Source organism: Olea europaea, unplaced genomic scaffold (assembly GCF_002742605.1).
Source record: "Olea europaea var. sylvestris unplaced genomic scaffold, O_europaea_v1 scaffold1921, whole genome shotgun sequence".
NCBI classification, from domain to species: domain Eukaryota; kingdom Viridiplantae; phylum Streptophyta; class Magnoliopsida; order Lamiales; family Oleaceae; genus Olea; species Olea europaea.
This window is the reverse complement of record NW_019237031.1, coordinates 5,406-77,494: the sequence shown is the minus strand read 5'-3', so window position 1 is coordinate 77,494 and position 72,089 is coordinate 5,406. Positions and strand designations below refer to the sequence as shown.

Genomic DNA, 72,089 nt, shown 5'->3' with positions numbered 1-72,089 from the left:
GACTACTATCATGGAACAATTGAATTTGATTTACAATTGGAAAAGCATTATTAGTCTATAAGACGAACTTGATCAAATTGTGTGATCAAAATTAAAGATAGTTGGATTGAAGTATATAGTGACTTAATGATCACTATCAGAAAGTACTTAGACTTTCACGAAGATCATTAAAATGACAAGTTAATTGAACTATGAAAGAGTTGATGAACTCTAAGTTCAATTACAATCCCAAATATGGGGGTTAACATATTGATGAATTCTAAGTTCGAGTTTAACTCGAAAAGTGGGGGTTAACATTAAGATCGTGAACTTACATGAGAAGTTCAAAGACTTGTGGATGCAATATTCCTGGTTGCATATGAATTCCTAATTGAGAAATTATGAGGGTAACTTAAATTTAAAAAGTTACTGTATCATATACCTTTTAATCATAGAAAGAGATCTATGAAAGGAGAATGGTAGAAAAGCCCTTAAACATATAATTATAAGGATGTGATACAATAAGTCTAAGTGGATGAATTGAGTAAAAGCCGGTAATGGGGCTTACAAAACCAATGAAATATTTAAAAATATTCATTGAAGACCATTGTAATATTTCAATGATGAAAATTGAATACCCAAAAGTGTGAAATCCACAAATTAAAGTAATTGACTAGTATAATGGTTGATAGAAATCTTCCAAACCATGTTTTGGAAAATAAAACTTTAAGTAAAGCTAATGAGAAGCACAAGAGAATTCTTGGTGGTAACAAGTTGTATCTATCAAATGAATCGATCGTTGGTTAGCTATATTTGATAAGATACTATGTCATATGTAATATCTAAACATATAAGTTATAAATGTGACTTACAAGGAAATTATCAAAGTGGGAATAATTTTTGAAGAGAATTTAGTGGATCCTTTAACTAGACCACTAAATAAAATTTTAGTGACATCTACTTTGAGTAGGATAGGGTTGAAACTCTTTAACTAAAAATGTCCACCAATGACAGCAACCCTACCTGTCATTACTCAAAAGGTAATATACGGGTTCAAAGGGTAACAACAAATTATTCGATATGTGGATAGTTGCAGCATTATTAAAATCCGCAATAATCCTACCCTAATTAAAATAATGCTAGTTGTTACTGAACTGAGGGTTGAGCTTTAAGTTCTTAATGAAATTCAGTGCTAAAACACAAGTACCTCTAAAAGTAACAAAGGTGCTGGAGGAACTTCATCTAAACAATCTTAAACGTGGTGCTGCCTTAATAGAGAGTTGGAGTTTCTTTCTTAAAAAATTATTGAAAAGGATCAGCGCAAAGCCATAAAAGCGCTAAGCGAGTTATGAGAAACTTGAGAACACATGGTACTCGTGTATGTGTTCTAAACCGGTATTGTCACATGGAATAACTGGTTTAAAGCTACAGCTACAGCTACCTCTAATTTCGACTTTACTTTGTTTGAATTATACTATGATTAGATTCAAATCAAAAGATATCTAATCCTTATGCATGGGTATTGTATACTTTGAATATGAAATCTTATTAAGTGTTGAACAACTGGGGGATTGTTATATATTGTTCAACATTAATAAGATACGAGTGTGGAATGAAGAAAGAAATTGGGAGCCAAGTACTTGGTACATGGCAGAAAATTAGTAGCCGTGTTATCCTATGGCAGAAAATTAGCAGCCGTGTTATCCTTGAACACCATGCGGTCGCATGGTAGTAAACAAGTGACCGTTGGAGATCGTTTCTAGTTAGTTTTTTGGCGGCTTTTGGAGAGTTTCTTGCAACCTTTCAATGTGGTTTTGGCACCAATTCATGGAATTGATTGAGGCCTATAAATAGGCCATGGATGATCAATGAAAAAAATATAGAATTCATATCACAAACATATAGAAAAACCATATTTTCATTCCACAAAGAAGACACTAAAATCTTCTTCATCCATATTCAAATTTCCCTAGTGTTCTTCAAGTTTTGGAGAATCACACAAGTGCTTAAGTGTTGATTCTTTACAAGGCTTGTTATAATCCTATAAACCGTTTGCCGTGAGACCCTTTAAGCACCAAAATCATATTCGAGAGGGGGCAAATATAGTTTAAGTACAGCGATTACGCGTTCGAGCCTTCATATCGTTTGGTCTCTTCTTCTTCTCCATTTTCATCTTCTTGATTTTCTAGTGGATTATTTCTTCTCCAACCCCGATGGCAGAAAATTTCCCAACGCATTTGAGCTATTTGTCAGGATGTTGGAGGTGTACAATAAAAACATAAAGAATCTCCTAGTCGAGTCTTTGGTGTCATAGATCACTTTTCTTTATTTCAAAGAGAAATATAATAGTTTGTGCTCTGTGATCTTGAAAGAAAGATTCAACTGCTCAATATTAAATTCAAGTGACAAAATAAATTTGGTAGCTGAGTACAAATGTTTCTTTTCCTGAAAGCCGAATTGTGATCCTATTAGTAAAGCAAATTCAATAAAACAGCAACTGGTACCCACATTGATAGAAGTGGATAAATGGGAATTAATTCTAACTCCCCACATGACCAAAAAAGTAAAAGGTCACGAAGCTCCTAGCTATACATCCAGAAGAATAATTTGTTCATTGGAATTTAATATTCCATTTCAATAAAAAATTTTCGGCGAAATTTTTCTCATTTAATAATATCAAATTATGCACAACTAACGTTTTCTACCTCACTAGACAATTATTTCGCAATCTCTATTAAAAATAGAAGAGAACTCGTAAATCCTTACTAGATAAATTTACCGAAATGAACGTTTTACTATATTTTCAAGAACCCTACCAATGGGATCTAATGTATTTGGTAGTTTTGGCATGGGCTCGGGAAATGAAAGTGACAGGGATATGGGTTTGCTTAAAATAGGAATGACAGAAAAATGAGACTTGGACTAGGTAAAGAAGGAAATTTAGATGGTTCTACATCAGAGAATTTTAAGGAAGTGCCAAATGAAAGTAATAGTTAAACTTATCCAAACAGAAGGTTTAGGAAGAAGAGAAATAGGAGAAAGTATTCAAGTGATTCGGCTACAAGGGAAAATGGAGTTTACGGTAGAGCTGGAGACCGGAGGAGGGGCAATATTTATGACAAGAGTAAAGATTCGAAAGCATATGACATCAATGTGCAAAATGATGGGAGTTATGGGTTTTGAATGAGTGAGTTAAGGATGTGAAGTACTTTTGTTCAGTTGGAATATATATAGCTTCTTTATGATCATGGAAATGGAAGTATTTAGCTAACATACTTGTTTTAATGGTAGAAACATCAGTATATTAATGTTTTGAAAATGGTATTTAAAACATCTTCGTTGTTGTCTCTGGTATCTAAGGGCTAAAGATATGGAAGATTGTCAGGTATTCCGTACTAACCATTCATTTTTGGTTTCTTCAGGAAGTACTAATATATGTATTGTTCTTATTGTTTCTTTGGCATTTGGCTTTTAGATTGTATATTTACAACTGACTACGACTACTACCACATGCATAATGATTTTTGATAGAATTCATAGAATATTTATCACTGTAAAATGGAATTTTCTGTTTTTAATGACAATTCATGTTGAAAGTGTAAAAGGCATGTTTCACTAAATTGGAAACTTTGGAGTTATTTAAAAGAATTGCTACTTTGTCTTTTTAATAGGTTTGGAGGGCCACATGGCAACCACCAATTGGTTATTTTACTAAAATGAGGATTGTGCTTCTTCAAGACTTCAACTCCGTTGTGAGACATTGGATCATAATGTGTGGCTGGGATTTAATCTTGATTTCACATGGTTTTTATGACTCTTGTGCTACCGATTTTAGAAGCAAGAGTTCTCATTCTTTCTGGCAATTTTGGAAAGCGGCTCTCTCTCTCTATGAAATTCTTCCAACTTCGATTGTGTTTTATTGTGATTATTAGAGAGGTTAAAGAATTGTACAACCCTTGTATTATAGACTTGAAACAAAGGTTCCAGTCTATTATTTTTGACTGTGGTGCACTAGTTTAGCCATGCTAGTTCTTGTCAAGTTTAGGGTTGATTCTTATATTTGGTTCTTGAGATCTTTGTGTGATCTATAATTAGAACTTTAGGAGAAAGTCAGATTGGTTCCTTTATACATTGATCTCTTTGTAAAGCTGGTTTTACATAGTGGATTGGGCTGATCCTGAGCCCCCCGGATTAGCCCTTATTTGGGTGAACTGGGTGACCAATTTTTGGTGTTCCTATTCTTTATATTTTCTGCATTTTAGTTACTGTTTGTGATGCTGTGATTTTTGCCGAATGATAGATGATTTTTTGGTTTGACCAAGTGGCTGAAAATATAAGATCATTGAGGTAAAATCAAATCTGGGAGCAATAATCTCAACATAACTGGTATCAGAGCTTGTACTGGGTTTCTTGAGCATTTTTCGATCTCTAAAAAAATTATCAATTGAAAATCATCCTTGGTGAAACATCAATTTTTTTTCAAGTGATATGCAATTTGGGAAAAATTAATTGTAGACATTTTTTCTTAGGTCATATACCGAGGTTCTTGAAATTGGATTCGACGAAATCCCCAAGGTGCACACTGTTGGATTTTGCAGATGGGTTTGGTAAAGATATTTGATATTATATTATCTTTCAAAGCGCCTACTGATATTGTTTGATCAAGTGTTTCAGGTTGAATTACTGTATTGGTTTCACTAAATTGGAGGTGGACCTGTTTGACTCTATAGCTTCTTGATAAGGAATTGGATATAGAAATATTAAACTGTTGTTCAACAATTTTGGTGAGATCGTTTAGATTTTTTGAATTCAATTTAAAATCTCATGCTGGTTTCTTCGTGTTTAATGCACATTGGAATTTGTTGCTGCATGCAATATTGATATATGTTGTAATCTGGATAGTATAACTGTTAATTGATGAATTATACGTTATTGCTGAGTATTACAGATACCTGGACTGCATAACTTTTAATTGACGAATTACTTGTCATTGTTGATTATCATACATGCATGCAGCACACACAATTCACAGTAATCTAACTTTTCATTTCATCTATTTAATTCTGAAACTATTTCTTGACTGATATGTAAAACCTGAGTGTTTTTCAAAAAAATTTCCTGCTTATTTTTGGGAATCTGAGATTACCAAATGGCCTCGAGTTCACACCATCCTTCCACTGAATCTGTTATAGGTTCAAGGTTAGAACTCTCTCAATTCGATGGAAAGAGAGATGACTCAATATGGAAGCCGAAAATGAGGAATATTTTAGTCCAACAAAGGGTTGCTAAAGCCCTTGATGATCCTGAAACATTTTATGTTGAATTAAAATCTAAACTTGCTGAAATTGAGGAAATGAATGAAATTGCATACAGATTTATAATTTTGCATTTGTCTGATGATATTGTTAGACAAGTTGATGAAGCTAAGAATGCTAGGGATTTATGGACTGCACTTGATGCTTTATTCCTAACTAAAACGTTGCCAAATAAAATTTATCTTTTGGAGAAATTGTTTAGTTTTAGGATGGACCCAAGAAAGGACTTAGAAATGAATCTAAGTGATTTTAGTATTATTGTGAAGAGTTTTGCACATAATGATAAGAAATTTGATGATGAGGATTTGACTGTCATCTTATTGAATTCTTTGCCTGACTCTTACAAGGATGTGAAAAATGCAATAAAATACTCAAGGGACAAATTATCACAAGCAATTGTAATAGATGCCTTAAGATAAAGAGATTTAGAGGTTAAAAAGGAATCAAGAGATGCTAGGGAAGAAATCATGTTTGTAAGAAGGATAAGTGAAAAGAGAGAAGATAACTTTCAGGTAAGGAAAGTAGAAGTAAAATCAAAGGGGTGGTCTAAATCCAAAGATCAAAGTAACAAGAATTGTGATGGCTGTGGGGAGCTAGGGCACTTTAAGAGAGATTGCTTTGAGTGGAAAATGAAGAAAAATGATCAAAACGATATGGAATCGAACAATGTTGCTGTTGGACATGAATTGGACAGCTTGTATGTTATGACTGTGTCTTGTGAAGACATTAGTCAAGATTGGATTTTAAATTCAGGGTGTATATTCCATATGAGTCTCGTCAGGTCATGGTTCTATAACTATAGGGAAGTTGAACCTAGCAAGGTTTATATGGGTGATAATAATCCTTATACTGTTAGTGGTATTGGGGACTTAGCCATCAAGATGTATGATGGTATTGTCAAGCAATTAAGAAATGTTAGGTATGTCCCTAATCTTAAAAGGAATCTCATATCTTTGGGAATCCTTGAGGATGAAAGACATGACTTTAAATCTCAAAATAATACACTAAAAGTCATGAGAGGTTCCCTAGTTGTAATGAAAGGACCTAAGAAAAATGGGTTGTACTACCTAATGTGTGAGGTAATTACTTTACAAGAAGCTAATCTTCTTAGTGTTACTGATGACAAATCTGAATTGTGGCACAAAAGAATGGGGCATATAGGAAATAAATGTTTGAAACATTTGAGGGACCAAAAGTTACTTGGTAAAGGTCTTATTGAACCTTTAAACTTTTGTGAGACTTGTTTGTTGGGAAAGTCTCACAAGGTGAGTTTTGAGGTGGGTTCACATATAGCGAAAAGACCTTTGGATTATGTCCATGCAGATTTGTGGATGCCTGAAGAGCATCCCAACTTTGGTGGAAATAAGTACTTTCTATCCTTAGTAGATGATTACTCTAAAAAAAGTATGGGTTTATCCCTTAAAGGCTAAATATGAGACTTTTCATAAATTTCGGACTTGGCTTAAAATTGTGGAAAATCAATTGGATAAGAAGTTAAAAACTCTAAGAACGGATAATGATCTAGAGTTTTGTAACGCGAAATTTGATAACTTTTGTAAGCAAAAGGGAATCATGACACAAGGGACGGTTAAGTACACACTTCAACAAGATGGGGTGGCAAAAAGAATGAATAAAACTTTGATGAATAAGGCTAGGTGCATGTTAGTCAATTTAGGACTTGCTAAAGGGTTTTGGGCTGAGGCATTATGCACAACAACATATTTGATGAATAGATCTCTATCTAGTTGTCGAGTTTAAGACTCCTCAAGAACTATGGACAGGGAAGCCACCAAATTTAGCACATATTAGAGTGTTTAGGTGTATGGCATATGCTCGCCAAACTAAGGGCAAGTTGGTACCTAGGGATATTAGATGTGTTATGCTAGGCCATCCTAAGGGGGTTAAAGGTTACAGGTTGTGGATTTTAGGGGAACTTGGTATGAAGATCATTAACAGCACAAATGTCATGTTTAATGAATTTGAAATGCCTTGTTTAAAATTCAGTTTAAAATTCAGAAAACATGATGATTTTGAGGAAATTGAATCTCACAAGAATTTCAGAATGAGGTGAAGCTGGCAAAATATGACTTTACACATTCCGATGAGAATGAACTTGTAATTGATGAGGTTGATGTACCTCGTGGTGAAAATGAAAAGGAAACTAACTCCCCCATAATTGAAGAGAATTCTATCCAACATTACAAATTGATCAGGGATAAAGGAAGTTTGGTTAATTTGCCTAATGGTCAAAGAACGGTACAATGTAAGTGGATTTACAAATTGAAAGAGGGGTTTGACTATATTGAGATATTTTCCCTTGTCATTGAATATAAAACAATAAGATTGTTTTTAGCATTAGTTATTCAATTCATTTGGGAATGTGAACCACTATGTGTTAAAACTACTTTCCTACATTGAGAATTGAAGGAAAATATCCATAAGAGTAAACTCTTAGGCTTTGAGGTGAAGAATGACCTTGTTTGTAAATTGAAAATGCTTGATAGGTTGATCCTTAAAGGATATGTGGACGTTGACTTTGTAGGTGATAAAGATATGAGGAAATCCATTATTGCCTATCTCTTTACATTGGGGGAATGATTGTATAAATTTGAAATCTGTGAAATAATGCATTTAATTGAAAAGCGTTTTGTATGATTTGAATTTTCTGCAATATACTTTTATTACTCTCATTGTTAGTTAAACTGCATTGAGTGGTAAACATGTGTTAAGGTGAAGTGTCATCTTCTAAAAGGAAAAGATAGATTTAGGTGAATATAAATATTAAGAAAATTGAAGTTGATGAATGTCCATTAGATATGAGACTTAAAATGCGTTCAACTAGTATGTTTAAATTTTGGTTTACCAATTCCGTATATTGATAATGGATAATTCTTTTGTAGTACCGGGCAATGATGATGATCAGTCTTACTATGTAAACCATGCAACTAAGAGTGTCGGTGTATTTAGTGAAACAAGATGAAGATTGAAAGTGTAAAAGGCGTGTTTCACTAAATTGGAAACTTTGGAGTTATTTAAAAGAAGTGCTACTTTGTCTTTTTTAATTGGTTTGGAGGGCCACATGGCAACCACCAATTGGTTATTTTACTAAAATGAGGATCATGCTTCTTCAACTCCACTGTGAGACATTGGATCATAATGTGTGGCTAGGATTTAATCTTGATTTCACATGGTTTTTATAACTCTTGTGCTACCCGATTTTAGAGGCAAGATTTCTCATTCTTTCTGGGAATTTTGGACAGCGACTCTCGCTCTCTCTCTCTGAAATTCGTCCAACTTCTATTGTGTTTCACTGTGATTATTAGAGAGGTTAAAGAATTGTACAACCCTTGTGTTACAGACTTGAAAGAAAGGTTTCGGTCTGTTTTTTTGACCGTGGTGCACTGGTTTAGCCATGTTAGTTCTTGTCAAGTTTAGGGTTGATTTTTGTATTTGGTTCTTGAGATCTTTGTGTGATCTATGATTAGAACTTTAGGAGAAAGTCAGATTGGTTCCTTTATACATTGATCTCTATGGTGTTCCTATTCTTTACATTTTCTACATTTTAGTTATTGTTTGTGATGCTGTGATTTTTGCCGAATGATAGATGATTTTTTGGTTTGACCGAGTGGCTGAAAATATAAGATCATTGAGGAAAAATCAAATCTGGGACTAATAATCCCAACACATGTATTCTACAATCAATATTAGAATCAATTCCTCCAAAGACACTCTAGGCAGGCTTTAAGTCAACTTGAACAATCCCATATTTGTGTTGGTGACTCATAAGTTATGAGAATAAGGTTGAGTTTGTTGTTGTTAAGGCGGAACAAGCTTTTTTACACCCTTCAAGTTTTATTAGCTTTATGATATTTTTCCGGAGTGTGAGTTAATTACCTTCCCTGAAATTCCAAAGGAAAATTCAACTCAACTTAAATTATAGCTATTATCAAGTTTATTCTGCAGAAGAAGCCTGGTTATGTTTTACACTTTTAACAGTTGTAGAGATTCCTACTGATACTTTGTTGACAGCTTATCACAAGCTCCGAAGTAAAAAGCCAATCAAAAGTAGAATAGTTTGACGAACTCTGGGAAGTGTGGGAGAGAAAAGAAGTATAACTTATGTAAATATTTTATATAGCCAACTCTAGTGTGAAGGTGTAGAAATTTAGGAAAAATGACAAGAAAAAATTGTAGTCGTTCACCAGAAAGAAGAAAATAGAAACTTGCACATACTCATGCTGAAAGCTTTGCTGCTTCAAATTTGAAGAGCCCCGTTTCAGGGACTTTCCTCAATTAGGATTGTGTGTATGAACAGAAGAAAAGTGTTTACTCTGGCCATCAATTATACATGTTTGGCTAAGATTATAAGTAGCTTTTTTGGGGCTTATGCCGTTACTGCTCTTGAAATTGCCTGGTGGAACCTAAAAGTGAAGTTTCTAGTTATATTTAAACCAGTTTCAAGTAAACATGGTGAAATGGTTAAGGAAAGAACCTCCGTGCCCTCTTGGCGGTGTAGGGTGCTTCCGCCGTTTCGATGACCAATTGTTATTGCAAAAGTGAGGTCGGGGCTTTCTCCCCTGTTGTACCTCTGACGTAAGAATTAGTATCGAATTACGGAGAGTTAGGAAAGGAGAAAGAAGATATTCAAATAACCAAAAATTTTCCAAGATTTTTACCTGTTTCGCCTTTTGGAGTATTTATAGGTGATTGGAGTCATGTGAAAGCCAGGCGGTTATGGTACCACGTGTACCTCGTAACCTCTTCCACTGCCCCCACGTTCTTAGTGGGTAACCTCCGACTGTTCAACTGCTAGTCGTGTTCGTAACAACCGTCGTGTGACCTCTACCCAATTCATGATTTTTGGCTAAGTGTTGTGTTGACCGCGTAGTGGTAATAAGCCTCATGGTGGTCGATGGTCCAGCTAGGATGTAGAGTGCCCATGCCGGTCGATGTCCCGGCATAGGTATAAAGCGCCTAGGGGGTCGATGTCCCGGCATGGGTGTAGAGCGTTCATGGGGTCGATGTCTGGCATGGGCGTAGAGCACCCATGGGGGTCGACTTCTTAGCATGGGTGTTGTATGCCCATGGGTGGTGTGGGCTGGCGGCGAGACCCATATCTTATCAGTTGTTGTAGGTAATTAGCGATGTCCAATATCATTAGCCCCTCTACCCCTTGTCGATATTTATTGGTAAGGGGTAGCACCTATCCTTCCTTTCTATGCCTTCGACAATTTTTTTTTATCTACTCAGTACTCGACCATAGTTAGCTCAATATAAGTGGGTCGAGCAATCTAGGTGGCGTTGGGTAGTAACAACCCTATACATGGCATTTCTCAAGTGGGCTTGGTACTTTTGAGAGGAAACTTCCCTCCAAAATTTTCAAAATTTTTGGTTATATAAGAGGGGGAGCCTTCCTCATTCTCACTTCTCCTTTCAAAAATTCTTAGTCTTCAATAGTAAGGTACTTCTCTCATCCTCTCTGTTATTCCAAGTTTTTTTTGTCTTTCTTCTTGCTATGTACAAAACTATTATCACTTCCTCTTTCGATGAAAGCAAAAATGAGGGGGTGAATGTGTCATTCGACCCATTGTGTGTTAGGTCGGGCGAGGCGTCGTTGACCAACGCTGATTGATGGTCAACCGACATCGACCCGTCGGCCAGTGAGGTCGGTCGACAGTCGACCAGCCGCGAGGTCGGTCGACGGTCGATCGGCCTCATGGCTGGTCGACGAGCTGGTCAGCTTTTGACCAGCCCTGTCACGGGTTCTCCCCATAGTCAGTCGATCCCCCCATGATTTCGATAGTCCGACCTATTCATCCGAAATTTTAGCATTCCAACCGTCATCCCCGAAAAGACATTGGTTCAACGAAGCTTTCGAACTTAAATTTAGAAATTGGGCGAGATCCGGCGGGCGAGATTGTTGTCCTTGAAATTCCAAAGTGTTATACGATTATATTTATAGAGCCCTAAGCCTAAGGAGAAGCTTCCCGGGCCCGACATCTATGAGATAGCCGTGTATAAAGACATCATGGATGGGGGTTTTCGATTCCCCATCCATCCTTTCTTCGTCTTAATTTTTAACGAGTTCCATCTCACCCTTAGTCAGATAAACCCCAATGCATGGAGAAAAGTGCTGTACTTTTTGTATGTTTGTCTTAGTAAGAAAATTCCACTTTCTATAGACCTTTTCAAGTGTATTTTTGAAATGCATGAACTAGTTCAATATAATGCCTTCGTCTACCTTACTGCTAGGGTTCCTTTGCGCTTTCCTAAATTTAGGAATTCCAACAGCGGGTGGAAATCTCGATTCTTCTTTGTTTGACCGTTTGAGGGTTAATTTCTTTTCAATACTAATTGGAGACATCCTCAGATCCATCTTCTCAATAGTCAAGTAGAGGTTACTTCTCTCCTAAGAGCTCAAATCCAACATGTGACCAATACACCTCCCCTTGCACTTGACCTAGGGTCAGTCTTGACTATGATGAACATGTTGATCATGGGGATCTGTCAACCTACCGTTAGGTTCTCTTTCCTTGCTTTCTCTTTTATTCTCGCATATGTTTTTTACTTGCTATTTTTTTTGAGTTAACAAATTTTATTGCATGTTTGCAGGCATGGATTTCGACTTGGACGAGGTGTTGAAAAGCCTGCCCGCTCTTAGGAGTGATGAGGGCTTTGTTCCTGCTGATGGTAAGCTTTTGAATATGTAGTTCTTTTACTTAGTATGCGAACGTGCTCCTTGTCCACCACTCTTTATATTCGATGGATTTTGGTTTGGGTGTTAGGTGTAGAGTTTGACTTGAAAGAGGCTATGGATTCCATGCCTGAGCCGGGGCATGAGAGTGACGTGGACCTTAGTCCCATCCCATTGGAGAGAAAGAAAATCGCCCCCTAAAGACGAGGGACCGTGCTACAAAGGAGACTTCCCAACTTTCAGACGAGCTCATTGAAGTTGTTCAGCCATCGGGGCCAGGGGGTGGCAGCTCAAGCTGTGCTAGGTGCGAGCGCGAGAGTTCGCTCCCCAACTTTGGATTTTCCCCAACTCGGGGTTATCATGATATGGGGGTGTTACGATCTTTGGTGACGCTTGCTAGGGCCATGGTAATTGCTAAGCATAGTGCTGACGACATTGAGAGAGTCTTGGCTGTCTATACTCAGAGGGTAAGTTTCTTGTCACTCTTTCTTCTAAGAGTTTGATTTATTTTTTACAACTTACCTTAACACTTGCTTGCCACTTCATCCATTTGTCTACTAGGTTGTGGCCTTGCAGACTGGGCTTGTTGAATCGAGCCGTCGCCAGGCATTGGAGTTGAAAGCCCTCTTGGAAGACAAGAAAAAGGAAGTTCATCATCTTAGGAAGAAAAATTCCTCCTTGAGGAAGTCTGTCGAGACCTTGAAGGTTCAAGCTCACGAGCAAGAGACTGAAATTGATAATTTGCGATTTGTTTTGGCCCAAGCATCGAAGGAGGCGGTGGGACGATACAAGGCCTCTGCAGAGTACACTAAGGACTTGGAGGCATCTATATAGCAGTATAAGTCATCGTCGAATTTTGCCAAGGTTCTTCATTCATACGGAGGAAAGGCGATGGCTGCGTCTATCAAGTTGGCGAAGGAGTGGATATCCGTTGAACACCCTTCTATTGATTTGTCGAGTTTTGATCGATTTTTAGCGCAGCGCAAAAGGTCGGGATGGCGGAGCCCCTCAGTCTCATACTTTTGGACACATATCACGGGGTGCGAGCAAAGGGACCTCTCACTCGAGTTGAGTCATTTTCAGCTGAAGATCTCTTAGCTATTTTTGTAGCCTCTATTTTTGTTAGGTTTTTTACTTCCTACTAGTCCGGGGTATGGACTGAAAATCACTTCTTATTTTGCATTTGGTTGGTTCCTCGTTGAATGCTATGGTCTTATCGGTCCGGGATGTGGAGGGGGGGTTATATTTCATTTTTGTGTATGGACACCTTCTTATTGAACATTGTTATTGTTCAACTCTTTTTTGTATTTCAACTATTGATTTTTACCCGCTTGTTTGCGGTTACGTCAATCCGTTGAGTGTACCATATTAGCGTTCCAAGGCCTTAACCAATTTTTTAGTTTTTTTTATGGCTTTCCGCCTAGCCCCTTAGGCTATGTCGACCGTCAAGTATGTGGTTTAGCGGTTTAGGGCCTTAACCAATTTTTGGTTTTTATGGCTCTCCGCCTAGCCCCTTGAGCTATGTCGACTATTGATTGTATGGTCTAGCGATTTAGGGCCTTAACCAATTTTTTGATTTTTATGGCTCTCTGCCTAGCCCCTTGGGCTATGTCGACCATTGATTGTGTGGTTTAGCGGTTTAGGGCCTTAACCAATTTTTTGGTTTTGATGGCTCTTCGCTTAGCCCCTTGGGCTATGTCGACCATCGATTGTGGGGTCTAGCGGTTTAGAGCCTTAACCAAATTTTTGGTTTTGATGGCTCTCCGCTAGGAATGAAAAACGTTGTCGAGTTGTCGTGGGGGGTTAAAGCTACATATCAACATATAAATTGCCTAGTTTAGGGAGCTCAGGAGGCACAACGGAACGTCCCAGCTAGGCTAGCCTTTCCTAAGCGCCCTCATCACCTGCTACCTCCAGGGCCTTTCATTTAATAACATGAATAATTGCAATAGATTGTGCCTATAACAGACCTTACATTAAGGAAACAATTAAACCAACCTATCTATTGTATTTACAAAGAAAACAGCCTATCTTTCTGATTTGCGGGTCTATTGATAGTACGTTTTGAGATGTTCCGCATTTCATGGCCTACCAATGGCTTCCCTTTCATATCTTTCAGACTATAGGCTCCTTTTCCGAGGCTGCAGATTACTTCATATGGTCCTTTCCAATTCGTCCCGAGCTTTGGTGGGGAGGGTCCTGCTGTGGCTGCATCTCTTAGTACAAGATCTTCCGGCTGAAGAACTCTGGATCTTACCCTTCTGTTGAAATACTCAGTGGCCCTTCGCTTGTATGCTGACATCCTTATTGCTACCCTTTTTCTAGCCCCTTCGAGTAAGTCGAGTTCCGTCCTGGTGGCTACGACGTCAAGCTACTTGATTTTCATTCGGCTAGTCTCACTCAAAATTTCAACGGGGACAGATGCCTCCATCCCGAATGACAACTTAAAAGGTGTTTGACCAGTCGATTCCCGTAGGGTCATGTGATACGCCCATAGTACATTGGGTAACTCGTCCGTCCAAAGTCTTTTTTCCTTTTCCAGCTTTGTCTTCAGATCCCATAGTATGGTTCGATTGGTCACTTAAGCCTGTCCATTTGACTGTGGGTGAGCGATTGAAGTCAACCTATGGTCGAAGTGGTAGCTTGTGCAGAAGGCTCTAAAACTGTGATTGTCGAATTGTTTGCTATTATCTATAATGACTACTCTGGGTATGCCAAACCTGCATATGATATTTTTCCAGATGAAATCTTGCACCTTTGTTGTTGTGATGGTGGCCAAGGGCTCAGCCTCCACCCACTTAGTGAAGTATTCTATGGCAACTTGCAAGAACTTCCTTTGCCCCTTAGCTAGGGGCAAAGGCCCCAAGATGTCCATCCCCCATTGGAAGAAATGACACCCCAAAAACTGCTGTCTGTTGCTGGGCTGGAATGTGGATCAAATTTCCATGGCGTTGACATGTATCACACTTCCTCCCCAACTCCTTAGCATCTTCCTTCATGCTAGGCCAATAATATCCTTGTCGTAGTGCCTTGAACGCAAGGACGGTCGCCCCTTAGTGGTTGCCACAAATTCCTGCATGTATCTCAACTAGTACCTCTCGTGCTTTTGTATGCCGCAAACATTTCAAATACGGTATTGTGAAACCTCGCTTGTAAAGTAACCCATCGATGATGGCAAACGAGGCTACCCGAACCCTTAGCCTTCTTGCTACGAAAGCATCCTCCGACAGCTTGTCCTTTGTAAGATATTCAACCAACGGGTCCATCCAACTTTTCCCATGCTCTACATTCACCACTCGACCGCATGTTGGATGCTAGGTCGCTGTAAGATTTGCACGTTTGTTGTGCAAGGTAGATGTTTGGGGTTAGCGGATGCAAACTTAGCCAATGCGTCCGCTCGCTCATTGTCTTCTCGGGAGACCTTTGTTATTTTTGAACCTGGTGAACCCCTTCTGCAAATTTTTGACCTTCATTAAATACTTCACCATTTTTTTGTCTTTTGCCTCAAATTTCCTCATCACTTGCCCGACTATCAACAGAGAGTCACTGCAAATTTCTGCTGAAGTTACCCCAAGTCTGGCTGCCAGTCCTAAACCCGTGATCACCGCCTCATACTCGACATCATTATTTGTAGATGGAAATTCGAAACGCAGCGAGTATTCCAACTCTTCACCATTTGGCCCTAGCATTATGACCCCCCCTTAGATCCCTCATCGTTCGAAGATCCATCCACAAAAATTTTCCAATCTGCCTGTTCCCCTAGCGGGGTGCTCGGGCAAAATGGCGAGCTCAATGACGAAGTCTGCTAGAGCCTAAGCCTTAATAGCCCTCCTTGGCCTAAACTTGATATCAAACTCACTTAACTCGATTGTCCATTTCAACAGCCTCTCAGAGGTTTCTGGTCGATGTAGGATCTGCTTGATAACTTGGTTGGTCATTACTTGCACCGTGTGAGATTGAAAGTATGGTTTCAACTTTCTAACAGCGATAATTAATGCAAATACCAGCTGTTCAGTCAGGCTGTATTTTACCTCTGCGCCCCTCAATACTTGGCTCACATAGTAAACCGATTTTTGAGCCTTTGAGAATTCTTTCACCAGCATTGCGTTGACTGACCACAGTAAGACTGCCAAGTAGAGACAACACGTCCCCGGGGCATGGACTGGTCAAGATTGGAGGCTCTTGTAATGATTGCTTCAGGCACCTAAGTGACTCTTCACACTCCTCGATCTACTCAAAATTGGAAGAACGCCCTATAGCCTTGAAGAAGTGGTAGCATTTATCTGCCGCCTGGCTCATGAAACGATTTAAAGCGGCTACCCGCCTTGTTAGCCTCTGGACCTCCTTCCTACTGGTAGGGCTTTTCATTTCCAGTATTGCCTGAATTTTGTCTGGGTTCACTTTGATGCCTCTTTGCGTGATCATGAAGCCTAGGAATTTTCCTCTTGCAGTACCAAAAACACACTTCTCTGGATTGAACCTCAATCTGTTTTGTCGGGCAATATCAAAAAATTTCTGCAAACAGGCCACATGGTCATCAGCCTTGTCACTTTTAACCACCATGTCGTCAACATAGGCCTCTACAACATCCTCGATTAGCCCACGAAAGACTTTGTTCACCATCCTCTGATAAGTTGCCCAGTGTTTTTTAAACCGAATGGCATGGCTATGTAACTGTATGTGTCAAAGTCTATGATAAATGACGTCTTCTCCTGATCGGACTCGACCATAAAACTTCGATGATACCCGAAAAATGCATCTAGAAAGCTGAGCCTTTCATGACCCGATGTAGCGTCCACCAGGTGATCTATCCTGGGAAGCGGGTATGAGTCTTTTGGGCACACCTTGTTCAACCCGGTATAATCTACACACATGCACCACTTTCTGTTTGACTTCTTCACAAGTACAATGTTTGCCAACCACTCGGGGTACTGCACTTCTCGAATAAAACCTGCCTGTAGCAATTTTTATACCTCTGCTCTGGCTACGGCCTACCTCTCTGGGGTAAAATTTCTTTTTTTGCTACTTCACTGGCTAAGCCCTTGGTTGGACACCAAGGCGATGCTGCGCAATGGTCAGGCTGATCCTTGGGATGTCTTCTGGGTCCCAAGCGAAAATGTCCAAGTTACTGGCTAGACACTGTTAATTTTTCCTTCTCTTCGGATCCCAAACCTGTTCCAACACTAAACTCCTGTCCCTCGGCTACGAAGATTTTTTCAGTCATATCGAGCGACTCGATCCGTCCCCTTGGGAGTTCCACATCCAGCATCGTGATTAGTGGTGAGCCTTTAGCCTGTATACTATCTACATAGCATTTTCTTGATACATGCTGATCCCCTCGCACGTACCCGACTCCCATGCTAATTGGGAACTTCATAGCCTGACGGTAGGTTGATGGGACAGCACCAGCTGTGTTTAGCAATGGCCGGCCATAGATAGCATTGTAGGCCATGGGGGTCTTGACGACAAAGAAGTTAGTCACAATAACCACCGTCGCTGGATATGTGCCTAGCGTAACAGGAAGCTCCACAGTTCCTTCTGGTATCACTGTTGCCCCTCCAAAGCCTTGTAGAGGTGTAGTCACCATCTTCAACTTCTCAGGGGAATCTTTAGACCCAAGAAGGCATCCTAGGTGAGGACATTCGCCGCACTTTCCCAGTCAACTAGCACCATCTTCACGTCAAAATTCACTATATCGCCTATTATCACTACGGCGTCATCAAGGAGATGCGTTATACCGATCAAGTCCTCTTCGTCGAAAGTAATGCTTTGGTTGAACCTTGCTTTCTTTTGGATAGAGCAGACCCCCACGAAATGCGCATAGCTCTTCCTAGCACAATTTGAGTCGCCGCCCGATGCTACGCCCCCGATGATCATGTTTATCACTCTTGCCCTTGGTGGGGGTCGATCCTCGACCCTTTACTTGCCCCTGTCATTTTTTACATACTTAGCCAATAGTCCCCGCTTTGGTAGGCGCTCAATTTCCTCTTCAATTGTAGGCATTTTTGGGTATCATGTCCGTGATCTTTATGAAAATGGTAGTACTTTGATTTCTCTTGCTGGAGGGAGTTAGCATCGGTTTAGGCCATTCGAGCTCTTTCATGTGTTGTATTTCCATTAATAACTTTGTTCATGGGATGTTCAAAGGGGTGGGTTCTTTGACCTTCTCTCGCTTCTGCTTGACTGATCGGTCCTGGGTGTAACCTTTGTTCATGCGTTCATTCTTCGGCTTATTCTTATCAGCGTGCCTTCGCTCATCACTTGTCTTTCGCTTATAAGTTTACGTCTCCCATCCATCCCTGAGATTTTTAGTTACCTTCTCCGTTTCTTCTGCATCGACATACTTGTCTCTCTTCTCAAATAGGTCATGCATCGACTCCGGGGGATTCTTGGAGAGTGACATCTCAAAGGCCCGATTTCGCGTTCCATTCATCAAGGTGGTAACCACTGTGGACATTTGCAGGCCCTTTATGCCAAGAGTCGCCTGGCTAATCCTAGCCAAGTATTCCTACAATGATTCATCATTCTCCTGTATGACCTGTATCAACCCAATAGATGTCTTCCTCTTCCTCTTGCTGCTTAGGAAGTAAACCACAAAGCTCCTGGTGAGCTCATCAAATGTCTTGATAGACCGCGGGGCCAAGGTTGCTACCCAGTCCCTGGCCTCCCTACTGAGTGTGAGGGGGAAGGACCGGCACATCACTGCGTCCATGGCCACATAAAGTCTCATCAGATCTACGAAGGTCCGCAAGTGGGCAAGCAGATCCGCGACTTCGTCATATGCTTCTATCAAGGGCTGTTTGAAGCCTTTAGGTAAGGGGACCACCATGATCTCAGGTGCAAACGGGTCTTCCTCCAAAACTATCTGCCTCCGCTTATCCTTCCTTTTGGATAGTGCATCATCTATTTTTTGGGCCATCATTTCTTCCATCTTTTGTTCCAGGTCCACCATGGCCTGTAGAGGCTGTTGAGCTACGACCACTAGAGTCCCCGAATCTCTAGTCGCCTACCGAGCGATGGGTGAAACAACTGCGGGTGGCGCTTGAGGTGGCTGCTGGTTTGTCACTTCCGTCGGGCTCAATGGGGGACCGCAACTCTCTATGACTGGCTTTGTAAGAGCACCATCATTGTTGCCAATTGAGTCTCCAAAGCGCTGAATTGACTCTGCGTCACATACTGCGGGGACGACGGTGGTTCGTGACCCCTTGCAACTAACTCCGACTCCGTCTCCGCCGTATTCCCAACCAAATGAGTATCACTCCTTGGTCGTCTTCTCGACATAGCTTTTTAGTTCAAATCTTCCCACAGACGGTGCCAATGAAATGGTTAAGGAAAGAACCTCCATGCCCTCTTGGCGGTGTAGGGTGCTTCCGCCATTTCAATGACCAATTGTTATCTGCAAAAGTGAGGTCGGGGCTTTCTCCCCCGTTGTACCTCCGGCATGAGAATTAGTATCAAATTACGGAGAGTTAGGAAAGGAGAAAGAAGATATTCAAATAACCAAAGTTTTTCCAAGATTTTTACCTGTTTCTCCTTTTGAAGTATTTATAGGTGATTGGAGTCATGTGAAGGCCAGGCTGTTATGGTGCCACGTGTCCCACGTAACCTCTTCTACTGCCCCCACGTTCTTAGTGGGTAACCTCCGATCGTTCAACTACTAGTCGTGTTCATAACTGTTCACGAAATATTTCTTTCGATTTAAATTACCGCAATTGTACGGTCGTGACAAGTAATAAAGTGGATTTTAAAAGTCCGAGTATCGTCCCACAGAGAAAGAGTAGTTCAATTTTATTTATTTTAACCTTAATCGAAACTAATTGACTTAAGATGAATTTTAGAATTAAAAGCCCTAATTTTGGGAGAAATCTCCAAATTGAAGAACCCTAATTTCAAATTAAACCCTAATTACTCAAATTCACTTAACGAATGACTCAATTACGAAATGTTATGAAAATAAATGAAATGTATTGTCAATTTATGAAAATCTATGTAAAACGAATGCACTAGGATCACGAATCCCCAGATAATTATTAAGTAAACCCTAATTTCACAATTTTGATAATCCAATGAGAATTTGACAAATCAATGCTCCTAAATCTATTCAATACTCTCTCTCGAGATATATTGAACCTATTCTCATAAATCACCAGCCTATATTTCTATGACGGATGCAATTATATAAGAACGCATGTATTTTTTTGTGAGCAATTAAAGATTTACATAGGGCATACATAGGGGTATATTTCTATCCCCTGTCGGACCCTATGATGAATTATATATGTCGAGTTTAATCCAATTTTCTCAAATTCAGAATTAAACCACCAAATTCACACAAATTAAGTGCACATTAATTGTGGAAACAAATAAATCAATATAATTCATTTAAATAATCCCATCGAACAATGAATTCAAAGTCACGAAATAACAGGTTTAATAATAATTACATGGTTCATCGATCACCTAGTTACAGAAATCTAGCCTATCATGATAAAAATAACAAAATCTATCAAGTTTTGAATAAAATACATCATCGGGTTATCAAAATTTGAAGAAATTCTGAAGAAATCTTGTAAATCTTTGCGTCAATCCTTGTTCTTGCCTTCAAATCCTCTCCGAAATGTATGTTTTTGCCTCCCAATTCGTTCCTTTTGGCTTCTGGACGTTTTTTTGCTATTTAAACCCGTTGAAATTAGGTTACCAAAGGAGTTGCAATCATATAAGGAAACTGCAAAAATCGGGCACAGATTATACCTATGCGACCGCATAGGTATATGGATTTTGGCATTTTTAATCCCTGGAGGGTTACTCGCGACCGCATAGCTTTTCTACTATGCGACCGAATAGTAGAGTGAACTTCCAAATTGAGTCATTTTGATCCTCAAGTTTCATTCCTTCACTCCTCGACCTCCTCTCTTGTTTCTAGTTGCTCCAATGTTCCATTATAACTTCCAATTGGTGCTTAGTTTGATCAATTGCTTGATGTGTTCATCGGATCAACTTTTAAATAATTGCAATTTGGAACCTGAATTTTCATTTTGCTCCAATTTGGTCCTTTTCGACTCTTTTCTCCTGAATTCCACTATTTCCATAGAATCACCTACATTGCATGAATTCAACAAATGAGGCAAACGATACTCCCCTGATCAATACGGAGGCTGCGATGGGAAGCTAGAACCTGCATTACCATCAGCTGGAGGTGGAGGTAGGCGCGCCAAGATCTCTCTAATAAGTGCTGACTGCTATGTCATTTCATCATGGATTCCCTCAACACGTGTTTTCAAACGGCCCAGACGCTCCCAAGTTTCATTTACCCTCATCTGGATGCCATCCACCCTGTCCACATACAACTGAGTCGACCGTTCATAGTTTCCATTTCCCTCCTAGCTGCCTGGGCATCTTGGCGAGCAGCACGTGACATATCAATGGAAATGCGGATGTCATGGTGGGCTGTATGCATCTCAGTCGTCAAAGTCCCCATAGCCTGCTGGAGACTCTGTACGTCTCGACTGGTTCCCGTGGTGGTGGTGAAAATCTGGCGCCACAACTGTGCATCTATCTCAACCTGTGGTGGTGGAGCTTGAGGCATCTCTTGCTCTGCGTGCTCGTGACCTTGCTCTTCCTGCTGTCTGCGCCGTTCAATTTCTTGCTTTTCCCAGTGTTTTATTCTGGCTCTGTCTTGAGCCTCCACGGTATTGCGCTTTATGAGGGAGCTGGGTTTGGCAGCCACTTCCCCGGATGCAATGTTTATACCAGCAGCTATGCATATTCCGGAGATGAGGCTTGGAAAGATCATTGAGCTGTGCCTGTCTCCCAAGGTACCCACATGATGGATCTGATTATAGCAGAGAGTGGCAAGATCAACCTTATTATCTCGCACCAAGTGACAAAGGAATCCAGCTGTGGGATCTGTGAATGTGGTCCTGTGAGAGTTCGGCTCAATGTTGTGGCACATAAACAGCCACAGGATGGCTATAGATGGTGTCAGCTAAATCTGGTGCCACTCGGTAGTGGGGAGTGGCCATGCATTTTGTCGCCCTAATAAGATCTCCACCACTTCATGCCAATTGAAATCACCTGGGATAGGAGTTATGTTGTCCCACGTGAGCTGGTAGTAGTCTTGAATAACCTCGGGTGAGAATGTGATCCATTTTTCCCTGACCCAAGTCTGATGCAGGTGGTCGGACCCTGGTGTGTCAATTTCTGTATTGAAGTTGGCGTAAAATTCCCCTACCAACAATTCATAAATCTGATGTGGCTGCTCCACTACTTTACCCCATCCACAGTTATGCACCAAAGTGGTCAGCTCGAAATCAAGAAAGTCTTCCAATTTAACAGCCCACTCTGGTGTCACTGTCCATCGACTCACTATATTTTCATATCGGGCTGCTACCTCGGAAGTCAAAAATCTCTATATCCCTCCTTCAAGCACTCGAGTACGTGCTGTGCCGGATGATGAGCCAACCTTTTCTTTCCCTTTTGAAGTTCATTTTGATGGCATCCTGCAAAGTTGGAAAATAGCTAGCATTAAACATCTTGTTGTACAGCGAGAAATCGAATGAAATGAAAAGCACGTAATTCACAAATCCCCTAAACTTGTTTTAATATGCATGTATACTACCACGGTGTGTAATGAACAACGTATGATTATTAGAATAGTATAAATGTATAGCCCATACGAAAACTAAGAAAATTTGGGTGAACATGCTCATAGTGAAAGGGTTGGAGTCATGATTGAGTGTACACCTTCGGTCCCGGCCACCATCGAGAATTATCAAGATTGTCCCGGGCAACCTCCGGGCATATGAAAGTATGCAATGAGGTCTAGCACATACCCAAATTTTAGCTCAATCGGAGTTCGTTTGGTGTGTTAAATGGTAGTGTAAAATAAGGGACGTGAGCTGCTGTGACATGCAATGACTTAGCTATTTTATGTGCATGTGTGTTGATGTTGTCTAAGTCACAGTGGTTGGTAATACATCACAACGAGTTATTCCATTCATCTAATAGTCATATGCCATGCTAGATGTTCAAAATTGTATTAGATTACCAAAATGGGCATTTTATCGAACAAGTTGTGGGCATTATGAAATCTTCATACATTTGCCAAAAATTACTATGTCACATGGCTCCCCATTCAAAAATCAATTACCAATTTTATACACATTCATCAATCAAATAAAGTCAATGCAACAGGTATCAAAATGCCCACAAATTATCAATGTGGCAATGTATCAAACACTTAGCATGCATTCTTTAGAAGTCCATATAAAACCCAATACTTCAAAATTCGAATTAACCCATAACACAATTGAATTTCAAATAGTACACTCTATCCACCATCTACGCCCCAATCACCTCAAATTGCAGAAAAACAAATTGAAAATGACCTAAACAAACGAGGCATAAGGAAAGAGGTTGTCAAAAGTCATACCTTCAAGACAATGTGCTTGAAATGGATGCTTGCATTGATGAATTTATGCCGAGGTGATTATGAATTTCGTGGGTTTATGTATGAAATGGGGGTCCCGGGCCCTAAAAATGTGGAAGAATGGAGTGATTTTATGCGTGAAGGGATGGGTGTCGAAATACAATTCGATTGAGGGATAATGTAGAAGTAATTGAGATGTGAAATTAGTAAAATTATTTGAGGAATTGTTGCCCTAGCTGCTCGTGTTCGTGAATTGGGGGAGTGAGAGTGTGAATGAAGAGTGAATCGGTCATGTCTTTAACCATGGCCGATCCACTTCTATGTGGCCGCATAGTTAAAAGATATGCGGTCGCATAGTTATATTTTTTTTTGTAACTTTTTCTTTCGGTTGGTGTCTATACGACCGCATAGACACTTTTTTTTTGTTTTTTTTCAAAAGAAATAAAATAAAATAAAACAATGTTGCTTTCCCCAAAAATCCGATTTTTGTCCATTTTTTTTAATAGAAGACCCGGCTCTCAACGTCCCCAATTTTTCAAAGACATACTTTTAAAACATTGACATGTGAAATTTAGAAAACATAATTTGCCTCAAAATGCGTGAATTCCACACTCAACTACCCAAACAACTTAAATTAACCCGAACTCGTGTGTGATACTTAAGGACTCGTGTGAACAGTGCTTGGACTCTTTTAACATGCCTAGATGATCGATGACCACATAACAAAATACTAAATGAATTTGAAAATAAACTTCCTAATCTAAGGCAGAAAGCATAATAAAGTAAATAAATAGATAAAAAGGATACAGTGGGTTGCCTCCCACCCAGCGCTAAGTTATAGTCAATAGCTCGACTTTTCTGCAGCTGCTTCATTCTGGCTTCTCGAGTTGAACGGTTGACTTTTGGTTAGAGAAGTCACCGCCCCAGTAGTGTTTCAACCTTTGCCCATTAACAGTAAAGGTATCCTTAGTCTCATGGCTCACTTGTATAGCCCCATATGGTAGGACTTTTGTAACTGTGTAGGGACCCGACCACCGTGATCGTAGTTTTCCTGGGAATAGCTTGAGTCTCGAGTTATACAGTAGTACTTGCTGCCCCACTTCGAATACTCGCCTCTGAATGTGCATATCATGCCACTTCTTGGTTCGCTCCTTGTAAAGTTTTGCATTTTTATAAGCTTCCATTCTAAATTCATCCAACTCATTCAGTTGTAGTAGACGCTTTTCACCGGCGGCATTCAAGTCCATATTTAACTGTTTCATAGCCCAATATGCCCAGTGCTCCATTTCTAATGGCAGATGGCATGCTTTCCTAAAAACTAGGTGATATGGAGACATGCCTATCGGTGTCTTGAATGCTGTTCTGTAAACCCACAATGCATCGTCTAGCTTTTTAGACCAGTCTTTTCTAGATGAGTTCACTGTGACTTCGAGTATCCTTTTCAACTATCGATTAGATACTTCAACTTGCCCGCTAGTTTGTGGATGATATGGGGTAGCGACACGGCGTTTAACACCATATTTATTTAACAGCTGCTCAAACTGGCGATTACAGAAGTGTTTACCCCCGTCACTGATTATAGCTCGCGGTGTGCCATATCGAGTGAAAATATATTTCTTCAGAAATCCAATTACTGCCTTTGAGTCATTTGTTGGCAGTGCAACTGCTTCCACCCATTTTGATACGTAATCCACTGCTACCAAAATATACTGATTTGAGAATGAAGGGAGGAAAGGTCCCATGAAGTCAATTCCCCAAACATCAAATATTTCCACTTCCAAAATGTTGTTTAGTGGCATTTCATTCCTCCTCGAAATATTCCCAGTGCGTTGACATCGGTCACACCTCTTGACAAACTCAAATGTGTCTCTAAACAGTGTAGGCCAGTAGAACCCGAATTGTAAAATCTTTGCAGCTGTTTTTGAAGCTCCAAAGTGTCCTGCATATGTGGATGAGTGACAGTGCTCGAGAATCTCATGTACTTCTTCTTCAGGTACGCATCTCTTCACTATCTGATCAGCTCCTCGCCTATCGAGAATTGGATTCTCTCAGAAATAGTATTTTAACTCGATGAAGAATTTTTTTCTTTGGTAACTGGAGCAGTCAGGCGGTGGAATGGAACTGACCAAGTAATTGACAATATCTGCGTACCAAGGTGCTTCATCCACTCTCAACATTTGTTTATCCAGGAAGATCTCATTTATATCCACTAAATCTTCCATCTCCCAGGTTCTAGTCGGGATAGGTGATCTGCTACTACGTTCTCGGTGCCCTTCTTGTCGCGTATCTCAATATCAAATTCTTGCAACAACAGCACCTAACGAATTAATCTCGGCTTTGCATCCTTCTTTGTGAGCAGATACTTCAATGCAGCATAATCAGTATAGACGATGACTTTAGACCCGACGAGGTATGACCTGAATTTGTCGAATGCAAATACCACAGCCAATAGCTCCTTTTCAGTGGTTGCATAATTTATTTGTGCATCATTTAGAGTTCTGCTTGTATAGTAGATCACATGAAAAATCATGTTCCTCCGTTGTCCCAATACTGCACCTACAGCGTGATCACTTGCATCACACATCAATTCAAAAGGCAATTCCCAGTCTGGTGCTACAATTACTGGTGCTGTCGTAAGCTTTTCCTTTAAAGTATTGAAAGCTGTGAGACAATCCTCATTAAACTTAAAGGTTACATCTTTCATTAGCAAATTGCACAAAGGTTTAGTGATCTTCGAGAAATCTTTTATAAACCTCCGGTAGAACCCAGTGTGCCCCAAAAAACTGCTAACTCCTTTAACTGATGTAGGCGGTGGTAATTTCTCAATCACTTGAATTTTCGCCTTGTCTACCTCAATTCCTTTTGCCGATATCCTATGCCCAAGTACAATGCCTTCATGCACCATAAAGTGGCATTTTTCCCAATTTAAAACCAGGTTAGTCTCCTTGCATCTTTGTAAGACCAAATTCAAGTGGTTTAGACATTCATCAAATGAAGATCCAAATACTGAGAAGTCGTCCATGAAAACCTCGATAAACCTTTCAATCATATCAGAGAATATTGCCATCATACACCTCTGAAATGTGGCTGGAGCGTTGCAAAGACCAAAAGGCATCCTACGATAAGCAAAAGTACCATAGGGGCAAGTGAAAGTGGTCTTCTCCTGATCCTCTGGTGCGATAGGTATCTGATTATAGCCCGAGTATCCATCAAGAAAGCAGTAGTGTGAATGTCCAGCCAACCTCTCCAACATCTGATCAATGAATGGGAGTAGGAAGTGATCCTTTCGTGTAGCTGCATTGAGTTTGCGATAGTCAATGCAAACTCTCCAACCCGTAACTGTTCTGGTGGGAATTAGTTCATTCTTCTCATTTTTTACCACTGTGATTCCCCTTTTTTTGGTACCACTTGAACAGGGCTGATCCATGCACTATCCGAAATTGGGTAGATAATTCCTGCATCCAATAACTTCAGTATCTCTGCCCTGACCACTTCCTTCATGTTTGGGTTCAATCTTCTCTGACTTTCTATGCTGGGCTTGCAATTTTCCTCCATTAAAATTTTATGCATACACAGGGAAGGACTGATTCATTTAATGTCAGCTATTGTCCAACCAATCACCGTCTTGTTCTCTCTAAGTACCCTGAGCAGTTTTTCCTCCTCTATCTCACTGACTGTGTTCAAATGATTACTGGAAGTGTATCTGACTCTCCTAAATAAGCATATCTGAGATGTGGCGGTAGTTGTTTGAGTTCTAAAACCGGCGACTGCTGAATGGAAGGTAGTGGCTTTTTATTTTCTATCCCCAGTTCCTCGAAGTGTTTCGTTCGGGCGTATGGCGGGTTTGTCTCCAAAAATCTTGCACATGTTTCAACTTCAAAAGAACTCGACTGAACTGATTGGGATTGTGCAATGCATGTCTCATGGGCGTCAGATGGGCCATGAAGTAGGAATGTTTCCTGCACTGCTTTATTAATAATGTCAACTTGGCAACAGCTGTCTGATTCTGCTGGCATTTTCATGGCTTTAAATACATTGAAAGACACCTGCTCCTCGCCCAATCTCAAAATCAACTGCCCCCTTTGAACATCAATGAGTGCTCTTCCTGTTGCCAGGAATGGTCTGCCAAGTATCAATGGGACGTCCTTATCTTCTTCCATGTCCAAAATGAGAAAGTCCGCTGGGAATATGAACTTTTCGACGTTTAATAAGTACATCTTCAATTATCCCTCTGGGTTGTGTCAGTGATCTATCTGCTAGCTGAAGTGTCACAGTAGTGGCTTTAACTTCCCCCAAGCCAAGTTTCCTAAAAACAGACAGAGGCATTAAATTAATACTTGCACCAAGGTCACATAATGCTTTATCGAAATAAAATTCACCAATAGTGCAGGGAACAGTAAAACTCCCTGGATCTTTCAGTTTTGGTGGGAGTTTATTTTGGATTCTGGCACTGCATTCCTTTGTAAGCATTACTGTCTCATGGTCCTCCAGCTTGCGTTTATTTGAGATAATATCCTTAAGAAACTTCGCGAAGCTAGGCATCTGGAATAGTGCATCTGCTAGCGGGATGTTGATATGGAGCTTTTTGAAGACTTCTAGGAATTTTTTATATTGTTGCCTATTTTTTGCTTCTTCAACCGCTGTGGAAAGGGAAACGGAGGCTCGTACGGGTTGACTGTGCTCTTGGCCTTATCCTTTGATTTTTCTAAATCTTCCCTTGGAGTTGATTCTACAGTCGCACTTGGTCTCTTTACATGGATTTCAGGTAATTGCACTCCACTTCGAGTTGTAATAGCCTTAGCTTGCTCCTTAGGGTTGATCTCTGTATTACTTGGCAAGTTACCTAGCGTTCTGCCAGTTAATGCAATGGCTAATTGCCCCATTCGAGTTTCCTAATTTTCGATGGCTGCATTTTGATTTTGAAGTGTGGCTATCACATCCTCCAGTTGAGGCCTCTTCTCTTGTTGTTGAAATTGTCCCTGTGGCTTGTTCTGATTTTGGCCGCTCCAAGAGAAGTTGGGATGCTTCTTCCAACTGGGATTGAAAGTCTCCCCATATTGATTTTGTTGCTGGCGTTGTCCCCACTGTGCATAGTCTACTTGCTCAATTCCTTGCATTAGTATAGGGCATTCTGATGTCTTATGTTCAGCTCCACATTCTTCACAATTGTTCTTCTTAACTTGTGCTGCTTGTGATATGCTTTCCACATTGTGGTATAAAGAATCTATTTTTGCTAATATTGCTGAATAAGCATCCACTTCGTAGACACCTGGAGTTTTCCTTGGGATCGCCCTCTCAGAAGACCACATGGCAGATGTGGTAGCCATTCTCTCAAATAATTCCAATGCCCCATCAACTGTTCGTGTGGATATTGAGCCATCTGATGCTGAATCCACCATGCTCTTGTGATAAGGAAGTAGTCCTGTGTAGAAGAATCGGATTTGGGTCTTTTTGTCAAACCCGTGTTGAGGGCACTTCCGAAGCATTTTTTAAACCGGTTCCAAGCTTCGTCAAATGATTCTGTTTCTCCTTGACTAAACACTGATATGTCATGTCTTAGCTTCGCTATCTTGGCTGGGGAGAAAAACTTTGTGCAGAATTTATGTGCCAACTCATTCCATGTAGTGATACTTGCGACCGGAAGTGAATCCAACCATTCAAATGCTCTGTCTCGTAAAGTATGTGGAAACAGCCTCAATCTAATAGCGTCGTCCAAAATTTCCTGGTATCTGAAATGTTGACACATATCCAAAAAGCGAGATACGTGTGTGTGTGGGTTCTCCTCAGCCTTGCCATAAAACTGGTGTCCATTTTGAAACAACTGTATCACATTGGTCTTCAACTGAAAATTAGGTTGCCCAAACGGTGGATACACTATGCTGGACTGGCTTTGAATCACTTGAGGAGTCAAGAAATCCCCTAGAATCTCATTCCCCTCGTCCATTGTCTCTCCTTCGTTAGCATGAATCATGGGATTGTTTACTTCATTGGCCATTTGTACTGGTGCTTCGCGGTGGTTTCTTTGTCATCGGTGAAAGGTACGCTCGATTTCAGGATCAGCTGGAATCAATTCTCCTCCAGGCAATCGTGACATGTAAATCTGATAAATAAACCAGAGCGAGCACTGAGGTTCTAACAATTTAAATAACTAAAACAAAAATAAAAGATAATGACCTAAAATAAAAACAAAAACAAAATTATACTAGCAAATTAAAAAAATTAAATTTCGAATTAGTGTCTCCAGAAATAAAATTAAACTAAACTCAATCCCCGGCAACGGCGCCAAAAACTTGTTCACGAAATATTTCTTTCCGTACGGGTCGTGACAAGTAATAAAGTGGACTTTAGAAGTCCGAGTATTGTCCCACAGAGAAAGAGTAGTTCAATTTTATTTATTTTAACCTTAATCGAAACTAATTGACTTAAGATTAATTTTAGAATTAAAAGCCCTAATTTTGGGAGAAATCCCCAAATTGAAGAACCCTAATTTCAAATTAAACCCTAATTACTCAAATTCACTTAACGAATGACTCAATTATGAAATGTTATGAATAAATGAAATGTATTGTCAATTTATGAAAATATATGTAAAACGAATGCACTAGGATCACGAATTCCCAAATAATTATTAAGTAAACCCTAATTTTACAATTTTGATAATCCAATGAGAATTTGACAAATCAATGCTCCTAAATCTATTCAATACTCTCTCTCGAGATGTATTGAACCTATTCTCATAAATCACTAGCCTATATTTCTATGACGGATGCAATTATACAAGAACACATGTATTTTTTTGTGAGCAATTAAAGATTTACATATGGCATAGGTGTATATTTCTGTCCCCTGTCGGACCCTATGATGAATTATATATGTCGAGTTTAATCCAATTTTCTCAAATTCAGAATTAAACCACCAAATTCACACAAATTAAGTGCACATTAATTGTGGAAACAAATAAATCAATATAATTCATTTAAATAATCCCATCGAACTATGAATTCAAAGTCATGAAATAACATGTTTAATAATAATTGCACGGTTCATCGATCACCTAGTTACAGAAATCTAGCCTATCATGATAAAAATAACGAAATCTATCAAGTTTTAAATAAAATACATCACTGGGTTATCAAAACTTGAAGAAATCCTGAAGAAATCTTGTAAATCTTCGCGTCAATCCTTGTTCTTGCCTTCAAATCCTCTCCAAAATGAATGTTTTTGCCTCCCAATTCGTTCCTTTTGGCTTCTGGACGTTTTTTTGCTATTTAAACCCGTCAAAATTAGGTTACCAAAGGAGTTGCAATCATATAAGGAAACTGCAAAAATCGGGCACAGATTATACCTATGCGACCGCATAGGTATATGGATTTTGGCGTTTTTAATCCCTGGAGGGTTACTCGCGACCGCATAGCTTTTCTACTATGCGACCGCATAGTAGAGTGAACTTCCAAATTGAGTCATTTTGATCCTCAAGTTTCATTCCTTCACTCCTTGACCTCCTTTCTTGTTTCTAGTTGCTCCAATGTTCCATTATAACTTTCAATTGGTGCTTAGCTTGATCAATTGCTCGATGTGTTCATCGGATTAACTTTCAAATAATTGCAATTTGGTCCCTGAATTTTCATTTTGCTCCAATTTGGTCCTTTTTCGACTCTTTTCTCCTGAATTCCACTATTTCCATAGAATCACCTACATTGCATGAATTCAACAAAATTAAGTCACAATTCAATCATTTTACTTGTATTTAAGTCATGTTTGTGATGTAAATAAGTGTGCAAAAACACACTATCAATAACAACCGTCGCGTGACCTCTACCCAATTTATGATTTTTGGCTAAGTGTTGTATTGACCGCGTAGTGGTAATGAGCCTCATGGTGGTCGATGGTCTAGCTAGGATGTAGAGTGCCCATGGCGGTCGATGTCCCGGCATAAGTATAGAGTGCCTAGGGGGTCGATGTCCCGACATGGGTGTAGAGTGCCCATGGGGGTCGACGTCCGGCATGGACGTAGAGTGCCTAGGGGTCAATGTCCTGCCATGGGTGTAGAGCGCCCATGGCGGTCGACGTTCGACATGGGCGTAGAGCGCCCATGGGGATCGACTTCTTGGCATGGGTGTTGTATGCCCATGGGTGGTGTGGGCTGGTGGCGGAACCTATATCTTGTTAGTTGTTATAGATAATTAGCGATGTCCAATATCACATGGAAACACATCATTCAATGCCTAGTTGATCAATTTTTGGAAATTTTACTTATCAGGTGGATGCCTAGAAAATTAATTTCACTTGTATGTGATAGCATTGTGAAGATATTAATATAAATACCATTTTAAGTACTTTGTTGGGATTCATATATTCAATCTCGATTTTGCTAGAAATATAAAGTTCTCAAAGGTGTTCAAGGAAAAGAAGTCATAAAAGATTAATTGACGCAAAACTCAGAAGTGATAAAGATTACCAAGAATTTGAGCTCCATTTTTGAATAGTGTATTGCTGGAAAATGTGTGGTTAAAAAATAAAGAAAAGTTATGAATTTACGTGTAATATTATTTTATCGAAAAATGTGTGGTTGAAATAGGGTCAAAAATCACTATTAACGAATGTATTTTGATGAAAAAATTGAGCTTAAACAAGAGCTTAATTCAGTAATTGAAACAAAACTTGATTTTTTACCATGAATTTGAGTCATTCGAACCTTAACCTTTTCCCTTTTCTGGGTCGATGCCCAGCAAATTTTCAAATAATTGTGACTATGTTAATAGACATGCCTTTAGGTTAGTTTATTGTGACCCAAAATTGTAAATATAATTGAGCAATGATATAAGAAAAATGGGTAATTGGCGCAAAACATCCCTACCTTTCAAGATTTTTGTAGAAAACGTCCATACCTTTAGTTTTTTGGCATATTTCACCCTCACTTTTAACTTTTTTTGCACAAAATATCCTTCCGTCAACTCCCCATTAAAATGCTCCGTTAAATAAAATAAAATGGATATTTTCTTTTCAAAATGTAGGGGTACGATTGTCCAAACTATTTTGTTCTTCACCGTGGCTTCACTCCTTTCTTCTTCAAATATTTATAACTAAAAAAGTAAAGCAATATGAAAAAAATTTGTACAAAATTATTCCATTCAATAAATAAGGGAAAATGACGAAAATGACTTTATTTCTAGTTGAAAAGAATCATGGTAGATGTAATGCTTGATTGCCCAAAAAATTTTGGAATGGTATATGAAGATAATGAATATGTTATATGTGGTTAATAAACTTGAAATGACCATTCCCATTTTGTGCTTACGAATGGTGTAAATAAGGGGTGAAGTGTGAAAACCAATTATAATGTGATTCTATGAATGGACAATACATAATATGGAGAAGATGATGAAAGATGAATGGGCATTCTTTCCATTTTAGCATAAAATCGAATTGGTGGTAACAATCCTTATCTTGACATTGTATTTGTGAAAAACATTCCCACCTTTACATCGTCTTTGCGCAAAATATCCCTACCTTTGTTATAAATTGTGCAAAAAACCGTTCCTACTCAACAAAACCATTACTCAACAACCAAGCTCAAAACTAGGGACGGTTTGCACAATTTATAACAAAGGTAGGGATGTTTTGCACAAAGATGATGTAAAGGTAGGGATGTTCACTACACCAAAAATGGTCATTTGCAACACATAAAAGGCAACATTCTATAGTTAAGTGTTGCTAAAGGGGTCTATCGCTACATTTAAATAAGCAGATGCTACTATTAGTTAACATAATTGAGCTTTTGCAACATTTTGTAAATGGATGTTGCTAATATCACCTTTTGCAATATTTATTGAATGTTGCGAAAAGTTTTATTTTTTGCAACGTTTAATAAACGTTGCTAAAAGTTATGTTGCTAAAACTCGCCTTTTACAACGTTCACCGAATGTTGCAAGAAGCTCACCTTTTGCAACGTTTATTGAACGTTGCGAAAAGTTTCACTTTTTGAAATGTTGCAAAAACATGAAACTTTTCGCAACGTTTAATAATCGTTGCAAAAATATTCAATAGATTTTATGTTTTGCAACACTCAACGAACGTTGCAAAAGGACATTTTTTGCAACATTCAACGAACATTGCAAAAAGTAAAATATTTTGAACTTTTTGCAACGTTCAATCAACATTGCGAAAACAATCCAAATCGACCCAATCCGACCTGTTTAATTTAAATAGGAAAAAAAACCTTAAATTTCAATCCAAAAGCCACACACGAGACTTTAACCTCTCTTCCATCTCTCTTTCTCTCTCACGCCCACAGTCCCACTCTACTTTCCACGGCACCGCCTCTCTCATTTTCTCACCAAATCGTCGACATCGCCCGGCGTCGGTAGCCCATTTTCCACGGTCAAGGGTCGTCGGTAAGTCCTCTCTCTATTTCGTGCTTTTTCCATTGATTTTCACTTTCCCATGCTTATTATTCTCATGTTCTTTTTTTAATTTCCAAAGGGGCACGAGACCCTATAGACCAGACAGTAGGAGATTCGACCGACTCGCTTCCTCTTCTACGGTAATCTTGTTCTCTTGCTTAGCCATTCTTTGCTTCCTTTTCATGCTGTAAGCTCTCGCACGCAAGGTAGATTCTATTTGATTTTGGTGTTGTTAGTGCTATTTAACATCTTTATCTCCTTTTACATATCATAACACTTAGCATAATTTTTGGATGATTGCAAGATACATAAATTTTTTGAATAAATTTCGTGGGCTATTTGTGTTGGGCTTTACTCTGTACTTTAGTATTTGTGTTGTTGTTGTTGTGTTTATTCCACTTTTACATTTATTTTGTGATCTTTCGTTGTGGAAATGGGTGTGGTATTTGTGACAAATGCGTGGTCTCTTGTGACATTATTACAACCCTAGTCATTGGCCCGTAAGGGGACACATATTATTATTTTTTATGCTGAATTATGATCGTGGAGGATGCTATTTTAGATAACTGCTGTCTCCTGCTAGTGATGTTTTTGCCCCCCTAGTATTACTCATTAAGGGGACATGTTCTTTTCCATCTCTCGTTTTATTGACTGCATCTATGGATCCCACCAATGTTTGGTGTTCAATTTTAAGGATATAATTTGGTTTTGATGGCATGAAGGGCATACAAAACTGTACGAAAGGCTTCTTTGCTGCCTTTAATTGCTAGAATTAGTCATTTCTTGAGAGGATTAATTGGAATTTGAAGTGGAAGGTCGAAAGATTATTAGTATTTAGATCATGACTTGACAGCAGATTCTGCTATGTAAATGTGTCATGGGCATCGCACATGTAAGTTGGAGTTGTATCATGTGATGGAAAGCACTTTACAAGGGTCTGAATTATCTCTCCAAGTATTTCAGTGAAGTTAAAAAGCATTATGTCTACAAAACTTTAATGAATTCGTATATTATCTGCACTTCTATTATTGATACTTCCAAGTTTCAAAACATAGCTAATGGTTTTTTTTTTTTAATTAATAAAAGTGTTTAAGCTTTTACAGAAATAAGGTCAGTTTTACATTTTCCAAAATTTGTGGCCTCGATCATTATTACGAAAATGATTATGACATAAAACTCAATTCTTGATCAAGCACAGTCGGAGATTTCCAAGTTGTTTTTCCCTTTCATACAATCATTCCTCCTTGAAATAGCCTGTGCCAAAAGTTAATGAATAAACTAATAGTTCCATTTTGTATGGCTGAACATATGGGTCAAGATAGTACGTCAATTAAATAATTTTCTCATGCCTTATGTCTTCCTTGCATATTGTGTGAGCATCAAATATTTGTAGTACACTATCTTTTTATATTTGCATTTGTTTACAGTACCTATAAAGCAGCTTTCCTCTTACCTTGAATTAGTGTTAATAGGTTATTTTTTTGAATAAATTATTTTTGTGCTTATTCTATTTGAAAACAATTCAGGTTGCAATAAGGATTGGTGCTTCATTTGTGAGTTTGAAGGTCTGATTCTAAAGGGACAGGAGCTGAGATCTAGTTTATCTCCAATTAGGATACTGTCTCAAATTCTAAAGTCATCTAATAAGTCATGGAAGACAAGAAGATGCCCACGAGTTTTTGAGGTATGTAGTGCGAAGCAGTTTCAATTTTGGTTTAAGAATTTGCAACTAAATATGTTGACTCTGATTATGTTTCTGCACATCAGGTATGCAGTAGATACAATGAGGCCTTAATGGGGAAGCATTGAGAATCTGAAAGAATTGTATACTGAGATAATTGCAAGAAGGGGATAAATCACCTAGTTTGATGACTATAGAGTGGGGCCGATAGGGTGATTTCACTAACTACTTAGTATTTTTTTTTTTTTTTTTTTGGGAAAATGTATTGGATTTTTAGGTGTTTTAGAATTTTGGATCTAGATTTTGTATGAATATTGTTACATTTTAGAGTTCAATTAATAATGATTATTGGAGTTATTTGATATAATTATTTTCTATTATGTTTTGTGATTGATATACGTATTAAAAAAAACAAAAAAAAAAACTACCACGTCAACGTTTGTTTAACGATGCAAAAGCCTCTCTTTTGCAACGTTTTTTTGCCGGCTTTTGCAACCTTTTTTTGCCACGTTGAATAAACGTTGCAAAATCCTCTCTCTTTTGCAAGCTTTTGCAACCTTTTTTTGCAATGTTGAACAAACGTTACAAAATCCTCTCTTTTGCAACATTGAACAAATGTTGCAAAATCCTCTCTTTTGCAACGTTTGTTCAATGTTGCAAAAACCTTTTTTTTTGCAACGTTTAACATTTTTTGCAACTTTGAACAAACGTTGCAAAATTTTTTTCCTCAACAGCAATATCAACATTCGCAACACACGTCAAAACGCTGCAAAAAGCCTTTTACAACATTTTTTGACCGTTGCAAAAATCTTTTTTTGGTGTAGCGGTTTTTTCGCAAATACAATGTAAAGATAGGGGTTGTTACCACCAATTCGATTTTATGCTAAAATGGGAAGAATACCCGTTCATCTTTCATCATCTTCTCCATCTTATGTATTGTCCATTCATAGAATCACATTTTAATTGGTTTTCTCACTTTATCCCTTATTTACAATCTTCGAAAGCACAAAATGGGGATAGTCATCTCAAGTTTATTAACCACATATTCATTCTCTTCATATACCTTTCCAAAATTTTTTAAGCAACCAAACATTATAGTAGCCATGATTCTTTTCAACCAGAAATAGAGTTCTTTGCGTCATTTTCCCTTATTTATTGAATGGAATAATTTTGTACAAATTTTTTCATATTACTTTACTTTTTTAGTTATGAACATTTGAAGAAGAATGAGGGAGTGAAGCCACAGTGAAGAACAAATTAGTTTGGACAATCTTATCCCTACATCTTGAAAAGAAAATATTCATTTTATTTTATTTGATGGAGCATTTTAACGAGGAGTTGACGAAATGATGTTTTGCTCAAAAAAAGGTCAAAGTGAGAGTGAAATCTTCCAAAAAACGAAAGGTATGAACATTTTCTACAAAAACTTTAAAAAGTAGGGATGTTTTGTGCTATTATCCTAAGAAAAATATCACCTTGTATCCATTTTTCAAAGATGATTATTATTACTTGACTTTGGTTTATCGTGGCTAGAAAGCTTTCGTGTGTGATAAACACGATTTCTGTCATGATAGTTGAAATTGCGACCTGTATTTTGAAAATATGGCTTACAAAATTATGATGATTGAGTAGTTAGATAGTTTGTAGCCTTATATCTTCTTGGATGAAATATTGTTGATTTGGTCAATTCTGAATGGCTTGAAATTAGGGTATATTTGAGATAATAACGGTAATTGGGATCTATATGATGGCAATTAAAAAATTTGAATTTTAGAATTATTTTATTTTGATAATACGTGATTTTTCGATATAATTCTAATTTACTTGATTTTTCATTATAGAAAAAGAAATGTATGGACATAATTTTGAATTTTCTCATCCAAATTTTCCCTTGACTAAATAGCCTATGAAAGACTTGCGCCCATCTAAAAGGGTCCATTGTCTTGACACATCAAGTCAACTCTCAAGTCTCCGGACATGGGACTCAGTCCCGGTATTTGATTAGAAATGAAGCAATTATAGCGTTTTAATATATACTTCTGGCCTGGTCCTGTGTTAAGCAAAAGCCATGTTTTTCAAGATTGCTTTACTAGCGCTGTATTTTCTAGTTGGCCAAGTAACAATGGAAGATGTCGGGTTCAAATTCAATGGATTCCGGTCGGCAAACCTGAGTCTCAATGGCATAGCCGGGATAACATCTAGTGGCCTCTTACAGCTAACAAATGCCACAAGACAAGAAGTCGGTCAAGCCTTCTATCCTAGTCCCATCAACTTCAAGAACTCAAATGGCTCGGCCTTTTCTTTTTCCACTTCCTTCGTCTTTGCCATAGAGCCTGAATATCCGGATTTAAGTGGACATGGGATAGCTTTCGTGCTTGCACCGACAAGAATCATTCCAGGAGCTCGTGGGTCCCAGTTCTTTGGCCTCTTCAATGAAACAAATAATGACAATTCCAGTAATCATGTTTTTGCGGTGGAGCTGGATACAATCCAGAATAACGAGTTTCGTGATATCAATTTCAATCACGTTGGTATTGATATAAATGGTATGACATCTAATATATCAAAACCAGCAGGATATTATGCTAATGGCAATGGCGTGCTTCACAACTTGACTCTTTATAGTGGCAAGCCAATGCAAGTTTGGGTTGAATATGATGGTCTAGCCAAGAAAATCAGTGTCACACTAGCTCCACTTGATGTGAATAAACCAAATACTTCTCTTCTCTCCCTGCTATACGATCTTTCACCCATACTTAAACAAACCATGTACGTCGGCTTTTCATCATCTACCGGTTCAGGACTAACGTCCCATTATGTTTTGGGCTGGAGCTTCAAGGTGAATGGCATATCTCAGGGGCTCGATCTATCTCGCCTTCCCAAGGTACCTCGAATTGGACCTAAGGAGAAGTCTAAATTTTTGACAATTGGCTTGCCTACTATTTCGTTGGTTTTGTTGTTGACAGCCATATCAGGCATGGCTTATTACATGAGAAGGAAGAAAAAGTATGCGGAAGAGATAGAAGACTGGGAACTTGAATATGGACCTCACCGATTCAAGTACAGAGATTTATATGTAGCCACCAAAGGGTTTAGAGAGAAGGAGCTACTAGGGACTGGGGGATTTGGTAGGGTGTTCAGAGGTGTCTTGCCTACATCTAAAGTTCAAGTTGCTGTGAAAAGAGTGTCACATGAATCAAGACAAGGAATGAGAGAATTTGTGGCAGAAATTGCTAGCCTTGGCCGGCTACGCCACCGGAATTTAGTGCCACTTTTGGGTTACTGCCGGCGTAAAGCTGAGTTGTTATTGGTATATGAATACATGCCTAATGGAAGTCTAGACAAGTTTATCTACGACCAACCAAAATTTCCTCTCAACTGGGACCAAAGATTTCGGGTCATCAAAGGTGTGGCATCTGGACTTCTATACCTACATGAAGAATGGGAGCAAGTAGTGGTTCACAGAGACGTAAAGGCTAGTAACGTCTTGGTTGATGGTGAATTAAATGGAAGATTAGGGGACTTTGGCCTTGCAAGACTGTATGATCATGGAACTGACCCTCAAACTACGCATGTGGTTGGTACTCTAGGGTACCTTGCCCCAGAGCATTCAAGATGTGGCAGGGCCACACCAAGCACTGATGTATATGCCTTTGGAGCCTTTCTACTTGAGGTTGCTTGTGGTAGAAGGCCTATAGATAATCGAGCACCCACAGAAGACATAATTTTAGTGGACTGGGTTTTCTCCCACTGGAATAGTGGTGAAATTTTACAGGCCGTTGACCCAAAATTGGGTAATGAATATGTGAAAGAAGAGGTGGAACTGGTATTAAAACTTGGATTAATATGCTCTCATTCTGATGCTGATGCTAGGCCAAATATGAGGCAAATTCTGCTGTGCTTAGAGAGCGCTGTCGCATTGCCAGAATTGTCATCACTTCGTATTTCTGGAGCTGGCATAACATTTGCACATGGTGAAGGCTTTGATGAATTTATCATGTCAAAGCCATCTTCGGCGAGCAATGCATTTTCGTACGATTCCTCCGTTGCTGACTCCTTGCTATCTGGAGGTCGATGATTATCTGATATATGAATATTTATCCAGACCAATAAAGAATAAGATCGCTGATAGAATTTGTATGTAATCTTACATGAATAAATTTAGTGCTTGTTTGGTAGAGATTTTGTTAATTGATTTTTTGACCGTTAGAGATAAAGTGGATCCTACTTGTAAGAGAAAAATTCAAAAATGACGGTTGAAATAGTAAAATAACGACAAAAAAATTGATTTTAATTGACTTAAAATCTCTACCAAATAAGCTCTTAATTTCCTTTGGTGCAAGTCATATTCATTCTTTCATCAAAATGTTAAATTTTGTAGAAAAAAACAGCTGTGATAGCACGCTAAGAAGAGTAGGCACCTAAGGTCACTTCTATCTTCCCCTAACCATGCATAGGTGAAAGAGGTTAGATAGAAATAGATGTTGATAAAGGATAGATAGTCAATGTAATAAAACTAACCTATAATAGCTTAGGCAAAAATGAAAAATAAAATAAAAAATAAGCTCACTGCTATAATCTAAAAATAAATTATTGAGTTCGCAGCGTCTTGACGGCCCCATAGAACAGCCGGTCATATTTAATGGTCACGCAATCAAGTGCTCTTGGGAAATAAGACGGAATAATCTTTGGTAATACATATGATCATATTGTTGGACCCGGAGGCAATGCAATAATTGAGATTTAATGACACAATATGAAATATGTTATGTAGGCAAGATCATAGCGATTAAAAACAAGATTAAAGTAAAGAGACAAGAAGAAAATTAGCAAAGGAATCGATATTTTATTAAAGACAATATGTGAAGAGAATACAAGAATTCACCAATAAAGTGTCACCTTTAGGCTCTGCTTGTTTCCCATTATTTGGCCATTAAAATAAAAAAATATGACAATTATCCATCACATCAAACTATCATATTTAAATTTATATCTCTTGTCTGGGGCTCGTAAAGGCCATATTTTTCATTCTCATTTTTACATTAATGGAAAACAAATAGGGCCTAAAATGAATGGAGAGCCACATTTATAAGGACATACCAAACTATAAAAATTTCATAAAGATGGAATTAATATGAAAAATAATGTGGAATAAAAGAAATAATATTTTTCCAATAAAATCACCTAAAAATAAGGAAACAACATTTTCCAAAAAATACACCCGAATTTGGGGCACAAAATTTAACAATCTCCACCTTGACTCAAATCTCAGTGCAACGAACAAAGCTTCAAAATCTCTCCATATGGAAAAATATGTCCAACTGCATCGAAATAACCAAGCTCCTCAAACAGTAACCAAAACTCTCCACTCACGAAAAACATCATCCTCTGCCTAGCGTCCATAAGCGACAACTGAATCCTACGCCTAGGTTCCCAAAATCCAGTTAGAAATTAAAATTGTCCAAACATGGTAAAAACACACCTTCTAGTAGAAATTACACACAATGCTTGATCAGAAGGCCCCTTGCTAGAAGTGTCACCTTCAAAGACCACAAAAGCATTCTCGACATCTCCAACACCATACCTACGCTCAATGGATCCAATCCTAGTATTTAAACACAGTGTATCCGTTGAAGTTGGTGGCAAAGCGGAATCACCACGCTTTCCATAGTAGTGTTCTAAACCGACCCAGAGCCAATCACAACTGAGACCTTTTTCGTCTCTCCAATTCAACCTGGACACCCCTTCGGACCTTCAAGACATTACATTCACCTGAGAACTTATACCCTTTTTGTTAGGTCTAAAATTGTAATTGGCATTCTATGAACAAAAAGGACTTAATTGAACATGTCTAAAAGTCAAGGCTTGATGTGCAATATTGTATAGTTGTTAGGGTTTGATTTGTGTATGGAAAGGGAGGTGGACGACAAGTGCAAGAACTGGACAAGAACGAGAGGTTCTTGGAATTCCACTTGGTGATACAATCAGCTAAAGACCAGGAGGTTGTATTGGACAGCAAATTGGGCTGCAGAAGGTAGATCGAGAAGCTAGTAGGAGACTAGTAGTATCTACGATAGTAGATCGTGAGACTGGAACAGCGGGTGTGACTAGGTACGGAGTTTGGCAGAAATTATACTTGCTGGATTGGTATAGTGGAAACTACTGGCTTGGTCTCGGAGTTTTACTCACATTGGGGTTTCTTCGTCATCAAACAACTGTATTATTTATATTTCTGCAATTTACTTATTTTCGGTAATTCAACGTAGGATAGTAAAGCATGTGAATTGACTTGGACACATTAATAATTGTGACTTGTTGCATTTATTAATTAATTTGTAAAATTCCGCATAAACACCTATTCACCCCCCTCTCTTTAGGTGTTATTTGGGTCAAATTACGTTATTTCAAGTGGTATCAGAGCTAAAACTCGAGTCCTGACCCATTGCTGTTTAGATGAGTCAATCACTGTCTGTGCCTCCGTATTTTGACGGAAGCAACTATGCATACTAGAAGGTTAGGATGCGTGCTTTTCTCAAGTCCTTAGATGACCGTGTTTGGGTGAGTGTACAAAATGGTTGGAAACCTCCTTCCACAACTGTGTCAGGTGTTGTCAATCTAACTGATAATTCATTTTGGACTAAGGAGGAATTAGCTGATTGCAATTGGAATATAAAAGGACTTTATGCCTTGTTTATGGCCGTGTCTCCCAAAGAATTTAGGAGACTGTCAATGTGTGAAACTGCTAAAGAGGTATGGGACATTCTAGAAACTACGCATGAGGGAACTAAAATAGTAAAAAATTCAAAATTGCAATGCTAACCTCTAGGTTTGAAGAAATCAGGATGAAGGATGAGGAATCGTTTGATGAGTTTTATGCAAAATTGAATAACATTGTAAACTCTAGTTTCAATCTAGGTGAGAAGATTCCTGAGTCAAAAATTGTGAGAAAGGTTTTTAGGTCTTTGTCCGAGAAATTTAGACCTAAGGTTACAGCGATTGAAAAGAGAGTAAGGATATGGATACGGTTAAGATAGAAGAACTCGTAGGATCCCTTCAAACCTATGAACTCACCATCTCACACCTAAGAAAAACAAGTCCATAGCGCTGAACACAGTTGGAGAAGAAGAGTCTGAGTCGTCTGACATAGAAACCCTTAGAGATGAGGAAATAGCTTAGTTTGTAAAGAAGTTCCAGAAAGCTTTAAAGGGCAAGAGATAGTCCCAAGACAAAAATAGAGGAGCCCCTAGTAAATTCCAAAAGAGAAGAGTGATAAACCAACTACTAGGAAGTCTAGTAAGAAATCTCAAGTTGTTAGGTGCCATGAGTGTCAGGGATTTGAGCACTATAGAAATGAATGTCCTAGTTTTAAGAAAAATCTGAAAAAGGGAAGGAGCAAGGCATTAGCTGTGTCATTGACTGATGATGATTCAAACTCAAGTGATCAAAGGGATTCCTCCAGTAATGAAGATGAAAAGGGTTATATGGCTTTTGTGTCTACAGTTAAGAGTGAGTCAGATAAGGACGATGAGAAGGTTGAGGAGGATGTAGAAAGTGAGAAGTCTACTGACGATACTGAGGATGAGACGGATATACATGAGGCTTATCAACTTCTGTTCAAGGAGAGTCTCAAGATCAAAAAGGTAAATAAGGCCCTATTTAAGAAGGTAGAGAGAGAGAGAGAGAAAGAGAGACTCACTAATGATCTTCAGGTCTCATCTAAAAACCTTAGTGAGTTGAAGTGTGTCAATGAGAAGCTAGAGGACAAGGTTAAGACACTAACTTGTGAGTTAGAGAAATCGAACATTCAATTGCAGTCTTTTATTAGTGGGACTCAGAAACTGGATGACCTGTTAGAAATGAACAAACCCACTGGGAATAGGTAAGGTCTAGGATTTGTGAAGAGTGATAGCAATGTGACTAGTTCATCCAAGACCACATTCGTGCCTGCTTCCAAATATTCTAGTATTTCAAACAATCGTGAATCCAAAAGTAAGAGCGTCACTAAACTGAATGCCACTAGAGCTCGTAAGATTTCTACACCAACAATCACATGCATTTGAGCCTAAGTTCATCCCCACTTGTCATCAATGTGGTGCTTGAGGACACACGAGACCTAGATGTCATAAGCTAGCAGATAGGAATAGAAGTCAGGATATCCCTAGTCAAGTAAACTTCCTTTTAAATCAGGTTAGTCACTTAATTGAGATGGTGACAAAATTGACTAGGATCACCTCGACCTCTAGAAAAGTTTGGGTCAAGAAATCTGATGTGGGTAGGTATGGTGAGAATTCAAATTGTTCTGTAGCTCATGTTGCATATAAGGCTCAAAATACATGTATGTGGTATCTTGATAGTGCTTGTTCTAGACACATGTGCATTAATAAGGCCTTATTCTCTGCCTTTGATGACTGCAACAGTGGTGTAGTTACCTTTGGAGATGGGGGTACGGCACCTATTCGTGGTAAAGGCACCATCAACATATCTAAACTTCCTACTATATCTAATGTGCTTTATGTAGAGGGTCTTAAGTCCAATCTATTGAGAATTAGTCAAATTTGTGATGCTGACTATGAAGTGAGCTTTGTTCAAAAGAGATGTTCTATTTATGACTCTTCAGGTGGTGTTGTCCTTAAAGGTGTTAGAACGTCTGATAACTGTTATGGAGTTCTCTCAAACTCTAACTATGTGTGCAACAGTGCTAAAATTGATATGTCCGAACTTTGGCATCAAAGACTCGGCCATATTAACTATAAAAGCATGTCAAAATTAGTCAAAAAGAAAATTGTTGATGGTTTACCTAAAATTGAACAAAATGAAAATGTTGTGTGCAAGCGGTGTCAACAAGGAAAACAACTTAGGATAAACCATAAACAAACATCTAAAATCTTGAAAAAACAGATCCTTAGAACTTCTCCATATGGATTTAATGGGACCTTCTAGGATTGAGAGCATAGGAGGTAAACGTTATATTCTTAATGTGGTAGATGATTTCTCTAGATACACCTGGATTGAGCTACTAAGAGAAAAATCCGAGACTTGTGATCTGATTAAATCCTTGTGTAAAAGACTCGAAATTAAACAAAATCTTTCCATTTCTAGGGTTCGAAGTGATCATGGAAAAAGAGTTTGAAAACTCTAATCTTGAAAACTTCTGTTTGGAAAAGGGGATTCAACATGAGTTCTCCTCACCAATCACTCCACAGCAAAATGGGGTTGTTGAGAGGAAAAACAAAGTGCTACATGAAATGGCTAGAGCCATGTTTCACGGCAAGGATCTAGCAATGCATTTCTGGGGTGAAGCTATTAACACTGCTTGCCACATAGTGAATAGAGTATACCTGAGACTGAAAATCGATAAGACTCCTTATGAGATCTGGAAGGGCAAGAAGCGTACTGTTAAATACTTTCATGTGTTTGGCAGGAAGTGCTAGATTCTGAGGGACAGAGAAAACTTAGGCAAGTTTGATTCCGAAAGTGATGAAGGGTTTTTTCTAGAGTACTCTAGAAACAGTAGAGCCTATCGAGTATACAACTCACGTACTCAGAATGTTATGGAGTCTATAAATGTTGTTGTTGATGATGCTTTCTCTAAGGGAGAGAGCATTGAAAATAGGATAGATTTAGATGATCTAAGTGATGATCAAGGACCTACCACCGAAGATAAAGAACAATCAATTTCAAAATCTCCGCGATTCTCGTAAGTCATAGACATTTTTGTTAAGGATCCTTCACCTAGTGAACAAACTAAGCATCCTAGAGAACCATCATCTAGGGTCAAATCTAACCATCCTAAGGTCAACATCATTGGGGATCTAGATGAAGGTATGAGGTTAAGAAAGAGAGTTCCGAATAACCTAACCTATACAAGTTATGTATCCCAGATTGAGCCTAAGAAAGTTGTGGAAGCTCTTAAAGATGAATGTTGGGTGAATGCAATGCATGAGGAGCTTAATCAATTTGTTCAAAACAATGTTTGGTATTTAGTGCCTAGGCCTGATGATTGCAATATAATAGGTACTAAGTGGATTTTCAAGAACAAGACCGATGACTGGGGTACCATAACAAGAAATAAGGCTAGGTTAGTTGCTCAGGGGTACACTCAGGTTGAAGGGGTAGATTTTGATGAGACATTTGCCCCTGTTGCACGTCTTGAGTCCATTAGCATCCTTTTTGCGAATTGCTTGTACTTTAGGGTTCAAACTGTATCAAATGGATGTCAAGAGTGCCTTCTTGAATGGAATACTTCAAGAAGAGGCATATGTTGAACAGCCCAAAGGATTCATCGATCCTAAGTTTCCCCATTATGTCTACAAATTGAATAAAGCCTTGTATGGTTTGAAACAAGCTCCTAGAGTTTGGTATGACAGACTCACTGCATATCTCATTGATCATGATTTTTCACGAGGTGGTGCAGACAGAACTCTATTCATTAGACATATTGAAGAAACCATAACTATAGCACAAATCTATGTTGATGATATTATGTTTGGCTCTCTCATCGACTCCCTTGCTCATGAATTTGCTGAATGTATGAAACGAGAATTTGAAATGAGCATGGCTGGAGAGATAAGTTACTTCCTTGGCCTTCAAGTAAAGCAAACTGACTATGGGTTGTTTATCTCTCAGTAAAAGTATGCCAAAGGCCTAGTTAAGCGATTTGGACTGGATAGTAAAAAATACACAAGGACACCTATGAGCACAAGTGCTAAGTTAGGTCATGATCCTATAGGTAGAAGTGTTGATCAGACATTGTATAGGAGTATGATGAGTAGCTTACTCTACCTTATAGCCAGTAGACCTGATATAGCTTTTAGTGTTGGCGTGTGTGCGAGATTTCAGGCAGATCCTAAGGAATCCCATTTTAGTGCAGTGAGACGTATCATTAGGTATGTGAATGGGACTGTAAATCATGAGATCTTATATTCCAGAGAGTCAAATCTTGAACTCGTCGGCTATTCTGATGCCGATTAGGCTGGAAATGTCGATGATAGAAAGAGTACCTCGGGTGGATGCTTATATGTTAGTTCTAATATTGTGTCATGGATGAGTAAGAAACAAAACTCAGTTTCTCTGTCTACAATCGAGGCAGAATACATTGCAGCCAGTAGCTGCTGTACTCAATTGCTTTGGATGATGCAAATGTTGAGTGATTATGGGATAAATCAGGACACCATACCAGCGCTATCAACATCTCCAAAAATCCTATTCAACATCCTAGGACTAAACATATTGATATTCGTCATCACTTCATCCGTGAACTTGTTGAATCCAATGGGGTATCCCTTGAACACATTGCTACAAAAAATCAGCTTGCAGATCTCTTCACTAAACCTCTAGATGATCTAAGATTCGAGTCACTTAGGAAGGCTATTGGCGTTTGTGTACCTCCTTGACCAGTTTTATAGGAACATTCATGTACAGCTCACCTCCATGTCCATATTTGCATTCATTTCATTGCATGTTCATTTTGTTTGCATTTATCTTCTTCATATGTTTGTCATCTCATCATATATAAAAATTAAATAAAAAAATTAAATAAAAAAATAAATAAAATTGCCGTGACACAACTGTGTGGCGCTTTCATGTTAAAATAAAAAAAATTCAATTAAAAAAAAAGGGAAAAATTTCTACAGCTTGATATATAATTCAGAAACTTGTATGCTGTGACCGTGTATGGGCTAAAATGAAAAAGTTGTAGCATTATTTCCATTGCTTGGTTAGGTCATCATGGAGTACTTATTATAGGTGTCTTCATATACCATCTGCATTACATACACTATGAATTTGTCAGTGGGACTCTACCGCGTGTGTGAGATTTGGGGTGGCTGACACATGTTAATGGGGTGACTTTGAACATGAATTGACCATTTTAAGTAGACCTTAACCCACAAATCTTCCCCTATTGCATTAAAGCTCATATCTTAATATTCTTCTTCGGGGCCTATTTGACTTGAGCAATTAAGCCTGCGGGATCTCTTAAAACCTGGTGCCTATGGTCAATTTACTTGGGCTAACCAGCCTAAAGCTCGCTACATGAGTCATCTTAGTCGCATAAAGAAGAAGAACCTGCACTTAAGATGAAAAATCAATGAGCTGAAAAAATGAAACTGTGAAAATTGTGAAAATTGTGTTGAGCTTGAAAAATATGAAAATTGAAAAATTACAAAGGCTCATAGTAAGGGGGAGATAAATAATAATAGTAAATATAGGTCCTACTACATGTTACATGGTTTGACATTCATTAGTAGGAGAATATACTTGTTAGCAGTGATTAGCATGTCCCTTCTCGCAAAATTAAGGTTTGGAGTCCTGCTTGCATTGGATTAGTGACATTTTACACATATGGGTCACTTATATTTTTATTACTCCATTTTGGACTGAAGTAAGTATGTGGAGAGGTATGCTACTTGTTAATTTTGCTTTTACATGCTATCAACTGCATTCTTGATAGTTATGTGTTATTGCTCGACTTGGTCTTAATGTGATTCCCTTCAGCATTTGTGACAAAAAGGGGGAGAGAAAATGTATATACTGAGGGGAAGAAAATGGTAAATGAGAGCATGCACATAAGAGAGCGACTGCATATGCATGCACATTTTGTTGATTGACATTACTTGCATTGCATTGTTATGTCTAGGGGTCGTTGGGGGGAGACATAGATACATTTACCTACTGCATAAAAACATGAAAATTTGCAGTAAGGAGGAGAGCATTGCGTTGCATTCCATATCACATCCATAGCTGTTTGAGTTTTGATATTTGGTGATGTTAATGTTTCGATTGGTGTTTTGATTGACATTAATGTCATGTCTCAAACTAGCATGTTAATTTGTGATTAAGTGCTTTAATTTCTATATTTCCTGTATCACGTGTTTTTACACTGGGTAGGTGAGTTTTTAAATTTCAGGAAACATGTACAACAAGGAATGCAAGACTCAGTGATTAAAATACTGTATAGTTTAGGTTGTTTTGATTTGATTGTAATCCCTTGACTTGAATTTGTATAGTTTTGTCACTGAATACCAAAGGAGGAGATTGTTAGGTCTAAAATTGTAATCGGCATTCTATGAACAAAAATGACTTAATTGAACATGTCTAAAAGTCAAGGCTTAATGTGCGATATTGTCTAGTTGTTAGGGTTTGGTTTGTGTATGGAAAGGGAGCCACCAATATTATATATATATATATATATATACACACCCTATCACCTACAGAAAATTTGGGCTGCCTGGGAGAAATAAACGAGACACAAACAAGCGGCAATGACACAAAAAACACGGCTGCAAGAGGAATTAAAAGGTTGGTCGACTGCTAAATTGTGTCATACATATGCACCGAAATTGAGGCAGAAATGAGCCAAAATTCAAGGTTGATGTGAGCTGAATTCGGTATATTTATTCACTGAAAACCAAAGTAGCTTTTGGGCTGAAATTGTATTATAAATATACACAGATTTGAGGCGGCAGCTTTGGGGCTAAATTGAACAAATACACGCGCAGCTGGAATCGGTGATTTATTATATATAAACACGCACAAGACGAGAGCAGCTGGGGGAAGACGTCAAACAAAATTGCTGGAATTAATTACATATACATGCAAGAGTGTGAAGCAGAGAGGTGAGCTGAAATTTGATCATACATTGACACGAAAATTGAAGCTTCTGGTGGAATTAACAAAGTAGTGGTTGCCGAAATTGTATAATGCATACACACGAAAATTGAGGCAGTAAAGGGGCTAGCTTCTGTTATTATTTATATGCATATAAAGTGACAAAGACATCAGCTACTGGGTGAGATTTAGTAGGCTGCCAAGTTGAATTTAATACATACATATACACCCACAGAAAACCAAAGTGGAGGCTATTGGAGGAAATAGAAAGACAGGTAGTTGAATTGAATTTTCTTGATCACATGCATTCAGAGACAACAAATTGGTTGGCAAATTTATATATATACACGTGTGGGAAAAACATCAAGGTTCTTGAAGACAAAACACCATGGCTCCTTAATCCTTTGAGGAACGGACTCTCTCATTGGGGGATTGAGAGAGGTGGGCGACAAGCATAGGAACTGGACAAGAACAGGAGGTTCTTGGAGTTTCACTTGGTGATACAATCAACTAAAGACCAAGAGGTTGTATTGGACAGCAAATTGGGCTGCAAAAGGTAGATCGGGAAGCTAGCAGAAGACTAGTAGTATCTACGATAGTAGATCGTAAGATTGGAACAGCGGGTCTGATTGGATACGGAGTTTGGCAGAACTTGTACTTGCTGGATTGGTATAGTGGAAACTACTGGCTTGGTCCCGGAGTTTTACCCACATTGGGGTTTCTTCGTCATCAAACAACTGTGTTATTTATATTTCTGCAATTTACTTATTTCCGGTAATTCAACGTAGTATAGTAAAGCATGTGAATTGACTTGGACACATTAATAATTGTGACTTGTTGAATTTATTAATTAATTTGTAAAATTCCGCATAAGCACCTATTCACCCCCCTCTAGGTGTTATTTGGGTCAAACTACGTTATTTCACTTTTGAATCCAAAGTACTCAGTGAGATGAGATTCTTCTTCAAGTCTGGAACATATCGAACATGGCCAGGTCTTCTGACTGTCCCATCTTGTAACCTCAATTGGACCCAACCGATTCTAGCAGCTCGACAAGATTGGTTGTTTCTCATGACAACTCCACCTTACTTAACTGCCTCATATGACTCAAACAAGTTCTGATTGTGACATATATAGAACGTACATGTTGAATCCAGAATCCGCTCATCGTCAGGCTTAGACTCCATGTCAGAAATGATCAATACCACATCTTCGCCATTCGAAAAATCCTCAACAATATTGGTCTTGTCCGAAATACATGATTGCCTCCCATGATTTGTAGCTAATTTACCTTTAGTCTACAACTTGTCACAATCTTTCTTGACTTATCCTTTCCTTCTATAGTAGAAGCAGTACAAATTGCTTAAGTTCGTCCTCGATCTACCCTTCTGTCGATCACCATGAGATGCCAGAGCATCCTCATCTCTAGATGTAGCTCCAACCAAATGTTTCATCTTCTTCTTTGAGAATAAAGCATCTTCAATGGTAAGCATGTCATGATTATACAATATCGTGTTCTGGAACGACGAGTATGAAGGAGATAGCGAACACAACAGGATCAAGGCCAGATCCACCTCATTTTATTTGACCTCCAATGTTTCCAAATCCATGACGATTTCCTTGAACACAGCTAGGTGGTCTTCCAGTGATCCTCCTTCCACCATGCGATGGAAATACAGCATTTATTTTAGATGTAGTTTCCTATTATTCTCTTTCAATACATCCTGCAAGATGTTGTTAGAGAGGTGAAGATGAATCTGCGATATAGCCTTCCTATCTTTTCGTTGTTTCTCATCCATCGTCCAATTTGCTGGCATCTTATCAAAACCCAGCAAAGCATAGTCAAAATCCATCTACGCCAACACAACCCTCATCTTTACTTGCCACAGGGAAATCTTGTATTGCAATCCAGCAGCAGAGTATCATATTTCAATGTTACAATCTCTGTAAAAAAAAATCCCAACCAAATCACAAGGAATCTGCAACCTAGCTCTAATACCACTTGTTGGACCCAGAGGCGATGCAATAATTGAGATTTAATAACACAATATGAAATATTTAATGTAGAAAAGATCACAACGATGGAAAACAAGATTAAAGAAAAGAGACAAGAAGAAAAATAGTAGAGAAATCGATGTTTTATTAAAGACAATATGTGAAGAGAAAACAAGAATTCAGCAATAAAATTTCACCTAAACTAAATGAAGAGCCACATATTTATAGGGACATACCAAACCTTATAAATATCATAAAAATGGAAATAGTATGAAAAATAATGTGGAATAAAGGAAATAATATTTTTCCAATAAAATCATGTGAAAATAAGGAAACAATATTTTCCAATAAAATCATGTGAAAATAAAGAAACGATATCTTTCAAAAAATTCACCCTAATTTGGAGCACAAAATCTAACACATACAACTTCTTGTTATCCAATATACTGTGTAACATAATGTAATTTTATTTATAAAAAAAAGTGCTACCAATCAATTTTGTCCCTCTTTTAACATCATTTGACTAAACAAATAATTGGATAAAAGATGATTTAATTGTTTAAAACATTATACAAACATGAGCCAAACATTATTATTTATCGTTGATTTTGTGGAATATTGATTTGAGTCAAAGAATCGAAGAAAACTCTTATAAAGTTATAAATTTGGAAAGAAGAAGAAGAAGAAGTCCTCCATGTTTGCTGCGGCTGCTAATATAAGAGGAACCAAAAGCTAATTGCATAACTTAATCACAATTGTGACCTTAGTCGCTAAACTTATACAAAATAACAAGTTAAGCCCTAGTTAATTAAAACATTTTAACAAATATAAAATAAGTGTTGTTTAAATAAATAAAGTACAAAAGTCGATTCAAGCTCACGTTCTTTTAGAACTTGTACAGCATCACATTCATTTCAATGTCTCCATTAGTGTGAACTCTTGTTCCATTTGCATGTGTGAGGTTTGGCATTTAAACTTGTGTTTATTTATTCAAATTCATACTTTTGTGTTTCATTGATTGCTTCATTTTTCCAATGTCATCTCAGGGGTATATTCTATTTGTTTGGATATTTATGTCAATTCCCTTAATTTCTATTTATTTTTGTAAGATCTTTTGTTGTTCAAAAGAATATTAGCAAACAAGAAAAATAAAGAACATAATGCACAAATTAAACGGACTGTCAAAATTTTTCACTATATGAAATATTGTTATAATTATATAAAATTTCACTCACCAAACCAATCCCAAGTATTATAAAGAAAAAAATAAACGCTAGCTTTACCACACCTACTTTTTTACCCAATGTATGAAAAGTCTCAAGATGCTAGCCTCGCAATATTTTTCTCTCAGATCAACTCTCTGGCCACACCCAAAATAATGAAATGCATCTACTATTTATAGGATCAATGTTCTCGTGAAATCCGGAAGCGTACGTGATTGTTGACAAGTAATAATAAAATGAGTTGTGAGTTATCGTCCTACGAGGAATAATGTTTAATTTTAGTTTTTACTAAATTCGACATTCGTGACACAAAAAATGTGATTTTTTTGTTATTTAAATTAATTATAAACTAAGGAAGCAATAAAATATTTTATCAAAATGCGAATATATGTATTGGAATCGTGAATCCCCCTATTGCCATTTATTTTAATTCTTGATTCGTAATATAGCCAATTTCATGCTTCGTGACAATCGATAACACTAATGTATTTAATTTTCTTTTTCAAGACAAATTAAGTCTATTTTAATCACAACCTGATCATATTCCTAGTCCGAATTTATATGACCAAAATGCATTAAATTACAGGTTATCTATGTGATTGCATATATGATAAAGATTATTCATAATTCTATCTACATATGTTAATTTTGCTGTGTTCTAAACACATTGTGGGTCTTCCAACACTACAACAGGTAACTAATTATTTAATTGGTGGCCAATCAATTAAATAATGCAATGGGTATGCAAAATCAATCAAAAAATAACTAAATTAATAGTCTTAAATCAAAATAAATATGTAATAGAATTCATCATTCATCCAATACAATAGAAAAACTAGCATAGCATTCTAATGATTAAATTATACAAGACGTATTAGAAAAATATCATCCGAGAAAATAAATAATGAAGAAAGTGGCGAAATTCAATTTCTTAGCTTAAATCTTGAAAATGGATGAATATTTTTCAATAAACTTGTATAATCCGCCTTTATCTTGATGCTTGGCCTCGTTATTCGCCTCCGCAATATGTAAAATATAAGATTTTTAGGTCGAAAAAGAGGTTTCTTTGCATTCTGGGCGTGTTTAGGCATATATAAGATATCAAAATATTGTTTCCATGTAGAATTTCACTAGAGTAAGGAAATTGGCCCGTCACAGAAAATTCAGCATGTGCTCGCGCGCTTTACATTTCACCACACACGCCACTTTGTTGTTTTACTCTTGGTATGAGAGAATTGTGATCCCGCATGTGTGCCACGCGTAAAATATTTTCAATTGTTGCACATTGATCCGTCAATTTCGGTCTTCATTCATTTTATCTCTTTTTTGATATCTTTTTGCTCCTTTGGCTTTCAATTTCATCCAATTGACTTCAGACCTTCTCCAATCATCGATATGGGGTCCGAATCAACTATTGAATGTTTACACTTTGGTCCCCAAACTTTAGATTTCCTTCGTTTTTCCACATTTTTCGTTCTTTTCTTCTAAATCCACAAATTTGCATTGATTTCATCATAACAAACATAATTAACACAAAAATTAGGCTATAACTCATTCAAATTACTAACAAATACCCTAATTTAAAGGCCTAAATAAGTGTATAACATACACTCATCAAACACCCTCCAAACTTGAACATTTGTTTGTCCTCAAACAAAATTATAACCTAACTTAAACAAAAATTTTAAACACATATGGTTAGATAATTTGCCTTTGGTCTCAAGATTGGAATATATATATTAAGATTATGAATTGTTACAAAATCACAATGCTAAAATTAATTTCTACTTATTTAATGCAAAACTAACACGTGTGTGTAAAAATTCACGTCAAGCATCATAAATCTATAAAGTGATTCAAATCCAGACCGTAATAGTCAAATTTATCCTTTCTCCTCTCGTGAGATTCACACCCCCATATTTATTTATTTAACTCTCTTCCCAAGGTGTAACCTAAGGTTAAATTTTTTATATAATACTGGATCATCACCCTCTCTAGTTTGGTTAGATCTTACTAATTGCAAATAAGCATATCAACAAATAAGGATTTTCCCTATTTATGATTGCTTTGACCTTCAAAATCAATTAGGCTAATAATCCCTTGTTAAAAGTCTAATTTTTTCAAATAAGTGTTTGGCGCTTAATCAAGACATGCAACAATCTTTTGTCTCTCTCTTTTTTTCTTTTCTTTTCTTATAGATATTTTTTTCATATCTTATGGGCATACTTTTCTTCATTAAGCTTTTTAAATAACCCATGTAACGAGCTTTTGGCCGATGACTTCTAAATCAAATGACTTTCGGGCACCAGATTTTTAGATACCCTTACATGCTTAATTACTCGAGTCATAAAAGTTACGAAAAGAAGCTTCACAACAAGACAATATTTTTTTCCTTTCTCCTTTTTTTTTGTTTTCATTTTTCTATGCAATGATTACTGCAGTGCCCATTATTAAACACTTATTCTCAAAAATCAACCTCTAACTTAAAATTTTCACCTAATTTTCAGCTTATTGGCCTTAGATAATTCACACAAAATTTAGCACACACGGAATCCACATTCATCTCAATGTTTTCCTACAACAGTTCAATCATTCTCAAACTATTCTATATTTGGTTTAAGGATGTATAATTTAGTGGTTGTTTGGATTCAGTATCTAAGGTCCACTATTTTCTTTTTCAACCTATTCAAATTCTGAATCAAAGTATTCCTTCATGATGCAAAACTTAAATTAGTGATGCATAAATAGCATAAATCAACCCTAAAATGCAACTTTTTCACATCTTATAGCCTAAAATATGGTTCCAAATATATACATCATAGTAGGCAAATTTACCTAACCCACACAAGCATACACAAAAATAAGCTAAGAATAAACTTTTTTTTTGTTTTTTGGCACTAAAACAAGCACATAAACCAATACAAACTCAATATTTTTCCACCGCCAAACTTATAACAGACATTGCCCTCAATGTCTTAAATTCTAAGTCTGCATTTAAGGGGTGGGAAGAAAAGGAAGAGAATACTCCCCTGGTGTGCGCATGAAATTCAATGGCTAGCTTGTCATATTGCTCCTGTTGTCTCCTTTGTCAATGTCGATTCAAATGTTCCACAATATCATGTTCCTGCACAATGTAATTAAATAAAGCATTAAAGATCAAGTACCTGGAGTATGTGTTACTTAGCTCAAACATCTAATAAACTAACTAATATAGAGGACATAAGAAGAAACATGGTGTGGATGATGAGTTCTTAATGATTAAATAAAAACTACTCTAAATTATCCTAAGTCTTGAAGCAATATAAATAAAAGGGATAGAAATATTGGGTTACCTCCCAACAAGCACTTGTTTAAAGTCCTGAGCTTGACTCCTATTATTTCTAGGCTTTTCATGATGGCTTGAAAAGAGATTTTTCCGCCTTGCACTTTATGCACTGATTGCATTTCCTTCTTTTATCTTTCATCCTCCACATAACCAAGTTTCCATTATTGTCCCTACCAACAATTTCTCCTTCATTTGGCCTATCTTTGCAGCTCTCCCAATGATCCACTTGTTGGTTATCTTCAAAGTATGAGGGTTGCTTAATTGGATTCTCCATGGTGAAGCTCTGTTGTTTATCCTCCACCCTCAGGATTATCGCATTAATGTCAAAATTAGCAAGGCTTGACTTGTAGAGAAAAATGGCCTTCCCAAGATTATTAGAATCTAATATGCCTCTTCTATGTCCAAGATAATAAAGTTAGCTGAAAAAATGAACTCCCACCTTGATAAGCATATCTTCGACTATTCTATGGGGGTGTTTAAGTGATCGATTAGCCAGCTGAAGGATAATAGATGCAGTCTTAGGATCTCCTAATCCCAATTTCCTGTAAAGAGACAAAGGAATTAAATTAATACTCGCTTCCGAATCCATTAAACAATTTATATCGTATAAATTTCCTATGGAGCAAGGTAGAGTGAAACTCCCTGGATCTTTAAGTTTGATAAATCCTTTAAACAATTAGTCCATCTTCTTGTGGAATCGAAACCCCAAAGCTGTGCTACAACTACTGTGTTATACTTTGGGCGTAATCAAATTTTGACGTCGTTGTCAGGGAGACAGTACAAATAATCAAAGGATCTTTGAGCAAAAGGGTGACTTATTTCCTCTTTTACATTTTTTAATTAGCTTAATTCTATTAGTTTTTGTTCTATTATTTCTCACAAAATTTCATATTTTTTTGTGCTTTATGAACAAAGATCGGGACGAGCAAGGACAATTCATTGCACGGCCGCAACCAGTGTTTTAATCTCTTTCTAACCCTCTCTTTAATACTGAATCTATTGGTACACACATCACATCACACAATACAATGACTGATAGTGAGCACGAAGAGGCACCAACTAGGACCTTGCAAGATTATCTTCACCCCACACGTACATCTACACCATCAAGCATTATATTTCTACCTAGTATGCTACGTTTGGACCTTAAACCATGAATGATTCAAATTCTTCCCACCTTTCACGATCTTGAAAATGAAAACCCATACGTGCATATTAGGGAATTTGAAGAGGTGGTTGCAACTTTTCACAATCAACGTGGTATAATAAATACAGTCAGGCTTAATTTTTTTTTTTTCGTCTTCTCTTAAAGAAAGAGTAAGGAGTTGGCTATATTCATTGTGACCACGTTCGATTGGGACTTGGGCTGAAATGACCCAATCATTCTTTGGCAAGTACTTTTCCCACCACAAAACAGCTGCATTGAAAAAGCAAATATCTTCTTTTACTCAAAATGAGAGTGAAACTTTATATCAAGCGTGGGAAAGGTACAAAGAATTGCAAGCCCTCTGCCCCACCACAGTTATGAATCTTGGAGCATTGTGAGTTATTTTTATGAGAGATTATTACCTAACGAACGTCAATTTTTTGAAATGATGTGTAATGGTAATTTTTTGCAAAAAGATCCGGATGAGGCTATATACTACTTAGATGACTTAGCTGAGAAAGCCCATACCTGGACTGGACCTAGTGCCACCGAGAGTATTAATAGGTTACAACCCACTGGAAACCCAAATAGCATAGGTATTTATCATCTTAGAGAGGAAGATAACCTTAGAGCAAAAGTAGAAACCCTTACTAGAGAACTTGAAAACCTACGTGCTAAGGATTCAAAAACCACTCGATCTGTTTCCCGTGTTGAGTCTTTAGAGTCTTGTTTTGTGTGTGGAGGGAGTGATCACCTAGCACAGGAGTGTGCCACTTATGCTGAAATGAGGGGACTTTATGAGGAACACTATAATACTCTAGGCATATATCAAAAGCCCTATACCCCTCACCCCGAGACTTACAACCCGGGGTGGTGAAATCACCCCAACTTTAGCTGGAAGTCTGAAAACCAACAACCTGCCCAATCCAATGGAACTTACAATGTACCCTCACATCAACCCACATACTCTAGAAATTCTTTAGAAGATACTTTACATGCATTTATTGAGGCACGAGGTAAAACAAATAAAAAATTTGAGACTATGATTGGCCAGTTAGTTAAGGAAAACAAAGAAATAAAGAATCATGTATCCAAACTAACCAATGCCTTAGCTGTAGGGGAACGTGGGAAATTTTCAGCTCAAGCTCAACCAAATCCAAAGGGACAACACATGGCACAAACTTGAGGATTGGGAGAGACCAACTTTAAGGAAGTAAATGTCATAACCACTAGATCTAGGAAAGTCATTGAACCAGCCCTTCAATCTAGGGAGAATGAAAAAGAATAACGTGAGCCTAATGAGAGTAGCCCCAGTGAAGAAGTAGTAAAAGCTCCAGTTAAGGTACATTTTCCTCAAGCCCTCAAATCTACCTCGAAGTCAACCACTCAACACAATGAAATCCTAGAGCATCTTAAACAAGTAAAAATCAATTTACCTCTCTTGCACGTGATTTCTCACGTTCCTACATATGCTAAAGTCCTTAAAGACATATGCACTATGAAGAGGAAGCATCATGTCAAGAAAATTGCTCTCTTGACCGAGCAGGTGAGTGCTGCGATAGAGCAGAGGATCCCACCAAAGTATAAGGACGCTGATTGTCCTACCATTTCTTGTGTCATTGGGAACCTTGAGTTTGCACAAGCCCTTCTTGATTTAGGAGCTAGTGTTAACCTCATGCCTTATGCTATATACTTGTGTTAGGTGTGGGAGTGATAAAACCTACCTCAGTGGTCCTTCAGTTAGCTAACAGGTCCACCATAAGACCTAGGGGAGTAGTTGAGGATGTGCTAGTTCAGATTGATAAATTTTACTACCCCGTTGATTTCTTGGTACTAGATGTGAAGGTTGAGGTGAATGTTGACTCTAAAATCCTAATTATACTTGGTAGACCTTTTCTTGCTACAGTTAACACTCTAATCAATTGTAATCAATTGCAAGAATGGTCTGATGAAGCTGTCTTTTGGGAATATGAATCTAGAAGTTAATATTTTTCATGTCACTAAGCAACCTAGAAAAGAAGATGAATCTCATCAAACCTACATGATTGATGCATTAACGTAGGAGAAAGTATCTGTAAAAATTAATTATTATCCCTTGAACTCTTTCCTCCTAAACTCTGAAATCTCAATTGGTTATGATATTGATAAATATGCTAACATTTGTGCCGTTTTTGCAAAATTACAGGACCATAAGACTTCGCCATGACAACCCAAATTTGAAGAATTGTCCGAAAGGACTGGAGGACAAAAACCATCAAGCACTGAGAGCCTTAAGCCAGAATTGAAACAACTACACCGAGGACTAAAACATGTATTCCTTGGACCAGGTGATACATTTTTTGTAATTATTTCTTCAGAATTGAATGCTTTGCAATGTGAATATCTTTTGAGCATTTTGAATGAGCATAAATCTGCATTAGGGTGGACCATAGCCGATATCAAAGGTATTAGTCCTTTAATTTGTTCATATAGGATTCATCTAGAGGAAGGGAATAACCCTAGGAGAGACCTACAATGTAGGCTAAACCCCACAATGAAAGAAGTAGTTAAAATGAAGTGCTTAAATTACTAGATGCAGGAATTATTTACCCAATTGTAGATAGTAAATGGGTTAGTCCTACACAAGCGATCCCTAAGAAGTCAGGTGTCACGGTAGTTAAAAATGAAGTAGGTGAATTGGTCCCCACAAAAACAGTAACCGGTTGGCGCATGTGCATTGATTATAGGAAGTTAAATGCTGCCGCTCACAAGGACCATTTTCCTCTCCCTTTTTTGGACCAAATACTTGAACATGTAGCTGGTCATCCTTTTTATTATTTCCTAGATGAATACTCTGGTTAATATCAAATTGAAATAGCTTTAGAGGACCAGGAAAAGACCACATTCATGTGTCCTTTTGGTACTTATGCATTTCACAGGATGTCATTTGGACTTTGTAATGCCCCTGCCATCTTCCAAAGATGCATGATGAGTATGTTCAGTGACATAGTAGATGATTGTATGGAAGTGTTTATGGATGACTTAACTGTGTTTGGGACCTCTTTTGATGCATGTTTGTTGAATTTGAAGAAAGTTTTGGCTAGATGTGAAGAAAAGGGCTTAGTTTTGAATTGGAAAAAATGTCACTTCATGGCGCCTTTAAGTATTGTCTTAAGACATGTCATTTCTTCAAAAGGGATAGAGGTTGATAAATCTAAGATTGAACTGATTTCTAAACTACCCATACCTACGACAATAAAGGACATTAGATCATTTCTTGGTCATATAGGCTTTTATATGAGGTTTATACGAAATTTCTCATCTATAGCTAAACCCCTATGTAACTTGCTTAACAAAGATGTGACTTTTGAATGGACACCTAAATGTCAAAATGCTTTTGAACTGTTGATTGGTAAACTGACCTCCACACCTATAATGCAATCACCTGATTGGACATTGCATATGAAATTATGTGTGATGCGAATGATTTTGTAGTAGGTACTGTTCTTGAGCAACGAAAGGAAGGTAAGCCTTTTGTGATTTATTATGCTAATAGGACTCTAAATAGTGCTCAAATGAACTATTCCACTACCGAAAAAGAGTTGCTAGCTGTAGTCTTTGCACTCGATAAGTTTCGATCCTATTTGATTGGTTCTCCCATTACTATTTTCACAGATCATGTAGCCCTTAAGTATCTTCTTGCAAAGAAGGATGCTAAGGCATGATTAATACGATGGATTCTACTTTTACAGGAATTTGACATCACCATCAAGGACAAGAAGAGAGTGAAAAATGTCATAGCAGACCATCTATCAAGATTGACATTTGAAGACACCTCAAACACCGTGCCAATTAGAGATGATTTTCCTGATGAGAATCTATTCTCAGTCTCTTCTTTACCCTGGTTTGCTAAAATTGTAAATTACTTGGCTGCAGGTGAAATTCTAAAGGAGTGGAGTGCTCAGAATAAGAGGAAGTTTTTAGTTGAGGTACGTAACTTTTATTGGGATGACCCTTATTTATTTAAGTATTGTCCCGACCAAATCTTGAGAAGTTGTGTTCCTGATGATGAGATACTCAGTGTGCTAGATTTTTGTCATACCCAAACTTGTGGAGGCCATTTTTCTATGAAAAAGACCGCTACAAAAATTTTGCATTATGGTTTTTATTGGCCTACTTTGTTTAAAGACACTGATACTTATTGTAGATCTTGTGAGAGGTGCCAAAAACTAGGTCCTATTTCCCAACGTAATATGATGCCTTTAGATCCCATTTTGGTAATTGAAGTGTTTGATTGTTGGGACATCGACTTTATGGGACCCTTTCCACCCTCTTTTGGCTACCTTTATATCATTGTGGCGGTTGTGTCTAAAATGGGTAGAGGCAACTACTTGTAGGGCCAATGACAATAAAACAGTTATTAAATTCCTTAAAGAAAATGTTTTGTCTCAGTTTGGCACACCACGCATCATTATTAGTGATAGAGGCACACACTTTTGCAATCGTTCATTTGAGGTACTGATGAAAAAGTATGGGGTTATTCATAAAATTTCCACAGCTTATCACCCCCAAACTAGTGGACAGGTAGAGTTGGCCAATAGGGAGATTAAACAAATTTTAGAGAAGACGGTGAACCCCAATCGTAAAGATTGGTCATTGAGACTACATGACACACTTTGGGCCTACTGCACAACTTTTAAGACTTCTTTAGGCATGTCACCTTATAGGCTTATCTTTGGAAAGCCTTGTCACTTACCTGTCGAACTTGAGCACCAAGCCCTTTGGGCTATCAAGCAGTTTAACTTTGATCTGGTAGAGGGAGATAAACATAGAAAATTTCAATTGAGTGAGCTAGACGAACTAAGAAATGATGCCTACAAAAGTTCTAGAATCTACAAGTAGAAAATGAAAGCATTTCATGATAAAAATATTTTTAGAAAAACTTTTGAACCGAACCAAAAAGTGTACTTGTATGATTCTAGACTTCATAAGCATCCAGGAAAACTCCGTTCTAAGTAGACTAGCCCATTTGTGGTGACACGAGTTTTTGAAAATGGGGCTGTTGAAATAGAAGATCCCAATGATAGTAGGGCATTCAAGGTGAATGGACAGAGACTCAAAATAGCCTATGGGCAATAGGTGCCTATAGTGGAAGAAATTTTCCTGGCAGACTCGGTTTACCACCTATGACAACCTTCAGGTATGTCTTTCACCATTTTTGTATACTAGTTTTTAGATTTTTCTTTTGGGTGTGTTTTGCATTTTTCTTTCAGTTTATTTTCATTTCTTACATCACCCATTTCCATTGAGAACCTTTAGGTCCACCATATTTAAGCTTCTATTGATTCACTGCAATATCCAGGTGACATCTTTCCCTTCTTTTGGTCGACATGTTTTTGCATTGAGAACAATGCAATGTGTAGGTGGGAGGAGAGTGTATTTGAAATTTTCTTGTGAATTACATGATTTTCATGGAATGTTAGTTTTGTTTTACTAAATTGGTCTAAAATTTTTCCTTAATTCTCTATTTGCTACATGTTCATGTTCTTGAATAACAAAATAAGCCACTAAAAGTTGATGTTGTTCATGTGAGCCTAGATGTTGAGACACTTGACGAATCATTTTATGCACACGAGCCTTATGGTAAGATGGTGGTTTAACACATGTAGTTAGAGGAGTCTCTTACTGAAATTTTCCTTTGAGAGAATTGGTGAGGATTGAGAGCCATATATACTAAAAATGGTAATAAGCATTCATTGATTTTGTGAATTGGAAACTTCCTCTAGAATAACATTACACGGTATGTGGTAACACGGTGGATTATACTTAGGAAATGATAACAGTCAATTTTGGACTGAAGTTGAGCCTTCAGACTGGTTCTTCTGTTTTCATAATTATAATCCCCTAGTAGCCATGTTGAGTCAATACATATATAATCATTTTTTTCATGCGCCTATGTTATCCATACATCTTCATATCAGAATAAAGTCTATAAACATTCATTTTTCAAACCTTTATACTTCCAAGTATATAGTAGGTATTGAATATCATTTGAGAAGAAAAGCAATGAAGAAAAATGATAGGAATTGATAAGTGCTCAAATGAAGTGATGAATCTTAAAAGAAGAAAAAGGAGAATTTCAACAAAAAAAAAAAATCGCAAAAAGTTGATGGAAAAAAAGGAAAAGAAAAAAAAAAGGGAATTGTTGTTGAGAATTGAAAGGTTCAGGAATGCATTGATATAAAGGATTGATATGTTGAAATACTTGTTGAGATGCCTAGTTAGATACTTGGAAGTCCTTAAATCCTTTCTGTCCTACTTTTCATATAACCCAACTTAACCATTTTCACACCGTTGCATTGGCTATTTTGATCCTAAGTATAGTTGCTGTAAGAAGTGGATGAATTCTCATTTGGGAGTATGCCTATCACAATATCAATGTTTGTTTGTTGCTTATTCAGAAATATTTAAGGCTCCAAGTTATGAATGTATACCCTTTCTCAGCTCCATAGAGACCTCACTAAACACTTTGATACCCATGAGTTATGGGGCTGAATCTTCAGCTTGAGACATACTTATTGTTGCATGTAAGATAACTATGATTTGACACACACTCACACATTTGGTAAGTGTTTTTGATAGCTTGAAGATCATGACATTGTTAAGTTCTTGTGGTGTTGAGTTTGAAAGGGACATGGCATGTAGTTAAATTGATACTTAATAATTTCACTTGTATCACAATCTAATCATTCATTTACTTGTTTTGTATTGAATTACTAGGGACTAGCAATAAGCAAGTTGGGGGTGTGATAAGAGTATAAAATATAATATTTTCCCATCTTAATTATTGTATTGATGTGATTATTTGATACTAAAATGCACTCATTATGCTTATTCTTTGATTCATGTTGCATTTTGGTAGAAAACGTGCAATTTAGAAGAAAAAAGCGAAAAAGGACCAAAATGGAAGAAATTGAAAGTTTAGGAACCAAGTTGCAAGATGGGCGATGGAATGATGATTCGAGAAAGCTAGGAGTCCATTGGGTACAATTAGAAGTTAAAAGAAGTTAAATATGACCAGAACATATTCACAAATCAAATTCCAACCGTATAAAGATTTTCCAAAATTCAACTAGAGATTGAAGTCCACTTTTGACCCAGTAGAAGTGAGAATTTGGAAAAATCTATTTCTAGCAAAATTATAGGCCTTTATGTTAGCTTTCCAACACCAAAAATTATGATCAAAATACTAAAAGTAGTCATACAGAATTTTTTCACCAAAAATTTAGTTTCTTTATTCAGTTCAACCTCTTTTGGAAACAACTTGGCACACAGTTTTAAGCCCTAGACTGGACAGAACACGACTCTTCTTCACCGCCATAACAATTTTCTCTCATTTTGGGCTAAAGAATTCGATGGAGAACTAAATTCCTAGGTGAAGCTACGAAGAAATTCATTGGATTTGGTGACTTTACATCATTTATTCATGCAAACTGGTATTTTTATTATCAAACACTTCTAGATCTAGACTTTCTTTTATGAATTTACTTTGGAATTGATTTAACGTTTACTAGATTCTTCATAGATTCAATCATATTTTTTCTACTGTAGAATTGAACTAATTTTTGAATTTCAATTTCAATCAACTTTATTAGTGGATTATTTACTGCCTTATGCATTGTGTATATGGTTGATTCTTAATCTTAGTCCAATAAACATGTGTGTGAATGGTTTACAAAAGTCTAGATCCTAGGATTACAATTATAATTTGATTGATCTTCATTGTTAAATCTTCCGATTAAAGAGTTGGGCTGAAAACCTCTAATTGAGAAAAAACCATGAGTTATTGATGTTGATGATCCAATCCAATTGAAGGAATTCAGATACTTCACTAATCTCGCATATTGATAATTAAATCTCATTCCAATTGAACAATTATTTTCATATAATTCACGAAATCCTAGTTTAATAAATCATTTAAACAATTCGTCCATCCCCCTGTGGAATCTACACCTCAAAACTGTGCTACAACTACTGCGTTATACTTTGGGCGTAATCACTCCACTTGTTCTTTGCCCATCTCATTCCTTCTAGTGGTAATGGCCTGAACCTTCTGCACTGTTGGCTGCCTTTACAGTCTCTGAGGGAATGGAATGGGTGGCGCATAAGCCTTAATCGCGACGGTGGGAGTGAATGATGGTGGCTCTTTGATCTCAAAATTCATCGCCTCAATCGCTAGTACCTGTTTTTGTGGATTTTTCTCTGTAACTCTAGGGAAGGCACCCTGTGGTCTATTGGCTAATGCAGCTGCTATTTGTCCCACTTGATTTTCTAAGTTATGTATAGAAACTTGCTGATTCTGTATCACCGTTTCAGTCTTGGTAGTGTACTTGACAAGTAGATCTTCTAAGTCTTTTCTTCTTGTTGCTGAATCGTTGGTACATTGCCTCTCATCTGATTTACTTGATCAGAATTATCCACCTATGCATAGTTCGGATGCTTGTTCCAACTCGAATGGTAGTTGTATGGGTAAGATCCATTTTGTCTTTGATAGTTTTGTGCATAACTGAACTTTACTGGCTGGTTCATATGAGTAGAAGCCAAATGATAGCTTACAGTGATGCTCTAATACTCCGAGCCACCTGACGCTTTGATACCACTTGTTCAAAAATTTACGCCAATTCCCTTTATTTCTATTTATCCGTAGGATTTTTGTTGTTCAGAATAATATTAGCAAACAAGAAAAATAAGGAATATAACGCACAAATTAAACGGACTGTCAAAACTTTTCACTATATGAAAAATTGTTACAATCATATATAATTTCACTCACCAATCCAGTCCCCAAATATTGCAAAGAAAAAAATATACAAGAGCTTTACTACACCTACTTTTTAACCCAATGTATGAAAAGTCATAAGATGCTAGGCTTGTAATATTTTTCTCTCAGATTAACTCTCTGGCCACATCTAAAATAATGAAATACATCCACTATTTATAGGATCAATAACCAAGTAGAAGAATTTAGTTTAAACTCAAACAAGACTCCTTTACCTCAAGAATGATTCCTTCATATACAAGACTCTAAAACTGACTGTAAATTGGAGACCAAATTTTGCTCTCAACTTTAATTAGAAGTCTTCTGGTTTTTTACTTTTGAGGCAATTGTCCAACACTGTTACATGGTACAGCAACCCAGGTGACTCCTTGACCAAGATCAACTGTGAACTCATGCAACTTCATACACGCGTTAACGTGAAGATAGGGGGAAAAAAAGAACCTCCGTTAATGTATGATCCAATACAAATCGTTTATCATTGATGAAACAAATCAACACAAAACGTGATTCATAGCACGAGGGCTCTAGAATTTGATGATTACAGAGAACCCGTCACTCTTTGCTTGAACAAGTTCTGTGAACATAAAAGCAATTAATATATGCAACATTAATTTGTGAAAACATGTACGTAAATTTTTTAATTAGATATGCAATATTAATATAAACTTGGAATGTGGAAGGCCATTCATTATTATGCAAGGTGCCTTGGGAAATTGTTTTTCATATCTTGCAAAGATAGTCCACCGGACGCCAGTGTTTATAGGTTAGGACCAAAAGTTAGAGAAACTCTAAACCTTGTATCACTTATTTTAATTAATACTAGTCTTGAGATTACGTTGAAGGTAATGTTAATGTGTGAGATTCTCGTAAATTACAGTCTCCATTCAATATTTTCCATGGCTACACTTTAATAGACTTTTCCTTATTGAGCACGTAAAAAGGCTTATTAAGTTATATCATTCCAGACCAAACAAGCAAAAAGTTTCTAACAAGCCTTATTAGAAGCCAAAATTCTCTCGTCCTCTACCTTAGTGGATCCAACAGAAAGACTAATGTTCGATAATTGAAAGTTGCCGCTCTTTTCCACAACTATTCATAACTTCTCCCAGTATTATGGTATCAAAACCAGTATATTTTCCAAATGTTTGTTCTTTTACTAACTTGTTTCTAAATATTGCATGGAAATGCATCATAAACAAGCCAGTTTAACACACTGATGTTAAATATATTGAAATAACTCCAAAATTTGATGGTTTTGATCTTATATGAAATGAGTGTCAGTAGAACTATATAAGAGAGTCTAAAATTAACACATGATCTACCGATACATCTAATGACTTCAGCTTGCTCACTTTTGAATCTACTACTTCTATTATATTGATTGAATCTTTGATGTCCTAAACAGTTGGCTTTTCCTCTTAATCATTTGTAATCTCCGAAACTTTTTCGTAGCTCTTCTTATTCAGAGCTACTCCTAACATCTCCACCTGAATAATGGATGACCAACCATAGCTGCAAAGCAATATAATAAATAAATAAGAAGATAGAACTCCCAAACTGAAGAAAGCAATGTTGTAGCAATAAGCCGACCTTAGGCGGAAAATCGAACAACTTTCCACGGCGACATAAACCTCTCCCATAGTAATGCCAGTCATTTGAAGTCTATCGTTTGCATGAAGCAATATCCCATCTTGCAGGAGAATAGCATAAGCCGGCCATGTGTTATACCTGACTTTCTCATTTTACATTCAAGTGCTTGATCAATGATAATATCTTCTTCCCAACACTTAAAAGCGAGTTCCAAAAACAAATTATAACCATTCTGGAGATGAAGACCAAAGGGAGTGATTCAATTTTCTAGTGAGTTACTATAAATAATTGACCAATTGTCGTGGCCATTTTAGCATGTCTATTTTCCAGGGCCAGGTTGCCAATCTAAATTGATCTTGTAAAAGAATTTCATGCTTTTGGTTTAAGACATTACCTTTTCCAATCCCTGTTGACTATTTTCATTTAAAGGGAAAAGCTTAGCACAATATTTGCTGCTGGTGAGTTCGAAACTCTAATGGAGGTATTCTTTCACTCTCTGTTCTAAATATACTACTACTTGGCTTTCTTTCCTCCGAATAGTTACAATGTTAAAGTGTTGCCCTGCATTTAGGAGAGAGCCATTTAGAATTATTGGAACAGAGAAGCCCATTAAGCTTTCGGAATTAAGATAAGGGATTTCATTCTACATCAAAATTCTTCGCAAAGTTTGTAAGTCATCAAAACAACTACATGTGTTCTCATCCTTGGATATCTACAACAGCTAAGGAATTAGTATCCCAATGAATGTACAAACGTAAAAAGAACTTGAAATACCTTCAAGTTTAAAAACGTGTGGACAGTGGCAGTAAAAGGAATTGAGACTTCCTGGTTCATGTTAGTATACCTACATAGTAAGACATGCAATGAACATAAGGAAATATAGTTATAAATATGATTCAATATGGGGAATAGACAGACAAAAAGAATATATTTTGAAGTGTAATTTAAGTATTACATTGATTACCTTGTTGTAACATTGGAATTCATCAATTCCTTGAAATCTTCAGGTTTCGTTGCTTTCCGAATATGACAGGTACCCTAATTCTCCACAAGGCCCCATTCGGGCACTTGTATCTCCTACAGTAAGAGGGAGCAAATTTGAATTTCTAAACCTGAAGGTAATTGTCTGTTCATTTGTAGGTTAGAAAATGAAATAGATAGCAAAGTGGATCCTTAACATGTGATATTTTAAGCATAGCCCTAAAACTTAAATTTGTCCACTATTTTGATAGTGATCAATTACTTTTTTGATACTGTTTTTCTCTCTCTGCTTCCCTGGCTGACCAAAATATCTCTACACTATGCTAGTTCTTTGTCTAATATTTCCTTTTTCTTGAGCTTTGCTTATCTGGCTAAAGTGAGAATGAACTGTATTTTACATAACAAATAACATCAGGACATCTTCCTGAATAAACTGGACTAATTGGTTGTATTACTAATAGAAAATTGGATCATTTCAAAGCTGTTAGAGATTTGATGTTTTTCTTAGCCTTCGATCTTGAGGTTTTATTTACCATTTTTATTATCTCCAATCGCAACATGAAGAAACAAATATTGGTTCTTTGTTCCCTTACTTTATAATGACTCATTTAGCGAAGGTGGACAATAATTAGGGAAATGAAGAAGCTAGCAATTCGTATCCACCTAGTCATGTAACAAACATGCCTTGAAAGTGTTTCTTTGTTGATCCTTAAATGCATATAGTGAGTGCTTGGGAACTAAACATTTTCTATAGTTAATGAAGCACTAAGAAGATAAGTTTACCCCAATAGATATTTCCATGAATGTTCACTCGTTTATTGTATTAATCTTACATTTCACCTCGGTTTCTTGAGCAAGATGAGCCATGAGAGCAGCAATTGTGTTGCCTATCAAATCAACAAAACAAATTGTTAAATTCAGCACGAGTAAAGTAATAATCAGAAGCAAAACAAAAAGGCATAAAATTCTTGCCGGTGAACTTGAATCAAAAATGCAAAAAAAAAAAGTACATCATTCTCTCCATAAATGATAAATTACTTTTTAAAAAATGTGTGCACTTGGAATAGAAATATTTGTCAGCTAAACCAAATCCAAAAAAACATAACACACTGTGATTTTATAGCACAATAAACACAGATAGATCACAGAGGCAAAAAACAATGTGAACAAAGTAATATACATATGGCTTCATCTAAAAAATTAGTTACATGCAAGACGATAAGAGTGCTTAAAAAATTTAGCGCACATCTCCTTCAACAATACATGAACCTATTGAAAAACCAAACAATTAATTTAAATCTACGATAAAATATGTAACAATATTGAAATCAAAGAGAAACAGAGATCTCATTGAAATCCAATTTCCCAACATAAGAAACATGAAAAAGAGGAATAAGAAAGTACTAAGAATGAAAAATTATATAGTACGCCAAACGCAACCCAATGTAGAAACTAAAATCACAATGTAATTACAAAGCAACCAACAAGAAATTCAAGAAACATATCTCGTGTTTCTGGTAGCAATATTTTCAAAATGGAACTAAAAAATCAGGCAATCTAATGGAGGACATATGTAGAGTCGAAAAGAATAGCCAACTTGATCAGAGGATTGATGTATACCTTCAAAGAGTGCAGCTGCCATAATAAGCGAAACTCTTTTTTTCCTGTTGATGATCGAGACACTTCAAATAAATTAGAATCGACATAGTACCTAAATTTGAAAGCTAAGTAAACGAAAAACAAGAGGAATACCTCTTTATAATGAGGCTTAGAGTGTAGCCAAATGGTGATACCCACGCATCCAAGGGTTCTAAAGAATTGTGATGGTGAGAAAATGTTCACCCCTACAAAGAAGTAGAATCTAGAGTTCTAGAAAACAAAATTCAATTATCTACAAAGAACTAACAAGCTTTTGGTGATAAATAGTTACATTCCCAGAATACTTAAGAGGTGTAAGTCTAACAGCAAGGGTCTATCCCATACAACATATAAATTCACTTTTAAATTGAAAGTAAACTAACCTTTTTTCCTAGCCCAAATTTGTATTTATTCCAAACCAACTTCCTAAAAACTGGGGGGAAAAAACTGAAAACCTAAAATTGTCTCTCAAATATCACATTCCCTAGTTAGCTCATTGAATAAAAATAATTACTTAATATAATTGCAGATACTGTAATAAAGGAAAAATCGTTTCCCACATGCAATGGTAGAGTAACAAAATGAAGAGAACTACCTTATAGTTGTTGGACATAAGAGGCTCCCTTGCTTGGTGATCTTCCCAACATGAATAGAAACAAGAGGCATGCACAAACATCTAGCCAGCATACCCACTTTTGATGGGCAAAAGCGTTGTTTCATTATCACAATAGGTCGATGTTAGTTGAGTTGATAAAAGGAAACGAAAGTACATTATGTATACAACCTTCTCCATATATAATTGAAGCACAAATATCATTAGAAAAGCGAATTAAAATTAACCCAGATCAAATATATCTTTCCTTGCCAACGAACTATAAAAAATTAAACTATATTTGGAAAATTATTTATCTGTCACAATAAAATGAATCGGAAACTAAGAACTTGATTAAGTTTAATCAAAACTACATATTGGAAGCTCATTGTCCTATTTTGGTGGCTTCCTCTTTCGTAATAAAAATTGCTGATAGATAGCCTGTTTGACAAAAAGACAAGGTTAGTCAACATTGTTATTTATTAACTCAAAAGAAAATCAATTATAATTGCAATAGAAGAAAAATCAGAAGTGATTCTCTACTATGGACATAAAATCCCTACCTCGTTGAAACATTTCCAGTTCCATCGAGGCTAATTTTTTTTTTAACCTCCCTTTCCTCTCTAAACAAGAAATCCTCGATAAAAATTGAATTCTTATAGTATAATAAAATTCCTATTTATAGTGGACTTCATCAAATACAAAATATCCGCGCCATGCCTTTTTAAATAATTTGTCAATATAGTTCCTCCAATTTCTCTGAGATCTCATTGCTGAGGAATAAAACTCTTTGGTTTTCATCTTTCAAAACATACTAATCTTGGTTTGATGCAAATTATAACAATCTTCTCAATCAATTATTAAATTAACCAGATACAATGAGGTATGAAAAATACAAATAAATTAAAATCACTTCTGCTGACAAATCAGGATTAGACTTAATGAACTCACTTCCATAGGCCCATCATAAAATTCATAGACCTGTGTATTCTATGGACAAAACAAAGATTTGGTCCAGCATTAACCACAAAGAATTATAGAACATAAGAACTATATTCAACTAAATAAGAAAATAAATAACAAAATTGTCATCATAAAATAAAGAGCCACCTAATAACAAAACCAATGAAATAAACAAGAGAATGAAATAGTTTAATTCTTGAACTAAATACATTGCCTGGATTGATTTTCGCAGCCAAACAAACAATTCTTCAAAGTCATACAGTAGCAAATTAAAATCTAAGTTCATGGCAAAAAATGGAAGCAATGATCCTAAACCTTAAAATTAAATTTCTCCAGTCGGTGTGCCTTATATCGTAAGGTAATCACCAAGATGTCATGGATTCTTGCTTATCCTATGATATGTTTATTATGTTAAGCAAAAAAATGAAATCCAATTTTTTGAGAAATCTCTTTCTGTAGATGATTAATACTTCCTCAGGCACTTCACTTAAAATAATAATGAAATTTATATACGTGCTTTGTTCTCAACATGTGCAACCTATTTGCTTCACCAATTCTACAACTAATTTTACTTCACTTATATGCTTGATAGAGTTGGAAGTTTAACATAAAAGATAACAAGGTGTGGAATATCAATAGACACATATATGTACATCCATATAAATTCCGTAAATTCAAATTTTAGGACAAGTATCAAAGCTAACCACAA

General features: G+C 37.3%; 1 protein-coding gene, 2 long non-coding RNA genes and 1 pseudogene across 17 annotated transcripts in view; 3 read left to right on the top strand and 1 right to left on the bottom strand.

Moving 5' to 3' along the window:
* Window positions 1-33,661: 33,661 nt before the first annotated feature.
* Window positions 33,662-35,867, top strand: LOC111379033. Its single transcript, XR_002699966.1, has 4 exons — window positions 33,662-33,810; window positions 33,899-33,959; window positions 35,346-35,503; window positions 35,587-35,867. It is a non-coding gene; the product is annotated as an uncharacterized LOC111379033 (long non-coding RNA).
* Window positions 35,868-37,430: 1,563 nt separating this feature from the next.
* Window positions 37,431-39,660, top strand: LOC111379028 (L-type lectin-domain containing receptor kinase IV.1-like). The gene has a single exon (XM_023002335.1). It carries the CDS (start codon window positions 37,569-37,571, stop codon window positions 39,576-39,578), a length of 2,010 nt encoding a protein of 669 aa, XP_022858103.1. The 5' UTR covers window positions 37,431-37,568; the 3' UTR covers window positions 39,579-39,660.
* An 18,629-nt stretch (window positions 39,661-58,289) lies between these two features.
* LOC111379022 lies at window positions 58,290-61,679 on the top strand (annotated as a pseudogene).
* A 5,156-nt stretch (window positions 61,680-66,835) lies between these two features.
* Window positions 66,836-72,089, bottom strand: part of LOC111379027 — a 7,326-nt gene continuing 2,072 nt past the window's right edge. For 7 of the 15 annotated variants that reach the window (XR_002699954.1, XR_002699964.1, XR_002699951.1 and 4 more), the window contains 9 exons: window positions 70,421-72,089; window positions 69,940-70,031; window positions 69,808-69,851; window positions 68,971-69,074; window positions 68,171-68,283; window positions 67,981-68,050; window positions 67,601-67,767; window positions 67,207-67,438; window positions 66,836-67,128 (listed from right to left, as the gene is read on the bottom strand). The exon at window positions 70,421-72,089 is cut by the window's right edge. This is a non-coding gene — a long non-coding RNA (uncharacterized LOC111379027). Of the gene's footprint in view, window positions 67,129-67,206; window positions 67,439-67,600; window positions 67,768-67,980; window positions 68,051-68,170; window positions 68,284-68,970; window positions 69,075-69,807; window positions 70,032-70,420 lie in introns of all 15 variants that reach the window. The other 8 variants (XR_002699956.1, XR_002699962.1, XR_002699965.1 and 5 more) reach the window with 7 other exon arrangements.

What these genes read in the sequence shown, in the direction of transcription:
- LOC111379028 (XM_023002335.1), top strand. Translation starts at nt 37,569, where the DNA reads ATGTTTTTCAAGATTGCTTTACTAGCGCTGTATTTTCTAGTTGGCCAA.